Raw genomic sequence first — 72,089 nt, 5'->3', positions numbered from 1 at the left:
GCGACGAATGGAGGTATTTCTTAAAACAGATTTAAATATTTTATTCATAATGAAATATGGTTATGAAGCACCAAAGAACACAAATGGAGAAGAAATTGAAAAACACCTTTAGACCAAAAAGCAGCGCGATGACTTTACGTTAAACGGTAAGGCTGAATAGCATATAATAAGCATACTATCGGTGGAGGATCTCGACAGAATCAGCAACTATCAAAGTGCGAAAGAACTTTGGGAAAAGTTCTTGAAGCTCTACGAAGAACCAATTGAAGCCGAATCTAACTCCTCGATGGACATCGAGTCGTCGCAAGAGGAATCTGAGATCGAGGAAATTGTTGGGACATCCCTAATAGCTGAATTCCTTCCCGAGGACACAAAAAGCTTATCACAGATGAGAATCGATGAAGGGGGAGAGTCTTCGGAAGAAAGCAGTAATTCAGAGGGAGTTACGGATAACGAGATCGGTAAGGTAAGTCATGTACGATCTTTTCCTCCCGATAAGTTATTTAAATTTGTTAAATTATTATCTAAAGACGGTTACAAACTAGAAAAAGAAAATAAAGAATTAAAGTTAATTCTAACTAAATCTTGTCTATTAGAAGATTTTGAAAAATTAAAATTGAAAAATGATAAATTGAAAATACAAGTAGAAGACTTGAAAAATCGTACATGCTTAAATGTTAAAAATCAAAACAATAAGAGATATAATAATTTGAACTGGTACTTTAAATACCATAAGGGGAAAATTAAGAAAATCTCACACAAATATGTTCCCAAAATTTTATTGATTAATCCAATTGGAAGGAACCTATATTGGGTTCCAAAATCTTGTGTAAATTAAAATTTAATTGGACTTAGGGCTTTGAGTGAGTAGATTAAATATTTAATTTCCTTAAAAAGGTTTGTTTATAAAGTGGTTGTTGCTCCAATAACTAAGAAGGTCTAGTGCCTCACCACAGCCTGGAAGTCGATTAATGACATAAAATATTTAATTAACTAACTGATAAAGCATTTAACTATAATTAAATAATATTTTAAATAATTACTCAAACATTTTTTGTAGTCTTTTTAACTTAAATTTTTTTTTGTAAATTTATTTTTACTTAGAATTTTTTTTTTGCAAAACATAGAGTTTCTAAAAATATTTACATTGTAATTTTTAAGTGATATCAAAATTATTTTCAAAGTTTTTTCAAAAACTTGATAAGCTCTTCAAAATTATTAGAAAAGTTACCCTTGGATTTTTTTTTTGGTACTCCATTTTTTATGTGATCAAAGGGGGAGAAGGGGAAGATTAAGTCTAAGGGGAGATAGCTTATTTTTTTTACTTTTTTTACACTTTATTGCAAAATTTATTTTCTTCACTTTTATGTTGGTTTATCCTAACTTAACCTAGGTTGCTCATATCAGAAAGGGGAGAGATTGTTGGTACCCCAAGGTAGTTTTGATGTTGTCAAATAAGTTAAGTTAGGTCATGTTGTGTTTATCCCTGTGTTTAAGTGTGCAGGAACTTAGGAGCACAAGGAGTCGAGCAAAAGACGTAGCTAGCGAGAATGATGGCACAAAAGAGAGCCGATGAGCTCGGTGTGTCTGAGGGACAAGGTGCTGTGGAAGAGTACACCGACGGATGAGAAGGGAGCGTGCGGTGTTTCTGAGGGACGAGAAGCTGGAGCGGAAGATTGCTTGAGGAGCAAAAGATGCAGCTAGCGAGAAGGTAGACATGGGAGAGAGCCGATGGGCTTGGTGCGTCTGAGGGACGAAGAGGGAAGAGTACGCTGGCGGACGAGAAGGAAGCATGCGACGATTCTGAGGGACGAGAAGTCGGAACGAAAGCTTGCTTGAGAAGGCCAGAAGTTTGGTTCAGATGAGCCCTATTCCAGATGTCTGAGATCACCCAAGCAAGAAGAACCAGAGCGGAAGACCCAGATCGAGGTGAGCGAAATTGGAGCAGAAGGCCTAGACTGGAAAAAATCAACTTGGTTGACTTTCTTGGTTCGGGTGCCCAGAATCCTTCCTAGCGCCCAAAATAGGATTTTATCTGGATCGTATTTGACCGCAATCCGTTGTGAAGGGGATAAAATTTTATCCCCCTCCAGGCGCCTGGAACCCTTCCAGGCGCCCTGAGCGGGGCTATATAAGCAGCCCTGCTCCCAAAGCTAAATAATAACAAGAAATATCCAAACAACACTTGTACACACTTCCTTTTCTGTTTAGCTTCATCTTTCTGTGATTTCATTGTTGTAAAGAGGCTTCTCCATCTGAAGGTGAAAATAATGTGGCTTCATCTGCCTTGGATTAACAACCTTCCCGGTTATAACCAAGTAAACTTGTGTGCCAGAGTCTTTTTAATATTTCTTATATGTAAATGTTATTTTAATCAAGTTATTTATCCGAGAAATGTTGTGTTTGTTTAATTTGTGTAGGGGCTATTCACCCCCCCCTCTAGCCAGCCGCCAAGGGTCCTAACAGCGTTCACCCATTAATAAGCATTTATGATGAATTTAACAACCAAATCATTCTACTGTCAAAGCGCCTCTCCGTGCGTCCTTGGTACTCTTTTCTGAATAGCCAGTCATTGATAGACAGTCTTTGAAAAAATATTACTAAGTGTCCCAGGTGCAAATTAAAATATGAAATTTCATATGAACTTAGTAGGAGGGGTGAACGAATAAGAGTTAGACTTGGGTCCAGTCAGTTGGCTACACCTCCTTCGACTAGACTTGAAGGAGAGACAAGTGATATAGGTTATAACGAGTGGACCCAGAAGATGACACGGAGGTCAAAGTCAAGGTGATGTGGCAGTCAAAATCAAGGGAAGAGAGCATCCCCCACCTAACTTCGTTGTTCACCCAACGCTAAGGCTCTCAGGTTTAGTCTGACTGGATTATAAGTCATTATGGAGAGGGTCGATAGACCCTTAAGCCGGTCGAATATAAGGGGTTTAGTGCTTTACTCTTGAACTGAAAAGATAGTATGTCGAGTCAGATAAAAAGGTTGGCTGGGCTTAAGGCACTTAGCCTCATAAATCTCTCTATGCATAACTGGCCAGATAAAAATAAGGCCGAATTTAAGGCACTTGGCCTCATAAATCTCTCTATATATGCCCGGCCAAATAGAAGGCCAGTTGGGCTTAATGTACTTAGCCTCATAAATCTCTCTATGCAGTCCCCACTAGATAAAAGGTCGGTAGGGCATAAAGCACTCAGCTTCATATTGATTCCCAAATAGATTTCTAGCACACACAGTTCATCATATGGCTTCTTGAACAGACTTCCAATATGTCCAATGCATCATATTATTTTTGAACGAATTTCTAATAGCATTCAATGCATAACAAAGTAGCTTAATGCGAGGGCAGACATAAAGACAGTTGGCCTTATAGGCCGGCTGAGATATACTCAGCTGATAACATGAGCAGATAATCCTAACAACTTGTCAGAATAATAACCACATGTCAGAAAATATTCTGCTGGAACCTTCTTCAAGGATCATTGTGTCTCTCATCATCTGACCACTTATAATAGCATATTCCTTCAATGACCCCAACAATAACATAAGTTATAAATGACAAAAGAAGTATACATATAGCTAAATGAAGATTTCTCGAATAATTATTGCACATTGCGTAGGTTATACACTTTTCATTACCTAACAACCTCTAACATTCTTAGTCACTTCATGATTGTGGAGGTTATGAGAGGTGGTATATAAAGGGGGTCCTCTCCGTTGGCAAGGTACATTCTCTGAATATCTAATGCTTACTCTCACGCGCACGTTCTCTACTATTCTTCATTCACCTATCCGAAATTGTACTGACTTGAGCGTCGAAGGGCCTTTACCAGGGACTCCCCTGGTTTCTGGGCACTAACGTTTTATTTGCTTGTCTGAGTGTGCGTATGATTGAAAGGAAGTCTTTGTTGGGACCGAAAGTAGCTAGAGGGGGGGGGGGGGTGAATAGCTCGTTGCGTGCTCGGTGTGCTTCGTTGCTTGTTTCTTCGAAGATGTGCAGCGGAAATACAAAGAAACAACATACAACGCTAACACGGTTGGTTTACTTGGTATCCACCTCACAAGAGGTGACTAGTCCAAGGATCCACACCTACGCACACACCCTCCACTAATAAAACTCTCATTTATGGTAACTACCAAAGGCGGAGAAGCCCTACAAGACTCAATACAAGAAGAAAGGGAAGGAATACAAGAAATACAAGCTTACAATGAGTGCAAACCCTAACCCTAGTTTCTTCTTCTTGCTTTGATCTGCCTCTTGACTTGGAAAGCTTCCAAGAACCTTCAAGAATTGGCGATCTCGAGCTTGGAGAGGGCTGTGGAGGAGCTGGTAAAGATCTGAGGTGAAACGGTGAAGAGATATATCGAAGACAACGCTCGCCTGCGGCCTTTATCGACGCCAACGGTTGGATCCCGATCGATTGGATTGCTCCCAATCGATCGGGGAGGCTTTGGATTGATCCACGGATCGATCCAAAGCGCCTCTGTGCTCTGGAAAAATACTTGGATCGATCCAGTGCTTATCGCGCGAAGCAGCAGCGTTCCAATCGATCCACTGATCGATTGGGACCTCTGGATCGATCCACTGATCGATTGGGACCTCTGGATCGATCCACTGATCGATCCAGAGGCTCTCTGTTCGCTGGGAAAGGCCTGGATCGATCCACTGATCGATCCAGCACTTGGTTTTTGCCCAAAACCAAGTCCCAAGCCTCTCAAACCAACATCCGGTCAACCTTGACTGTTGGTACATCATGCCTAGCATCTGGTCTCTCCCTTGACCTGCCAGGACTCCCCACCAAGTGTCTGGTCAATTCCTTTGACCCACTTGGACTTTTCTCTTCATGCCAAGTATCCAGTCACTCCCTTGACCTACTTGGACTTCCACCAGATGTCTGGTCAATCCTTTGACCCATCTGGATTTTCTCGTGCCAAGTATCCAGTCAATCCTTTGACCTACTTGGTCTTCCCAACACCAGATGTCCGATCATCCTTGATCCATCTGGATTTTCCCTTGCCTGGCTTCACTCACCAGGACTTTCACCTAACTTCACTCACTAGGCTTTTCCATCTGCCTAGCTTCACTCACTAGGACTTTCCTTCTGCCTGGCTTCACTCACCAGGACTTTCACCTAGCTTCACTCACTAGGATTTTCCATCTGCCTAGCTTCACTCACTAGGACTTTCCTTCTGCCTGGCTTCACTCACTAGGACTTTCCTTCTGCCTGGCTTCACTCACCAGAACTTCCATTCTACCTAACATCCCAGTTAGGACTTCCTAGTCAAGTATCCGGTCAACCTTGACCTACTTAACTCTTCTTTAATCAATTTTTTATTGTCAAACATCTAAACCCAAACCAAGACTCAGCTTGGTCAACAAGGTCAACCTTGACCTGAGGGATGTTGCACCAACAATCTCCCCCTTTTTGATGTTTGACAATACCACAATAACACTTACAATACCACATGTAAGTTATGCTAATCCTATAGCCTCAATCTTCATGCCACTAGGTAATGAACACATAAGTTAAGCTCTTCATTCTCCCCCTAAGAGGGCACACTCCCTCTAGGTAATGAAAGCCTAACTTACACCCATTCATAGGTCCTTTCATTCTCCCCCTATTGGCACACATCAAACTCCCTCTTAGGGCACTCATCAACCTATACCCCAATTTTGGGCACACTTCAACAACTCCATTTGTTGAAGACTCTCCCCCTGAAGAGTTGCTCATCGTTGTTCACAACATCACTCGTTGTGATCAACACGATAATGAAGGTCCCATACCCTTCATTTATCCTTAACTTTTCCCTCAATATAGACAAATACCCAACCTTGAGCATTTTCCAACCACTTGAGTTCCCACTTGAAATAATGAGGATATCCACTCCCCATTTCAAGTTCCAATGCTCATCCATGAGCATTTTCTTTAAAGAAGGTTAACCACCTTCCAAGGTTCATGAAAAATAATTTTTCATGTCTTTAAAGAGTCCCTCCCCCTAAAGACATGGTGGTAACTTCTGTCATTGCACCAATAATGACTTGGAATCCCTAAACGTTTAGGAAACCCAAAATTAGAAGTTTTGAGGTTCAAATGTTCAAAATTTGAAACAAACCTCAACCTAAACTTCAATTTAGTCTTCCTTAGCCAATCCATCCTTGTTTTCAACATGAAAACACCCTTTTTATGTATACAAATATATTTTGAGGGGTTTGGAATGGTTACCTAGACTAAAATAGGTTCAAAATGCTGAAATCAGGCCTTCCCAGCTAAAATTAGCAACTTGGATCGATTGGAGTTGGGATCCAATCGATTGAACCAACTGAATCGATCCACTGATCGATTCAGTATGTGTGGATCGATCCACGGATCGATCCAGCGAGCTTCGGCTCACGAGACTTGCCTTCTGAATCAATCCACTGATCGATTCAGGCACTCCAATCGATCCATGGATCGATCGGAGCTCTGATAGTTGCTGAATTTCAAATTCAGTCAACTTCAGAAATCCCTAGAAAATTCTACAAAAATTCAAAAATCATGAAATTTCGTGTAGACATTATTTAGGGCATACTTAATCATGAAAAATTAGTTTTCTATGAAAATACATCATATTTTCAAAGATTGACACAAGCTTGAAAACTTGCTAAAACTTTAGCGTTTTCTTCAAGTTTGTGTCTAACTATTCAATGGTGATTACTATCAAAAGATAGCCTTCACCATGGTTTCCCCAAAAGCATTTTAAAAACATTTTCAAAACCAATATCCCATCATGTTCCTTGGGCATAATACACATGATTTGTACATTAGCTTTCCCAATGATGGGAAAACACATAACTATGTGTTTTGATGAACCTAAAAACTCAAAAGAATGCACTAAATCAACATCTTGAGCTTTGTTCATCATCCTAACATCTCACTTGTTTCTAATGTGCACTAAAACACATACAAGTCACCTTATAGTCCTTGTGAGATGTGAGATTTTGGTTTTGCCCTAATCTAGGGATCATGCATATCTATCTAGGCATTCTAGAGATATTAGACATCCACCTAGGATGTCACTTGTTAATAAGTGTTGTTAAATGCCATTTGTCCTTAATTACAAGGAATTAAACTTAATGCATGATTATGTTATGGCATACATCAAAAGGAAATAATTTTTCAAAAAAAGAAAATATCCTATAACTACATGATGTATGTATGGCATGACATGGTATTTTTGTATTTTTCATAATAAAACATGAATGTAAAAAAAATAAACATGATGTCATGGCATATGATGGGCAAATAATCATGGCAAAGTTTAGCATAAATAACATATACCTAGATTATCTATCTAAGTATCCTTAACCACTTAGCTAACTCAAAATATACCACTTGTTTTAATTTAAAACGTTAAACCTAGATAGCCCTAAATGCTTCAAAGAAATGCCAAAACCTAAATTGACATTTCTATTTCTCTTGATTTGTTTATGCCACTTAAAAATTAAGCATGTCCTCAAATGTTGGCATATTCCATTTTTCCTCAAGAGTAATCACATAAATCAAGGCCCGGATTGCTTTAAATTTCCAAGAGAATACCAAAATCCCAACTTGGTATTTCTCTAGGTTTTCCCAATTTATGCCATTTTAAGATACAATCAATTTTTCCACTATTAGGCACATTTTACTCTTTCAAGGAGTAAATGATAATTCCATTTCATTTTCAAAGGTTAATAAAAACCTTGAAAATGCTCCTTAAGTGTCAATTTCCTCAAAGTTAGGTTAACTACCCTTCTAATCGGAGTTGACACTCTCTAACCCATCTATGGGGTAGAGAAGATGCTCCTAGGAACCCAACACCTATTGGTGCTCCTTGGATGCTCTAGGTATTCGCTAGGGATAACTTCCCTAGATACCTTCCTAGTGACCTTGTTTGGCTTCTTGGAAGCCTTGGTCACTTTTTCTAGGTCAACTCTAGGGATAGCCTCCCTTGTGACCTTGTTTGTGACTTTCTTAGACTTCTTAGAAGCCTTAGTCACATTTATTGTAAAAACACTCTTAGGGATGACCTCCCTAGTATTTTTGACTTGCCCACTAGACCTAGGGTTTGTTCCATAACTATATGGAACCCTATGATAACTAGGCACATCCTTTTTAGCTTTTGGTTTGTATCCCAAACCTCTATGGCCATTGGATGACCTTTGTGCTCCTAGACCTAGGCTATGCTCATTTTGCCCTTTTAGGATATTTTCCATCCTTTTTAGGGTCTTTTCCATTTTATCAAGTCTTGACCTCAAGACTTGATTTTCTTTTACTAAGTCCTTAGTATTTGATTTTTCATTTGATCCATGAGCATTTTTATTCTTGGGCTTGTATCTATTATCCTTAGTGTTCTTACCCAAGTGTCTATCTACCTTCCTAACCTTAGGTTGGGTAGTCTTGGCATGTAGGGCCACATGCTTTTCCTTAATGCCCTCATGCTCTCTATTCTTATGGTAAATTGCATTAAAATGATAAAAATTAGAACTATCATGCTTTTTACCATAACGTAAAGGGGTAGACTCAATAAATATTACCTTCTTCTTTACCTTGGAGGCTCCCCCTTGACTAGTGCCTCCTTGAGCCTTGACCATCTTCTTCCCCTTGGGGCATTGACTTCGGTAATGCCCTTTTTGTTGACACAAGAAGCACACAATGTGCTCCTTGCTCTTCTTTATCCCGGGGGTGGTCTCCTTGGGCTTCTCCTTGCCCTTTTGTGTCACTTGACCCTTCTTCTTTGCTAAGTTGGGACACTTGCTCTTGTAGTGCCCACTCTCCCTACACTCAAAACATATTATATGATTTTTATTTTTAATTAAAACATTTATACCTTCTTGTGTAGGGATGACACTTGCTCCTCTATTTGATATTTCTTGAATTTTGGAGGTGGCACCGTCTTCTTCTTCTTCACTTGACCCGGATATAGAAGCTTCACCTTCTTCTTGATCCGGCGTCACCAAGGATTGCTCCCCCTCAATCCTAGAGGTGGAGGCTTCATCATCTTGAATATGAAACAAGGAGTATGCTCCCTCCTTGTTCCCTTCGTTGCATTCCCTTGAGAATGAAGCTTCTTGGATTTCCTCTTCTTCGGAGGTTGAGCATCTCTCAACCTCGGAGTCCTCCTCTTGGTCTTGCTCCAAAGAGTCACCCTCTTTGGATTCTTCATGATCTTGTACAGTGGAGGGGATCTCTTCATGAAGCTTGGCCAATTTGCTCCATAGTTCCTTTGCATCTCTAATTCTCCAATTTTGCAAAGGATGGTGCTTGGCAATAAATTGACCAAAAGCTTGGTCACTTTGTCATTGGCCTCGCACCTTTGGACTTGCTCTTGGCTCCACTTGCTCCTCTTGAGAACTTTTCCCTTTGAATTTCTTGGAGTCTCGAAGCCTTCCATTACAGCAAACCATTGCTCTATCTCCATCATAAGAAAATTTTCGATTCTTGGTTTCCAAGAATCGAAGCTCGTGGAAGTGTATGGTGGAGCCACCCTTGTGTCAGATCCAAGTCCATCTTGGAATTGCGTCTTGAAGTTGAGCTTGATAAAATCTTGAACTTGAAGAATTTGCTCCAACTTCTTCACCCTCTAGCTTTTCTTGTTCTGCTTGACCCTTCAGGCGATGATTCCGGTAAAGAGCGGCCTCGCTCTGATACCACTTGTTGGGACCAAAAGTAGCTAGAGGGGGGGGTGAATAGCTCGTCGCGTGCTCGGTGTGCTTCGTTGCTTGTTTCTTCGAAGATGTGCAGCGGAAATACAAAGAAACAACATACAACGCTAACACGGTTGGTTTACTTGGTATCCACCTCACAAGAGGTGACTAGTCCAAGGATCCACACCTACGCACACACCCTCCACTAATAAAACTCTCATTTATGGTAACTACCAAAGGCGGAGAAGCCCTACAAGACTCAATACAAGAAGAAAGGGAAGGAATACAAGAAATACAAGCTTACAATGAGTGCAAACCCTAACCCTAGTTTCTTCTTCTTGCTTTGATCTGCCTCTTGACTTGGAAAGCTTCCAAGAACCTTCAAGAACTGGCGATCTCGAGCTTGGAGAGGGTTGTGGAGGAGCTGGTAAAGATCTGAGATGAAACGGTGAAGAGATATATCGAAGACAACGCTCGCCTGCGGCCTTTATCGACGCCAACGGTCGGATCCCGATCGATTGGATTGCTCCCAATCGATCGGGGAGGCTTTGGATCGATCCACGGATCGATCCAGAGCGCCTCTGTGCTCTGGAAAAACACCTGGATCGATCCATGGATCGATCCAGCGCTTATCGCGCGAAGCAGCAGCGTCCCAATCGATCCACTGATCGATTGGGACCTCTGAATCGATCCACTGATCGATCCAGAGGCTCTCTGTTCGCTGGGAAAGGCCTGGATCGATCCACTGATCGATCCAGCACTTGGTTTTTGCCCAAAACCAAGTCCCAAGCCTCTCAAACCAACATTCGGTCAACCTTGACCTGTTGGTACATCATGCCTAGCATCTGGTCTCTCCCTTGACCTGCCAGGACTCCCCACCAAGTGTCCGATCAATTCCTTTGACCCACTTGGACTTTTCTCTTCGTGCCAAGTATCCAGTCACTCCCTTGACCTACTTGGACTTCCACTAGATGTCCGGTCAATCCCTTTGACCCATCTGGATTTTCTCGTGCCAAGTATCCAGTCACTCCCTTGACCTACTTGGACTTCCACTAGATGTCCGGTCAATCCCTTTGACCCATCTGGATTTTCTCGTGCCAAGTATCCAGTCAATCCTTTGACCTACTTGGACTTCCCAACACCAGATGTCCGATCATCCTTGATCCATCTGGATTTTCCCTTGCCTGACTTCACTCACCAGGACTTTCACCTAGTTTCACTCACTAGGGTTTTCCATCTGCCTAGCTTCACTCACTAGGACTTTCCTTCTGCCTGGCTTCACTCACCAGGACTTTCACCTAGCTTCACTCACTAGGGTTTTCCATCTGCCTAGCTTCACTCACCAGGACTTTCCTTCTGCCTGGCTTCACTCGCCAGGACTTTCCTTCTGCCTGGCTTCACTCACCAGGACTTCCCTTCTGCATAGCTTCACTCACTAGGACTTTTCTTCTGCCTGGCTTCACTCACCAGGACTTCCATTCTACCTAATATCCCAATTAGGACTTCCCAGTCAAGTATCCGGTCAACCTTGACCTACTTGACTCTTCTTCAATCAATTTCTTATTGTCAAACATCTAAACCCAAACCAAGACTCAGCTTGGTCAACAAGGTCAACCTTGACCTGAGGGATGTTGCACCAACAGTCTTTTCGTGGAGTAAAAAGTCTTCTCTTAGTCAATAGCCAAGACACCGTGCCCAGCGCACCGTCTCTTCAGTTTCAGACAGAATCACTACCTATAGAGAATTTCTTCTAGAGCCTTTTTCCATTTAACCATAAATGTTATGTTCAAGCACTTTACCATTGGTCTAGACCTTTGAACAAGAGAATTTTCTCTATTCAAGGCCTATCAGCTCCCGACAATGTCCTCTATAAAGTTATTGTCGGGTGTATATGGATGATAGTCATTCATGCTCTAGCCTCTGTTAGACTGAGTCATCTATTTTTGTTGTATGTATTTTGTCATAGGTTAGATGTAGACATGGGTCTGAATATGTTTCATTGTATTATGCATTACACAAAACCCATATAGAAAAAGATCCACATGCCTTTCCCACCCCTCATTATAGTATTACTTGCATCCATAGGCATTGATGTTGCTAGAGACAAGGCAAACATCAAACCTTTGACTGAGTATAATGGGATTGACCTACATAACTTTTCCTTGGTTAGGATAAAGGAGGACGACTAGACTGTGGTGTGGGAATCTAATCATGATGATCATGCCGATGAGATTAGTGGTGAGGATAAGAAGTGCGCACCACAATTGCCAGTTCTAGCGGTAGCTCTAGCAGCCACAGATGATGATGACTCCTCGGAGGATCGAGACGATTGTTAGGAGGTAGCTTTTGAGTCATATGTGGATTGAGATGCCAGTGGTTTTGAGCAAAATTGGTTGATAGACTAAATGACCTCGGATTGACATGAAACTAGTTCTTATGTGTTCATTTACTTTTTCTGATTATATTCATGCTCTCAAATACCAATTTGACTCAATATACTTAGAGCAATGATTTTTTGAATATAAATTAAAATTTTCAACTATTTTTGTGATCAAAAAATCATTTGTAAAATTGTCATTTGAGTGTATGAATATAATCAGGAGAGTTAAATGAACACATAAGAACTAGTTTTATGTTAATACGAGATCATTTGGTCCATCAGCTGATTTTGGGCAAAATCAATTGATGGACCAAATGATCTCGGATTGACATAAAACTAATTCTTATATATTCGTCTATCTCTTCTAATTATATTCATGCCCTCAAATATCAATTTGACCTAATATATTGATAGCAATGATTTTTTGAATATAAATTAAATTTTTAAATACATTCATGTTCAAAAAATCATTGCTGTTAATATATTAAGTCAAATTGAGGTTTGAGAGCATGGATATAATTAGGAGAGGTAGTGAAATACATAGGAAATAGTTTCATGTCAATCCGAATTCGTTTGGTTCATCAACTGATTTTACCTAAAATTGACTTTAATAAAAAAATAAATCAATTGACTGATTTAATTGATTTATTTTAAATATTAACGTTTTGGCATAGAGTAAAATCGATTCGACTGATAAAAAAATTAATCAACTGATAGGGGTAAAGTAAAAAATAGATATGTGATTTAGGAATTTTGAAATTACTCTATACGATTTGATAATTTTAAAAATTTGTCTACATATGTGGATAAAAAGTTTTTTTTTTTTTACTAATTTATTGAACCACGTTAACCAACTTTAGAATATCCAAATTAAGCAGTAAAGTTTCAAAATTATCAAAATATGTAATTCTCATTTTACCCCTCTCTTTAACTTGTCAAACTTTTTAATTGATTGTTATTGTATTTTAATCTATTAAAAAACTTTGACCATGAATAGTCATGTTAATCAATTGCTAAAGTGCTCAATCTTGTAATTTTCTTTTATTATTTTCAATATAGTATATTGTAATGAGCTTGAGAGCATAAATATATTCGAAAGCATGACATCAACACATGGATCCGATTTCGTATCAACCTGAGCTCTTTTAGTTCATCAATTATTTTTGGAAAAAAAAAGATATTTGATATCTTCTAAAAATTGGGAGTCAAAGCAATGCATTTATGATGTCCGTAAGTGATTATCATCATTGTAGAAATTAGAACGAGCTTCCGACATCATTTCTTATGCTTGATCCGTGCAAAAATAAAATTATGTTCACAGTATGATATATCATAATGATATTTGAGGCCATAAATTGAAAAGCCTGATAGAGCATGTACAACTTGGTTCCATATTAATCTAAATTTTCTAGGCCCATTAGTTATTTTTAGACAAAACTGGCTCATGGGCCTTAGTCATTTAAAAAAATTAGAAATTTGATATTTTCATAAAGTTATGAGTTCAAACAACAAATTTATGGTGGCAACCAATGATTTTCATCGCTATGAAAATTATAACGAGCTTTCAACATCATTTCTCATGTTAGATCTGTGTAAAAATAATTACTACTCCTGATATGGTATATCATAATGATGTTCGAGGATATGTATATATTTAGTAGCAATACATGATATATATATATATATATATATTAAAAATCTTCCCCCTTTACTAACTAACTTTGATGAAGCCTAAAATGAATTTACGTTAATGTCCTTTTTCTATTTACACTAAAAATAATTCCAAGGTTTATTAGTAATTCCACAAGTGAAATAATCAGTGATCTAGAGTTCGAAACTCAGCTACAGGGTATGTTTATGAATTTTTCTCATCATTAATTTCCTCTGATTATTTTATATAAAAAAATATAGTTCTCTTTAGTTTCACATCTCAAAATTGATGATCAAAGAAGTTTCTATAAATATTTTAGGCCGACGATGTTAAAATATATACATTTCTTAGTTTTTTTACTAAGATAAGTATAATATTAAATTAAATTAATTTTTTGCATAGGGAATTTCATTACAGTAGTTTGTTACTGGGATTCTCTAACGTCACCCTTACATTAATTAATTCTTAATTCTAAACGTAAGGGTGACACTAGAAAATTCAAACAAAATGGATTTTCAAAAGGTAGGTACTTTACCCTAATTAATATAATTTCATTATAAAGAGTTAATGTGGTTTCAATGTATTTTAGTTCTTCATGTAACGTATGTGCACGATCATTAGTATATATATATATTAATCCACACTATTCATCAGTTATTTTTAATTCATTGATATAGTGTAGTAATAGATTATGATTATATTTCACGATCATAAAAGGTTTTTTAATCAATTAAACTATTGTAATAATCGATTAAGATTATTGATGATGATAAAAGGTTTTTAACCGATTAAAATATTGTAGTCATCGATTTTAAAAATTGATGAGTGAATACGAAGGGATAAAATTAAAATGAGAATAATATAAGTGATTTGATAATTTTAAAATTTACTATGTGATTTGTATATTCCAGAAGTTTGTCAAAAATTGTCTTTTTTTTTTAACTAATTTGTTTAAGGTTTAACAATAAAATAAAAGTAGTTCAATTCCTATTTGATTAGGTTATAAATTTATCACTAGATTAAGTGAAGCAATAAAAAGGGGGAAAAACACTATTCTAGTGTTTTCCAATTTTAATTTGTCCGTTTGAATAGGGTTGTAAATAAGTCGAGCCAAGCTGAGTTTTGAGGTGTTCAAGCTTGTTTGATAAGGTAACAAAGCCGAGCCGAGCCGAGTTTAAAATAAACTAAACTTTTGAAATGAGTATTCAAACTTGACTTGATTTATTTTTTATGAGCTTGAGCTTGTTTGAAGCTTGACTTGAGTTTGGTTCATTTAGATGTTATTAATCAAAGCTCTTAATTCAAGCTTGGCTTGAGCTTGGTTCGAGCTTGGTTCGTTTGGATGTTATCAAGCTCTCAATTCAAGCTTGTTGATTATTTGAAACTTTTAGTTGTTTGATTGATTATTGAACTTGATAATTTAAATTTATTTATTTATTTTATTTTATTGTTTATTTAGCATATTGAAAATAATTTTATTAATGAATATGGTTCGTGAACATTGTTTATGAATATTGTAAACGAACATTGTTCATGAACGTTGTTCACGAACGTTAACGAGCTGAACACATATGTTGTAAAATATCGAAAATGGCGAATAATAATAGGAGAATTTTTCAAAATTTTTAGAAATTTTTCGGAGACCGTATGTTGTAGGTTACGAGGATTAATTATAGGTCCTGGGAAAGCCTGTTTAGGTTACCCCATTTAAGCGAGGAAAAGTTTGATTTCTTTTCCTTTTTGTTTTTCTTTTCCTTTCTTTTATTTTTTTCTCCGCTGTTTCCTTCTCCCCTCACGCGTGACCTAACGAGCGCCGCACTCCCTCGCGATTAAAGCCTCACCGATCTCTTCCTCTTCTCCTTCTTCCTCCCCGAGCCCTAGATCCTCCCTCACTCTCTCGCGGCGGCCAAGCTTTCGTTTCCCCATCTCTTCCTCCATTTCCGGCCGAGCAGCGCCGAAAGTTTCCCTTTCTCTTGCGTTGCCCCGGTTGCAACGGCTGACATCGATCACCAGCCGTCGATCCCTCTGCCTTATCGTCGTCGCCCTTCCCCTCTTCGGATCCGCGCACTAACGTCGACCGTCGTGCCCTAGTCTTCCTTCTCGCCGCGAGCCACAGTGTTGAGCGCCTCCCCTCTGCTCTAGGTCGCCAACCCTGACGACCTCGTCACGCCTACTAGCACTGTCGTCGGCCACTAGGTCCGACCCAGCGCCGCCGTCGACCTTGTGCCCTAGATTTCTTCTTGTTGCCGGATCCAAACAAGACAGCAGTGAGGTGAGCAGCTTATCTTTGTTGTTCTGTGTATTAGATCACTGGTTGTGGTACTCTTTCGAATTGAGGTTGGGTTACAGATTCAATCAGTAGCACTTGAATCCCTTGGATCACGGCAAGTGCTGATTTTTGGGTATTTGGATTTAGGGATCAGTAATTCCAGGTAGTTGTGACCAGAAATTTTGGCTGTAGATTCCTCAGGATTGGAGCAGCCGCTTACCTTGAAATTCAGCAGCAAACAACCCTTCACCAGCAGCAAGAATGGATGTGAATTGAGGTAAGGTATAGAGTTTTGATCTTGTTGTTGGTGATTGATATATAGGTTAATAACTAATGTTAACCTAGGTATATGTATTGAATTAGGGATAAATTGGATTACTAGATGGTTAGATTGATCAGAGTTTTACCCTAATTTAGCCTTAAAGATTTTATTTAGCTATACATTTGAGTTAGCTAAATAAAATATGTTTATATTGGTGACATAGGACTTTGACGCGAGACGAGCATCTCGACGTCGAATTTGGACTGGATTGAATTTTTCGATTGGAGGCGGGTACCTTGACTTATCTTTTTGATATGTCATGTTGATATGCTTAGTAGATTTTAACAATTAGTAATAGTTATGTTTATATCTGCATCGATATGTCATTGTCTATTACCTGAGCATGCTTTGATTGTTACCTATTTAACATTCATGTTTATACTCTTTAGATTACTTATGATCATAGAGGTAATGACATACCATGCCCTTTTGATATACCGGACTAGGTGTTTATTATACCCGACCTGTGTACCTTAGATCTTCGGATTTGACCCATTGATGCTAGGGTACACATTATATATATATATATATGGATAGGTTCAGGATATTGCCATGCTCAATGTCATGCATCATTTCGCATGATTGCATGCTGCGCGATAGTCGGCTCCATTATCGTTGAGCACATCGTCAGTTACATGGATCTACACACACCATTACTCATGGGTTAGTGGTATATTCAGGTAGGGTGTATTGCAGCAGGTGCTCTGTCGGTGCTCCGCTGGCACACTCATGGGTAGCGTGACACAGCGTGGTAGCACGTCAGGAATCCCTCATCTGGACTGGCTCAGGGAGATGAGAGCATTGCGCTCCCCCACTTATGATTTGGGGTAGGAGGATAGGTGTACTCCGACAGCATCCCGTCCACTCGGTCACTCATCAGGAGCAGTGATTGCAGAGTGCACGGTTGTCACAACCCTATCCACTCGGTCTCACCATCGTGTGTGAGATGGATGACTGGCGTCAGGGGTGACCAGGACATGTCATTGACATCATACATTTTGATGCATTTATTGCTTGTGTTTGTTGCACTTATTTGCTGTATTTGGATGGATACATATGTTTGACATGCATACAGGATTTATGATACTCTTAGTCTGACGACTTGACTATTCTGATAGGAGGCTCTGGTGAGTACAGTTCTCTTCAACCTTTTCTATTGTGTATTTCCAGCTTTTGTCCAGGAGACTGTACTCCATAGTTATTACTATTTGTTATAATTTACTATACATATCAACTAGGTATCTGCTGAGTTATTGAACTTACCCCCATGGATACTATATTTTTCAGGTACCAGGTTGTTTATGGAGTCACTTGGAGTATCCTGTCTGCCGGTCCCCACGTCACATCAGAAGACCCGTCTCCGCTTTTGTTTACTTTTATTTTGGTATATGAAATTTGTGTATTTAGCTTTGTGTTTCGATTTTGTTTATGGAGTGTTGTTTTGTTGTGTGGTGTAAGCCTAGCCGGCTAGCAGTCTTCATTTTTAGTTTGTATGTGTTGACCATTGTATTTCCGCTGCGTTTGGTTTTGGTACAGCCGACTGGGCTGTTAGATTTACATATAACTGCGTGGTTGTGTTTTTATTCTATCAGCCGAGTAGGCTACATATAAACTGCGTGGTTGTGTGTATATTCCAGCTGCCTGCAGCTAAGGTATATTGTGTCTGTAGAAATGGTTCAGATTGTCACCCGTACAGGGGAGATGCTGTCGGAATTTCCTCTGGCAGTCCTCTGGCAGGGACTCCTCTGGGGCGTGACATTATGGGGCGCCTTTTTATTGTAACGACCCGACCCCTCGGCCCCTTGGGCGGTCACACTGGCAGCCCATTTTGGCGGCCCCTTGGCGGTCCCTTAGGCGGCCCCACCGACGGCCCAACTTGCGACCCCTTATGTCGTCGACCGACGACCCTCGGGCGTGTGCCGTTACTCACAAGGTCTTTCCACCCTTGACCAGTGGATTTTTGCCTTCCCTAGGATTCGAACTCTAAACCTCCAGGTTAAGTACTAGAGTTTATGAATTCTGGTAGCCAAGTGAACATGCAACTTCTCATTGTGACGATAAAAAAATTATAGCTAATTTACTTAGGCTTTTCTCCCGCCATGACAACGAGTATATATATATATATATATATATATATATATATATATATAATATTTGATTGATTTTTTATATTATATGTATTTTTAATGTTAAATTTTATTTGTAATCATTATAATTTAATAATTTTTTTATCTAATATTTCTATAATGGTATAATATTGTTCACTTTAGACTTAAATTTTCATAATTTTATTTTTGAGCTCTATTAGAAAAGTCTTATATCAAATGAAGATATCTTTACATGAGGTTTATGATTATTTCCATATGTGAGACTTTATTTATAACTATTGTAATCTAACATACATACATATGTAATAAATTTGTATATTAAATTGATGTATTATTATTCTTCGACGAATGAGGTGATGTTTGGTTTAGGCGGTAGGGATCAGAATGAGTTTGATAGTATATTAGAATGAAAATGTGTATTATTATTTTAATATAATGTTTTGTTAGTTTGATATTTTAAAATGGAAATCAATTAAAATTTCAAAAGTTCCCTTGAAGACCATTATCCATCTACATCCTTCTCTCTAAAAAATGATCTCTCATCTCTTGAAAAATACCTTCTCCGTCTATATCCTCCTCGACTATTTTGACATTGAAAAGCTTCAAAGATTACCAATGCCATGACCTTAATCGGCATCATGTATCAAACTACTAGAACCGCACTGGGCTCCTTTAGTTTTGTCAACGTCGCTGACTATAAAGGGGACAAAGTGGTTCGTCGTCATTGACAAGGATGGTAGCATCATTGATACCACATTTATTAGATTCGTGGAGGAATATTTCTGTTATTCAGATCAGCAAAATCTTGCCGTTGCCACGATGGAATTAAAAAATTTAGCTTGAACGATTAAATCTCGACCAAATTGTGACTTTCATATCACCATCGATATGACGAATATATTGATGAATTCGATTAGTTGGAAGTTGAAAAACTTTACTTTTAGAATGAGATATCAAACCTTAGGGGATAGATGAGTTTCATCCATTCCCTAAATTTTAGATTTTATTCTAATATTTCATTCTCATTTCTATCTCCATTAACCCATCATTAAAAAACAAAAAATCATTCTAATTCCTTATTCTTATACCCCTAAATCAAATACATAACCTTTCAATAAAAATTTTGTTTTTTAAAAGCTACGCACCCAACTTTCAGATAATCGTGCAGATCACGTGAGTCAAATTGTACTCTATTGATGTCAGACCTACCGGTCTGGTTTGGTTTGGGGCCCTCAAGCCCACGAATCTCGGTAGTCTCTGGTGGGTCCATTGGTTGAGCCTTCAGAGATCGTACGATCTCCGATCTGCGGTAGAGATCTGATCACCGTCTCTCCTTTATCTTCTTCCTTTCACCTTTTTTTTTTGTTTTAATGTTCCATTTCTGCCCTCCTCCGCATACACTCGCTCCCCGCAGAAAAAGGGCGGCATTACGTTTATTCGGTTTTTTCTTCTTCTTCGTTTTTCCAAAATTGGCCTCAAGTCGGCCTGGTTTGGAATCGAACTCGTGACCCAAGATTTGTGGTGGGCTTCTTTCTACTGCTTTTATTTTCTAGCCTCGCTCTCACTTTCTCCCCTCTCCCTTTTTTCCGCCCTTTTCGTCGCCATCCCGTCTCTTCTCCTCGCGTTCGCTCCTCGAAGGTGAGATTGGCTGCCCGTTGTTTCCTTTCGACTTAGGGTTCCATACTTTGAAATTTTAGACGAGTCTGGTTCGCATAGGATCGGGATTTTTATTTGGGGTCTAGATGATTATTATTATTACTTTGTTTTTGGTTGATTATTGATCGGCGTTCTGAGATCCAGTTGACGCTTTTGTTTCTGACCATAGGGCTTGTTGAAGATCTGACGGATTACATTTTGGCTGTCGGATCTTTATTGAAATCCAGAGCTGATGGTCGGATTTGGAAGTTGAGGAGGATTTGGAAGCGGCTTCTGGTTGGTATCGACGAACTTGGTTGTCTTTTTTCCGCGTCCCTGAAGTGTTTGAGGGACTCGGATTTGAGGCCAACCTTTCCATTTATTGAGCGACTTTCCGTGATTTGATGCCATCTCTGGCCAATCACTGAGGGGTCCTCTACGTTGCTGTGGAGGATCCCGTTGCAGGAAGTAATTTAAATTAGGGTGGTGCTTACTTCTTGTTCTTGAAGAAAAAAGAATTGAATTGTGAGAGGTGGTTGTCTGACCCAAGGCTGGAGATTGCAATTTTGTATACGAGGTGAAGGGATTCGAAGTGGGCTAATTTGCCTTGGAGTAGCTGTTTGGCTGTCTCGTGCAAAAATGTTTCCTCGGGATGCGGAAAATTCGCATGTGGGAGCAAATGTTGCTGGCAGTGTGTTAGCGCCCACACGGTTTGTGTGGCCTTATGGTGGGAGAAGGGTCTTCGTTACCGGCTCTTTTACAGGGTCAGTCTCACAGTGGTTACTTCCCCTTCTGCATTTCATTGCATGAAACCAGTGTACAGTTGTTTCTATTGTAATTTCTTTTGTTCTGTCACTCCATTGTTTGTTCTACTCCATGTTTTGACTGTTGGTATTGATTTGTTCTTCTAATTGAGGGAGCCTTGGCGCAACGGTAAAGTTGTTACTTTGTGACCAAAAGGTCATGGAAGCAGCCTCTTGCAAAAAGTAGGGTAAGTCTGTATACAATGGATCCTTCCCCGGACCCCGCATAGCGGGAGCTTCGTGCTTCGGGCTGCTACCTCAGAGATGCTTTATTAAAAATTTCTCTTTTCTCAGGGTGCCTATTCGTGATTGATATGGTAAATAAATTTAGTCAAAATGTAAACTTCATTATGTAATATATTACAAACATCTCAAATTACAAATAGTGGTAGCTCAATCAGCTACAAAAGTTGTTCATACAGTTGATGTAACTACCAAGATGACCTAATAAGTTTGTAATCCATGCATCAGATGGTCCGAACATATTCCCATGTCTCCTGTGGAGGGTTGTCCTACAGTGTTTCAGGTTATTTGCAGATTATCACCAGGGTTACATCAGGTATATTTTTGGATTTTTCCTATTTTGGTTGCATTGTTGTCTAAAAATTATATAGCAAAAAAATTATATTTTTTTTTGAAAATGTTTTATCACCTAGGTGGATATCTTTTGGTCACCTATTCTTGATCTTGATTTATGCGATATTAAAATATGCTTATCTTTATCTATGAAAACTTGGGATGCATAAATATTTGTGTATTGTTTCATTTAGTCAGGGTCTATTGTACCTTTCTGAGTGGACCATTTCTATTTGTATGACTGATTATGGTGCAATTATGTGCTGGGATGGGCTGACTTTTACTTTGTCATGTTAAATGCAGTATAAATTTTATGTTGATGGTGAGTGGAGGCATGATGAACGCCAGCCTTTTCTCAGTGGAAACTATGGAGTAGTCAACACTATCTGTATACTTTCCGAGGCTAATCCTTTGGCTGCATTACCAAGCCCTGGGACGCCTAATAACAGAATGGGAATGGATGTGGACAACGAAACATTTCACCATGCAGTATGTTAACTTATTGGAATTTGCTTCTTGTCAATGCAATGCATTTACAAGCGCAATGACTTGACATGTTTGACAATATTGCAACAATTATTTTATTGTTCCTTGTTAAACTGTGAACTATAATAAAACTAGATTATGCTTATAATTAATGCAAAATAACTAGTTTATGTTGAAAACATATGATGTTTATGGTGTTTCATAATTTCGCCATTTTTTCTGATAAAAGTGTTAGACACATATTAGTATCAAATGGAGCAAGCATTTACTTTGCGCTATCAAATACATCACGAATTAATTACTTCACTAATACCATATTGCTATTCACCATCATGTTAGCCATTCAATTGTCTGAACATTACATGTTTGCATTGTTCCTATATTGGCATGGGTGTGTTCTGTTCTGAATTGTGTTTTTTTCCTGTCTGGAGCCATTGTGGTGACGCTTATCTGGTCTTGTTTATGAACAGAAAATTTCATCATTAATTGGTTTGTGCACCTTATGTATGACATAGATGGGCACCTCTATTATTATTTTATGGCTTGATTACCTCTATTATTATTATTTTATGTCTCGATGAGTATTTTGGCATTAATTAGGCAGCATCGCGAGAAGGAACCATGCAAGGTGGCACTGTTAGGATTTCGGAGGAGGATATAAAAATATCCCGCTCTCATATTTCTATGTTCTTGTCGTCACATACAGCTTATGATTTACTTCCTGACTCCGGAAAGGTATAAGCACTTTATGTTTATTTGTCAACATAAACACGTACTAATATAATGCTGGTGACATTTTGCACCCATCTAATATTACACAATAATTCAGGTTGTTGCACTCGATGTTAATTTGCCTGTGAAGCAGGCATTTCATATTCTCTATGAACAGGTATTTCCTTTGATGTGGATTTGTAAATTAACCTGTAATATTTCTGACTCAAATGCTTTTCAATCTAACATTTAGGACAATCTACACCGCCTTGTAGTTTTTTGTTTGATGCATTCAGACTTGTATCTGAAGTCAAAATAGTCCTTGCTATTTCAAGTTAATGCTGAGTCATCATCGTGCTGATTTAATTACTTTGCAGAAACAATAAAGGTTATTGAATGTAATTCAGCATTCCTTATTGTTTCATTTTGGTGCAATCATAATTGCATGTGCATGCCACGTCAAACCTGCCACTTCAAAATGTGAAGGGTGGCATGTGGAAAATAGATTATCATAATAACTTGAAATCAATGACCATTTTGTCAGTCTTCTACTCTTCTCTGTCATAATCTCATTCCATCTGTTGTCTCAAACCACTAGGTGTATGCTAATGCTAGGTTTCCGAACGTCTGTATCTTTTTGCATATCTATATATTTCAAATGTTGCCATCATCTTGATCGGAATGGCTTATATTTTTTGTGTTTAATTTGGAATTTTTACTTAAGAAAACGTCAATGATTCTATAAAGTTTATTATTATTATTATTATTATTATTATTAATTTTAAAAGACAGCTATAAGTTGTAATTTTACAACTAGATTTGGAGCTTTGGGTTAATGCCATATAATTTTCATGTTATATTAATTCTCATTTTATTATTTCTAGTAACTCATAAAGGTTTTTTTGGTTCTCCTTACCTTGCCTTGCACAGCTGACATTTGTGCCTCACTATTGCCATGCCTGTAACTCTCTTTCTTGTATGCCGTGCTATATATTATTTCCTCATTTTACCATTAAATTGGCTGTTTGCCTATGGTAACATTAATGTTTACTTATGAAGCTTATTTTTGTTCCTCTTCTTGTTATTTTAATCATGATTTCTCAGCAATACTATCTTATTCAATTTTCTGCCATGGATATTTAGGGAATTTCTGTGGCGCCACTGTGGGATTCTCTGAGGTGTCAATTTGTTGGAGTACTAAGTGCTCTGGATTTTATTTTAATTCTTCAAGAGGTATGTATATGATTCCCTGCTCTGAACTTATTGACAACAGTCACTATGTTTATGGCTGTTTATTTATCTCTAGGAATGTCTTTTTGTTGTGCTGAATATATAACTGCAATGGTTGCATTTTTTGGGGGTTTGGTTGCAATGTTTTATTGAGCATTTTCAGTTTTCAACTTAGAAAACCATATATTAATTGATTTTCACCCTTTACAATAATTCTCCAGACGCCAAGCATTAATCAATTCTTGGACTAAGGAAAAAAAACCCATAAGACCTATTACTGATGTTGTTTTCTTGTCACTTATATTTTTGCTTCATCTGTGGTTGGCTCCACGGATGGTGTTGCAGGTGAAAGTGTCGATATTTTCATAATTATTTTTAGTAATCACCCGTACCGAAGTAATAAAATTTAGTATGAACAGATGATGGGTGGTTGGCTGGTTGTACGACATCATTGGTCGGAAATGCTTTATAACAGATGAATAGTGCTTGGTTGAAGTAATAAGATTTAATAGTGTCAACAGATGATGGTGGTTGGCTGGCTGTATGACATTATTGGTTGGAAATGTTCTATAACAGATGAGTAGAGGTTGATAAATTTGTAGAAAAATGGTACTTTTTTGTTTGATTGCTAACATTGCTTTTTTTTATGTCAATGTGATTGCATACACATTTCTCTTTGGCAAGTCGAAACTTTGCAGTCATATGTCGGTGAAGGAATTTAGTATTTTAATGATTTCTATATTGACTGCCTCTGTTATCATAAATGGAAAACTTTCCTGCATTGTCAGCTTGGAAATCGAGGCTCAAATCTTAGAGAGGAAGAACTGGAGACCCATACAATATATGCTTGGAAGGAGGGGAAGCATCAGCTTTTGGGGCAGTTAGAGAATCATGGCAAATCACTTCAAAGTTGCATGATCCACGTAAACATCCATGCTTTTTTTGTTTCATTTTGTCACCCTTCAAGCTATAGTCTTTGCTACTTATCTGCATGTTTAAAAGGAAATCATAGGCTTAGTTCTTGGTCTACCTAAGATAAATGAACTCATATCAAGAGTCGTCAAGTTATTTCTACTGCAAAGATTGTCCACAATTTCTAGTCACTGTCTGACACAATGGAATTCACTGTCCACCATAATATTTCCTAGAAGATCAAACTTAAACTACTATTAATAATTACTAATTAAATTCTCAAAATATTTATCCATCCTTGATCATTATAAACGGAGGAAAAATATAGTCCGACTATAAAAAGTACTCCTAATAGAACTTAGTGTGCAACACATATAAATTCCTAGTGGACTCAAAAGAGATAATTATAGTAAGATCTAAATTTAATAATGTGCCCTTATTATTGTGGCAAAAAAAGGCGAATACGCTCGCCCCCAGCGCCCTCACCAACCCGTCCCAAGGCCAACACGGAGGAGGTACATGTGCCCTTATTATGGCTTTACCTGAGGAGGATAATTTATGTGATATTAGAATATTGGTTTTCTGGATTTTGAAAGGAGTCACATAATTGACTTATGCTCAATATATACTTTATTTCTTTCTATAGGATATATACAACATTTTTTTTAATGTTTTTTGAATAGTCAAATTGTCCTACAATTTTGAACAGTAGCAGAATGATGCCAAGAATTCTTGTTTTAGTAATTCTATAGGACGTGTAGAGCAAAATCTTTCAGTTTTTAAAAAAGAGCAATTAAAATTTGAGGATTTGTTTCACCACTGATTTTATAAGATGAAAAGGGTTACGTTGTTGCATAAAACAACTTTGTTCATGGGAAAAAAAAACAAAGAAAAAGGTATGTGCTTATTGACACGTTCTTTGCCTTGGTTCCTTCCCCTTTCCCTGCATACTCCTCCAACCTCTCTCTCTCTCAGTTGGTGTCTCCAACTTCCCTTTACATACGCGGATCTACTTGTATTGCTGCTCAACGTTCCATTCTCGCTCCTGTTCACTACTGCTTGCAGCCATGACTTAGGATCCCGTTGCATGGGCCTCCATCTCTGGTTTTAGAGTTGTGTTCCCTTGGTAACTTGGGTTTCTCCAGTTGTCATTCCCCATGTCTACCCCATGTCTAATAGTTTCATTTATCAAAGAGGAATATAACGTGTAGTTATAGAAATCTTGAACACTTATATCCTGTTTGGAAGGAAATTTTCAGATTTTCATTTTAATGAAAAGGGAAAAATATTAACAATAAATATATATTTCAATTTCAACTCTTATGTTTGGTAGATGAAAATAGTAATCAATCTTAAAATTTGAAATCTATAAAGTGTTATTTGGTTGGATAAAAGTCAAATATTCCAAAAACACTTTTTTTTAATGAAAAATTTAAGAAATTTATTTGATATAATTTAACTTTCAATTTCAATAACTATATATTTTTTCTTTAAGCAATTAAATAAATAATAATTTATGATATTTATTAAAATAAAAAGTTTTATTCTTTAAAAGATAATTTATTGTGAGTATACCTTTTTATATATATCACGTAATTAATTTAGCATTCAATATGAATAGCTTATAAAGAAAATAACAATAATAATAAATAAATTGATAATTTCATAATTGCCATTGCCTTTGATTTTTTTATGGTAAATAGAAATTAGTTTTTAAAAATGATAACAAATAGTTCTAAATAATTAAAGAACTTCTAAATCTCTTTGAAGTTTTGACGGTTATTTTTTTCTTTGTTTTTGACATTTATTTCGATGATAAACACATTTTGTTTGCTGTTTTTATTTTTTTACCAAAATGAAAACTGAAAAAATCTAAAATTTCAATGTTCACAAACAACAACATAAATGAATCATTTTTTGATGATATTTCTACACTTTTTGATAATATTTCTACCAAAAAATAAACCCTTTTTTGTTTGAGAAGATTTTAAAACTGAGCCCTTGAGAATCCTTAAAAAGGGGTTGCTTTACTAAGTGATTAATAGATAACCCTCCAATCCTCGAGTCATCTATGGGGCTCAATGGGATGAGATGGAATGGTGATCGGATTTCTGGTTATATTTTTCAAAACTGCCTTATCTTGCTTGTTAATGCAAAGTTTATCTGCAAAGCTGCAGTTCTCATGAGCTTCATGACTATTCCAGGAGTCATGCCTATGGATCCCAGATTTCATTATTATGGTTTCTAAAAAACTGTTGCATTCAAACACAGAGTAATAAAATGACTTAATTGGTTCAAACATTATTAGGGATAAGACATTACATAGAGCACAATGGAGTATTTTAAATAATGTAGCCCACCCCCTAATAGTTGGGGCAAACATGTTTTGATGATAATGATGCCATTGAGCATGAAGTGGAACAGATTGTTCCATGTCCATTTGCAGAATGTCTTGTTGCACAACTATCATTTCCAAGTTTGTCCACAATTATTGCAATTTTTTGACATGCTGGTCATCCAGTTATACTAAAGGAACAACGCAGAGTTGAGAGCCATCATTATGATTAGTGTTTTGCATTGGGCTTATTAAGTCCTTGTTTTAGATCTAATTGAATGGGGACCTAATTGAAGAATGGTTTTCAGTCCCAAACTGAGCCACATGTGCAAAGTAATTTAACTGGTACATATCTTTATGGTGTAAATGAGTAAGGTACACGATGAAAAAAATATTGCAATAATAGTCTGCGTTAGATGCTTTACTCGAATCAGATGTCAATCCGTAGTGTCACATTCTAACTAATTACATCATTAGCATAGTGTAGGATTAAGGAAACTATCTTGCCCTTATTAGAATTCTTCTCGCATGCAAGAAAAGTATTATCCTATCTGTGAATTTAAACTTGTCTGCCTTTACTCATTTTTTAAAGAAGATTTTCCATGTTACCCTCCATTAGCAGTTTGTATGATGGAAATGCTTACTAGACTGATCTTGTGATCTCTCTCACTAGGCTGGTCCATATGATTCTTTAAAAGATGTGGCTGTGAAGATTTTGCAAAATGAAGTATCTACTGTTCCAATCATGTACCCATCAGCACATGATGATGGTTCATTTCCACAACTATTGCATCTTGCTTCTCTTTCAGGGATTCTGAAACGTAAGCGAACATTGTGATGAAATTATTATGGGGCTGAATGCTTTAGATATTCATCCCGCTCTTGTTTTTTTGTTGAAATTATATATGTATTTGTTTTGTTAGCCATTGAATGCCTCACTGTTCAGCTTTTTAATTTTCAGGTATTTGCCGACACTTTAGACACTCTATTAGTTCTTTACCTATTCTACAACAACCTATTTGCAAAATACCATTGGGTACTTGGGATCCGCGAATTGAGGACCAAAGTGGGCGCCCACTAGTTGTGTTAAGACAGAACAGTTTACTCAGTTTAGCCCTTTCTCTTTTGATTCAAGGTCAATTCTCACTATCTTTCTGTTTACCTAAAGCTTTCCATTTTGAAATAATTCTTGATTTCATTTTAGATTCATAGATAATGATCTAAATAATTCATTTTATGTGGATTTTTATGCTATTCAGTCGAATATCATAGTTGATTGGCCATACAACCATCTTTATGCAAGTCTACAAATTGTGGATGCACATAAATCCTTAACTAGTTCCACTTGTTCTCTTTGGGACTCTTGTATAGTTTTAGGGGAGTGTGGATTAAAAAGCTAGTTCATGTTATAAGATGAAATTGGGAAATGTGGACATAAGAACATTTTAGGAAAAGGAATAAAATTGTAAGATACATTGATTAGGACAAAGTTTAATAATATGCTTACAAGAATAAATGTGTTGAGAAAAATCTGGAGAAATGAATAATAGAAGTTAAAAAAATTGGTATGCTTGAAAATTTTAAAAAATTTGGTACGTCATGTCCTCTGTTTAGCAATTGCCTCGCTTGAACTACTGTGCCAATTGCATCCACTAGTAATCTAATGTGTTGGACATCATAACAACCGCTTATTGCCTTGTTTGCCATGATGGTAAATTGCAGGCTCATTTCATTTGTGCTTTTAGAGGCAATGATTGAAAGAGATACAATGAAAAGGGAGATCAAATCCTTCACATTCATATGTTACACCCACATTGGGCTTCATAGTGATCCAACAAAAATTGATTCACTCTTTCCGTCCACCCCTCCATAACCAACCACCTCCACCAAGTACAGGGCAATGTTTTTGTTGTCTTTGGTTATGACCACTCTACCTAGTTGTCCTCATTTGTGCCTTGCCAATTTGCCACATATCTCATCAACAACTCTGTTGAAGCCCTTGTTGATCCTTTGTTGCTTGATCGACATTCTCTAAGACATTCCAATCGTGTATGCCATCCAATCCATCACCATTCACAACTAGCTCATACTCGTTGTCAATAACATCCCTCATATTATTAAAGAAGCCTTCTATTATTAACCAACTTCTCTCGGCTTTTGTTCAGCGCTCTTTGACACCTTTAAAGATCTACAACAACTCACCATCCTTGTTTGGGTCCATCACTGTGCTTTTCCTGACATAATTCTGGCCTTCCCAAGCCTCTTGCATATCATTTGACCAACTAAGTTGTTTCACATAGAGTTGGAACTTTGTTGACTTGCCACCCACCAATGTTCTTGTTCACCTTCCACCTTCACGCATGCAATTTCCATCGCCTCCTGCATGAATTTTGGATCTCACCAATAGCTTGTGTGTCTTTGTGGGGGATTTCATAAAAAAAGAGTATTCTAAAAATATTCATTCATAGTATCAAAAATAACATTACAAGTGAATTTGCTTAGTGTTTGATAACTAAGGCTATGTTTACCCCTGCACAAGGGAGAGGAGAGGAGAGGAGAGGAGAGAAGAGCAGGAATTCCTATCCTCTTTTCCTCTTAGTAAATAGGAAGACAGAAAGGGGTGGATGATCCTCATTGCCTTTGTTTGACCTTCTTTAGGGTTGTCACCTTCTTGACTTGACCATCCTTGTCCAAGCTACCCATCAATGTCATTATGTTTTTTTTCCTCGAACTATCCTCACCCTCATTGACCTTGTCTGAGCCCACTATTCATGCTGGTTACCTTTTGCTAACCTTGTTCACTTCTGCCACCCCTCATTGGCCTTGTTTGAGCTTCCCTCTATTAACTTCGATCACCATTATATGAGCTACCTTGTATATGTCATCATACCTTGCACTGAGCTACCATCTTCGCTCTCATCAACCTTGACCATCTTTGTCCAAGCCACCTGTTCATGTCATCATTCAGAGGGTAAAGATTACCTTTTGGGCAGAAGAGTGCCTGGGCTCTCTTCTCTTTTCTCCCTGTTTTTTTTACCAAGGTAAATGAGGGAGAGGACATTGAAAACTGTGCTCTGCCCTCCTCTCCTTCTGCAAGGGTTAATATAACCTAGTGGTCAGGTAAATCACTGTTCATTGTACATCTCTCCTGTTGTACCCTATTGTTTTCTGTAGATCCAAACAATGCGTTTATTATATCCTAGTTCAAATCATTAGACATAATTTATGTTTGGCACACTTGGCATTCTTCACGCAGGTAAAGTTGGAAGTGCATAGAAAAGTTTGAGGGGGACTAAATTGATCAATTGAAGCTGAGGCTTCATAACATTGGTTCACTACTACTACAATAATTTCTGCACTCTTTGTTCGAAATTTAGCATATAATTTTTTCTGCTTCGAAGTTTATACTCTCTTTTTTGGGGACTGCCTATGTGAATCATGATTTTTTTTAGTTTATTCAACTAATTTTTCCCTTGGTGCTGTTTTGCTTTTTTCTTCAGTTGCTCCTTTGTTGTATGTATCTTTCAATCTTCAATTAGATTTTTTTTTTTGCCACATAGACAACCTTCTTTTTCTACTTTGCCTGTACTTCATTTGCATGTCAGACGTCTTAGAGAGTAGTGCTTATCTGCAGCTAAAGTTAGCTCAATCCCGATTGTTGATGAAAATGATTCCTTTGTGGATATATATTCCAGAAGGTAAGCTGACTGTCTTTTCTTTATCACCGACCTTCTTCCCTTCTTTTTCCCAATACACTTCAGGAAATTTTTTATGACTCTATTTTGCAGTGACATCACAGCATTAGCTAAAGACAGAGTTTATGCGCAAATACACCTTGATAAAATGAACATTCAGCAGGTAATGAACCATAATTTATATTTATTAAATTCTAATTCTAGTTTGGAAGAGATCAATCAATCATGTAAGCTGATCAGTTATGAGCATCCAGTTGTGAGATAAAGTTGGCATCGATAATCTAATAATTGCAATTCATTCTCTTGTCCATTATTTGTGAAGTGGTCTTGTGCTTGTTAATCTAAATCCCTGTAATTAAGTTTTCTTAATCAGGGACATTGATGTCTGCTATGATCTTGCTTTTTAATAGCATAATAGCAATTTTGTTGCCATACAACATTTTTGTCCTGTAACATGTAGAACTGATACGGTTTAAACTTGGTACTTTTCTCAACAATGACTTTCCATTTGAGTGCATCATTGCTTCCTTGGATAAAGTATTAATGGCCCTTTTTAGTTATAGTTGAACTCAAAACTAAAATTCCTTGAAGTGAAGGAGTGATGCAATAGCATTAGGTTGGGACTCTTTTATCTTAAAAATTCATATGAATATTGTTTAGGATGTGACACCGCTAGCTTTTCCCACAAGAGAGTGGTGGGCAAATTATGGTGTATAAGACCTGAACTTGTGTATTAATGCCTGATGGGAAAGTCAAGCAGAGCTGTATGTGAGAGAGATTATTGTGACATTTTGAAGTTAAGTTCCATGTTGAAAATGGTGACCTTAAAATGCCTACATGGGTCGACCATAATATGGGCAGAATTAAGCAAGGCACAGTTGGGATGAACCCTATTATAATTCTTAGGCATTATGAAGATGTCATAGGTGGAAAAAAAATGTGGAAAATTTCAGAAATAAAAAAAAATGTTTTTCTGGGCTCACCTCAATACCAGCTGCTGCCCTCTCCCATTGCTCGACTTAGGCATCCTCTTCTATTATAACACTATTAATTAATGTTTACTTGTACTATTTATCCTACCTTAATTTTGTGCTTTTTCCTATTTCCTTTCTTGAGCCCATGATTCTTGACAGCCAGATTATTTGTTGCTTTTCTTGAGCCCTATTTGAATTTATTTATATACAAGAGAAATATTCTAGTGTTCATTTATCCATTTTGATATGAAGTTGTGAAGTCTTGAAGGCATATAATGTTTTTCTTACATTAATTTAAATGGTGTGAAATAACTTATGAAACAATAATGAACATATTTTATGATAATAATTACAAAATACATACAGCACTTTAATTAATTTTTGTTCTCAATAGTACACAAAAATTTCTTAAAAGTAAATCCTTCTAACTAGTATGCTTACATTTAAATTATTAAACCATTTTACGAACAGATTAAAGGTAAACCTATTCCAGCATATGAACCATTCTAATTCACTTTAAAGAAACCAAATTTTATTTCATGGATAATCATTATGGATTTTTATTTTGTTTTATTGAGAAATCATTGTATAAAGCTCAACTCAATACGCTCTCCACCCTTGTGAGGATGGCAAGTGAGTTTTTACCTAGGGGAATTCTGATTAGCTGCAATTAACTTAGTCAAGAGTTTCAGTCCATTTATCAATGTCAGTGAGCTGGGATATGGTGTGATGATATCCTTTTGCAGGCCACTGATATCAAAATGAAGACCTTGCTTTGGATTGAATATATAGCTTCAAGCAAATATTCGCTAATTTTCCTAGAATATATGCCAGATAAATGAATTTTACTGTTTTTTTTGTATCCTTATGCCAAAATCAGGCACTACAACTTGGGCATGATATGCCTTCTCAAGGGGGCTTTGATGGCCAGAGATGCCAGATGTGCCTCCGCACAGATCCTTTGATGAAAGTGATGGAGAGATTGGCAAATCCTGGTAAAATTTGATTATTAACAGTGTTGGTTTTCATTGTTTGTTCTGGGTTCATATATTCTGCCCATGCTTGGTGGCAGGGGTACGACGTGTTGTCATAGTTGAGGCTGGAAGCAAACGTGTGGAAGGAATAATTTCACTGAGCGATGTATTCAGATTTCTGCTTTGCTAGCCGAACATATCCAATGCTCTTGAGCAATTGAGGCTGCTGCAGAACATCACTTTTTGGTCAGCATTGTTGTTTCAGCCCATCCATCTGAGATTTATTTCATTGGATAGGCCTCAGTGGTTAGAAGGCTACAGGGGTCTGTAAATGTTTAGGATGTTTATTTTTTTTTTTCCTTTGTTAACCCTTGGTATCCGCTGATTATCATTGGTGTGTGATTCTCCCATCATGTGGGCTTATAAGTGCTATCACGTTCCATTTTCTGCACAGAAATGCTTCTAACAGGTCGGTATGAGGTGTGGAAAGAATGATGTTGTTCAATCTGATCTTTTTAGTTGTATCAGAGAGTGAGATTGTTGGCCTGTCTCCATTGCCATAAACAACTTATCCCGGTTTTGAACAATATGCTTGTGATTTACTCTAAAATTATCACTTTTATGTTGTATCTTGAATGGTGGCCTCTGCCATTCCTTTCCCTTTAGCAACCATGAGTGCGGTTAGGTTCATTTCAAAACGATTGAAATGATCATACGAGAAGTAGAAGAAATATCGAACGGACAGTTAGTTGAACATCCACAATGTCTATTTGATGGTTATCTTGATCCAATTTCATATTTTGGCTATGCAAGTTTTTGTTGATTCTTTCATCTCCAACTTGTCTGAGCGTTCCAAACTTGTTTGACCGTGTCATCTCTCACAACCTTTTTATATTGAACTTTAACTATAAACTTCATGACCCCTCAATCAAAGTTCAATCATTTGGATTGATTAATGTCGTAGCAAGTAGTCTTTGGGCCGATCATAACTATAACGCACTATTAATGTTTCTCTTTAATTAAATATATGCACTATGACAAGTCCAATTAATAAATATAAGTCAATCAAGAAATATAAGAAATATAATCAATATAAATAAGGAGGCTCATAATTTTATGATAAAAATTTAACTTAGTAAAAGATGATTACGCTCAACGATGCAGCTCTCATAGTTTGTCGTAGATTATACAAAAGGAGTAAAATCATGAGGTTAATTTATAGCTGACCGTTAGATGGTTAGAGGATGAAAGAAGTTTTTTCTCTGAATGTATGCGTCTGTCAGGTCAGATAATAGAAGATGAGTTGTGACATCTAATACGTTCCTCAATAATTTAACCTAGTAAAAGGTGATTAAGCTCACTGATGCAGCTCTTACAGTTCGTCGCTAGATTATATGAAAGGAGTTAATGTTGGTTGCTACTCGGAAAACCTATAGGTTCTACTGTACAAAAATTTTGTACAAAGGTCTGAACCTTTTCCTAGCTACCATGTGTTCTTTTAAATTAAATTTTGGATCGCCTGCGGAACTTAACACGTTTGATCCAAAACTTAATCTATTTGTTCTTTTAGGTTTTGACTTGGATCTCCTGTGGAACTTAACATGTTCGACCTAAGTCTCCTTAAGTTATTAATTCCATTAAATATTAATTTCCATAATTGGTTCCCAGTACTGACGTGGCGAGGCACATGGCCTTCTTGGATATGGGAGCAACCACCACCGACTAGACAAAACCTTTTATAGAAAGATAATATTTAATTTCCTAAAATAACTTTAGGTTAACCAAAGAGAACAATCAAATCACAAGGAAAAGAAAAAACAAAAGAACACAACTTCGAAAAACATATTCGAAATTCTAGAACGTAAGCCTTTTGTATTTGATATTATTTCCATAAATAACTAGCATGATGCGGAAAGAAAAATTACTAGTTATACCTTGTAGAAAAACCTCTTGATCTTCTACCGTATTCCTCTTCTAACCTCGGACGTTGTGTGGGCAACGATCTTCCGAGACGAGAAACCACCAATCACCTTCTTCTCCTCCTAGCTAGGTTCGGCCAACAAAGAGGAAGCTTCACCAAGGAAGAAAATCAAAACACTAACCAAGCTCCAAGAGATGCTAGCTTTCTCTCCTTCTTCTTCTTCTTCTTCTCCGAGTAGTATCCGGCCACCACAAGAGCTCCAATGGAAGAAGGAGATTCGGCCACCACAAGAGGAAGAGAGGGAGAGGATGGCCGACCACACCAAGGAACAAAAGAGGGAGAGAAATAATAGATGTTGTGTCTCATGAAGGCACCCTCACCCCTTCTTTTATATTCCTTGGCCTAGGCAAATTAGGAAATTTAATTACAATAAAATTTCCTCAATTTCCTTGACATGATTTAATTGAGAAAAATAAAATTTCCCAATTAAATCTACATTGGCTGGCCACATCATTGGAGAACAAATTGGACAAGTTTCAATCAACAATTAAAACTTCCTAATTTGTTTCCGGAAATTTTTAAAAAATAAAATTTCTCTTTAAAAATCTCTTCATGGTTAATAAAAGAAAATTTCTATAATTTTAATTTTATTAACATGTGAATAATTTTAAAGAGAAAATAAAATATCTCACCAATCTACAAATAAGGAAAGAGATCTAATCTCTTTCTTTAATCTTTTGTAGATCTTTTATAAGAGAGATATTTTAATTTAAATTCTCTTTAATAAATTATTTCTTCCACATAATAAAAATTAAAATTAAAATTCCTTTTTAATTTAATTTGGCCAGCCCCCACTAGCTTGGGTTCAAGCTAGGGCCGGCCACCCAAACCCGAATTGACCCGAAAAAAATCAGGTTCGGGTTGGGCATTTTCGGGTTCGGGTCGGGTTCGGGTTGGAGGGTTGGAGGGTTAAATATTTTCGGGTTGGGTCGGGTCGGGTTCGGGTTGACCCGGGTTGACTTAAATATAGGGTTTTGTGGGGTTTTTTGGGGTTAAATCAAATTTTATTTTAAAAATTTAGATGTTTTTATGTATATTAATATCATGTTTGTATGATAATGATGGAGTATTGAGATAAAAGTGAAGAATTATAGGGAAAATATCCCAAAAAAGTCGTTTTGAATCGGATTTTCGGGTTATATGGGTCGGGTTCGGGTTGATCGGGTTGGTCGGGTTCGGGTTCGGGTTTAGGTGTTTTGGGTTGAAGTCGGGTTCGGGTCGGGTTCGGGTTGGGTTAAAAAAAATAAAAAAAATCCAACCCGACCCAACCCGACCCGACCCACCCGAATTGACACCCCTATTAGAGGTGCACCAACAATATAATGTAGAGGTTAAATATTAGTGAGTTCATATGACTGAGGGTTAAATTATTGAGGAACGTATTAGGTGCTACAACTCATCTTCTATTATCTGACCTAACGGGTGTATTTATTCGGAGAAAAAACACCTTCTATTTCTTAATCATCTAGCGGTCGCCTATAAACTGATCCCATGATTTAACTATTAGAATGTATACTAAAAGCCTAGCTTTTGGTATAAACATTTATCTAGAAATAAGAATCACATTGGTCAAATGTCTACATTTATGATAAATGTAGTTGTTCAATTAATTTATATTGTTTTTATAAAGAAACAAAGACCTCAGTTATTATGGAAGTATGTGCTCTTAATCCTAATATAATAACAAGCACATATGTTTGATATTTATTTCTTTAATTTATCAATGGGTGAGATTTAGTTCGATGAATCAATAAACCCGATAAGTTGAGAAATGGTATCACTTATAGTGTGTGTTGTTGATTATAGAAGGAGACTGTGTCCTAGAGATCTCATAAAGATTGTCATGTTAAACCTGCAGGTGGACTTAGTCCGACATGATAATAAGGTTGAGTGGTACTACTCTTGGACTTAGATATTAATTAAATGAGTTGTCGATAACTCACTTAATATGTTAGAGGTATGTGGAGTCGCTTGAAGTATCTTGTCTGCCGGTTCCCATGTCACTTCAGAAGACTGTTACCGTTTTCATTTATGTTTTATTAGTTTTATGTATTAAGTGTACTTAGCATTGTATATAGGGGTGTCAATTCGGGTGGGTCGGGTCGGGTTGGGTCGGGTTGGATTTTTTTTTATTTTTTTTAACCCAACCCGAACCCGACCCGAACCCGACTTCAACCCAAAACACCTAAACCCGAACCCGAACCCGACCAACCCGATCAACCCGAACCCGACCCATATAACCCGAAAATCCGATTCAAAACGACTTTTTTGGGATATTTTCCCTATAATTCTTCACTTTTATCTCAATACTCCATCATTATCATACAAACATGATATTAATATACATAAAAACATCTAAATTTTTAAAATAAAATTTGATTTAACCCCAAAAAACCCCACAAAACCCTATATTTAAGTCAACCCGGGTCAACCCGAACCCGACCCGACCCAACCCGAAAATATTTAACCCTCCAACCCTCCAACCCGAACCCGACCCGAACCCGAAAATGCCCAACCCGAACCTGATTTTTTTCGGGTCGACTCGGGTTGGGTCGTCGGGTCGGGTTCATTTTTGACACCCCTAACCTCTAATATTCTATAGCTGTACTGTTTGAGGTGAAACTTATTTTCAGAGATACACATGAATATATGCAGTGCAGTCTTTGTTCCTTCGCTGTTTTTTTAGCGACTTCAAATAATTAAGGCGAAGTTAAGTGTTCATAAAAATGATGAGACACTGATCAGTTTCCCTGCTTCGCTGTTTTTTTAGTAATTTAAAAATGGGAAACTATGCTCTTTGTATAGTTCTTTTTTAGTCTGATTCCTATTTGATCCAGGTCGATCGTTAGCACCAACATATATAGTGTTTGTAAACCCCGAAGATAATCATATATATACATGCTCATTAATTACACACGGGAACATAATAGTTTAATATATCACAACAATCTTCTTGAATTACAACCATTAGCATAGTAATTATTTTTAAGGAAACTGATAACATCGATAACCAGACATAAATTAGATAAAAAAAAGTCTTTGGAATCCTTTTTAGCGCTTCAACTTAGTTATAATTAATTAATCACCACACGAACTTGCCCACATTCTTCTCGTCCGACTTGCTGCTCTGATCACTCACTACGCTCGACCTCAATCGCTCACTCAATTCCATCAGCGATGGCGCCGACGTCGCCGACGACGTGTCCACCACCGGCCACGGTTTGCTCCACCACTCATTAGCCTTCTTATTATGACTGCATGCTTCCTCAGCACTTTTTAACCCCCCAACGCCATGTACGTACTCTTCTTTCCCTCGCCCTAACACGCTTCCAATTGGCATGTTGTCATACTGATCTTGTCGTCGTTCGTGGTGGTGGTTGTGATGATGAAGGAGTTGGGGAAGAGGGTGGCTGGGGAGGTCGAACGATGCCATGTCCACTGGTATGGCCCTGCCGTCTCTGCCGATGATAACCGGCCGACAGACATGGTCACGGCGGGGCAACTCGTCGCCATGCCCAAGCAATGGAGAGTCTCGCCATCGGTCTCGCGGTTGGCCATTGTCTGGGTCGTCGGCGGAATAGGAATGGATTAATTTGCCAACGATGGTAGCAGACCAGCTGCTGCCATCGGCATTGGTCTCGTCCGTCATACTCGTCTTTGTTGATGAATGATGTATCGGTAGATATATCAATGTATATATAGAGAGATAATGAGGTTGGGGTACTAGAGAACATGCCTTTGCTTGTGGATTAGTTCAGCACTAATCCTGGAATCTCATTCTTGCTTGAGAGTTGAGAGAAGAAGATAGGATCCAGAATAAAGCCAAATTAAAAGAATGAAAAATTATGCTTAGGTCATCGACTTGTTAAATACAAAAGAAAAACTCGAGTTGATCTAATGAAAGCATATTATTTGGTTAACAAACAGTACATACGGAGCAAAATTAATAGAAAATGAACCCTAATTAAAAAAATTTAAGAAGAGAGTAGGCAAATGAAATTGTCATCCTTTAGAAAAATAGACAATAAAAAAAATCAAATAGATCTGTAAAATTTGCAAAACTGCAAATATAAAATAAAAGAAGAGAGTAATTCAAACGATTTTTACCTGAAAATGAAGATTATTGGTGAAAATATTTACAAAAAGTGATAAAGAAAACATGGGAATTTATCAGCATTTATATTAAACCCTCAGGAATGCGACAAATTCATAGAACTTGTCGCTGCTAATGTAGAAATGGAGTATCCCTGTTTAAGAAGGCTAGTGGAAGAAGTATCACCAGCCACAGAGCAAATTTATTCTACTAGCACTGTGATATCCCCATATCGCCCTCCTACAGATACAGCTATGGGTCCCCCTGGATGATTTAATAATAAAAATCTAATTTTTCAGACTATCTATGCATGCTGACCACCAAAGAGCTAAATTCAAGGGAGGAATGAATAATGAGTTATGAACGCTCCCCTCTGCACAGCAGCAAAGTGGTGCATTATTTGTAATTCCGGAACAACTAAATCTTTTTGATGATGCTTTCTCAAGATGAGAGTCTATAACAAAAAACTTTGTGGCATCACAATCATTTTCAGATGCAAAGGAGAAGGTTGAATTTATCAAGAACCTCTTGGGTGAAATAGAAAAAATTACGTGGATCCAATGGCAAATGACATATGCAATAAAATATGATGCTTTGATAACAATCAGTGAAGGCCGAGAAGGAACTCAAAATGTGTTATCCCAGATGAGAAGAGTATTTTCAGCAGAAGACCCAACCCAAGGATCTACCGAAATACAAAATTCTGCCTATAGGGATCTTGAAAAACTCTCCTGTGACAATGTGAAGAATATAATTCAGTACATCAATGATTACATGAGATTAGCTGTTAAAACAGGACGGTTATATGCAGGACCAGAATTATCAGAAAAATTCTAGCTACGTTCTTAGAACAAGAATGCAAGGATGCAACATTTAAAAGATCATTAAAAGACCTTACATTCTGTAGCCAGATTCCTATCCCAAGCTACTATCAGAAATCCGGAACAAGGAAGATGGGTGTGCGACAATCCAGAACCTATAAAGGTAAGCCCCACAACTCTCATGCAAGAATTGAGAAAAGAAAGCATTTACTAAGAAACAAAAAATGTAAATGCTACTTGTGTGGACAAGAAGGGCACTTCGCAAGAGATTACCCTAATGAGAAAAGGAATGTAAAAGAGTAGCAATATTTGAGCAGCTGGATCTTCCAGAAGATTGTGATATACTCTCAGTACAAGAAGGAGAAGCTCAGAGTGATGCTATTTTTAGCCTATCAGAAGGAGAAGATAGTATATATGAGGTACATCAATCCCTTCAAACTCTTCAAAGCATATTTCCACCCCCATCCTCTAGGCCAAGCATATATATGGAGTTTATTTGAAGAGTTTGAAGGGATTGATGTACCTCATATATACTATCTTCTCCTTCTGATAGGCTAAAAATAGCGTCACTCTGAGCTTCTCCTTCTTGTACTGAGAGTATATCACAATCTTCTGGAAGATCCAGCTGCTCAAATATTGCTACTCTTTTTACATTCCTTTTCTCATTAGGGCAATCTCTTCTTCACATTGTCACAGGAGAGTTTTTCAAGATCCCTATAGGCAGAATTTTGTATTTCGTGGATCCTTGGGTTGGGTTTCTGCTGAAAATACTCTTCTCATCCGAGATAACACATTTTGAGTTCCTTCTCGGCCTTCACTGATTGTTATCAAAGCATCATATTCTATTGCATATGTCATTCGCCATTGGATCCACGTAATTTTTCTATTTCACCCAAGAGGTTCTTGATAAATTCAACCTTCTCCTTTGCATCTGAAAATGATTGTGATGCCACAAAGTTTTGTTATAGACTCTCATCTTGAGAAAGCATCATCAAAAAGATTTAGTTGTTCCGGAATTACAAATAATGCACCACTTTGCTGCTTAACTCATTATTCATTCCTCCTTTGAATTTAGCTCTTAGGTGGTTGCTGCTCATAGATGGGCTGAAAACTTGGGACCTAGGAGGGCGATATGGGGATATCACAGTGCTAATAGAATAAATTTGCTCTGTGGCTGGTGATACTTCTTCCACTAGCCTTCTTAAACAGGGATACTCCATTTCTACATTAGCAGCGATGAGTTCTATGAATTTGTCGCATTCCTGAGGGTTTAATTGAATAAATGCCTCTTGCCTCCCACCACCTTCGCTTGCAAATGGGTTGGTCCAATTGTCTTCAGAATCAGGAGAATTATCCCATTGTGGTGGTTGCTGCCCACTGAGAGTGGATAAATATTGTATATAGTCCAAATAAGAATCATCAAGATCCTGATAATTAAGAGTAGGGTCCATGGACCATGGTACAGCGACCCCTGGGCTTGTATCCACTGCATGGTCTTGCTCGAAATTACTTAGGAATGAATCATCTTGAACAAGGACTGCTGTTGTTTCCTTTTCTGGGATTAAAGTTATCTGATTTTGGACTTCAGTTGATCCGAACCCTTTGTTTCCTCTTTCTGTGTGACTAAGATGAGGAACTTCATAAACCTCCGGGATGGCTATTTTTTCAAGTATTAGCTGTGCTACCTTCTGCTGCGGAGAAATATAAATCGGGAGGTTAGTTCGATTGAATAGAAGTACCTGAACTTCTCCTCTGTAATCAGAGTCGATGACTCCAGCCCCAACTTCAATTCCAGTTTTCCAAGCCAGGCCTGATCTTGATGCCAATCTTCCATAGTATCGGTATGGGATTTCAATTCGTAGACCGGTATGGATTAAATCTCGGCCATAAGGTTCTATGACTGCTGCATGACTTGCTGAGATGTTTAGTCCTACTGATCCCTCCGATTGCCTTGAAGGCGTAACTGCATTTGGAGTAATTTTATTTATAAGAATATGTGGTTCAGTTGTTGAAGAATACCTTTCACTTGCGACTATAGATTCTTCCTTTTGTGAGTTATTTGTTTCACCAACTTCATCATCCCATCCAGTAGGAGGGATTTCTGGAAAAGAAGGAATATCTGGGATATCATAATTGACATAGTAGTCAAATTTTCCACTAGGTTGGCCGAGAGTATCCCATCTTCCTGTCTTATGTTTTGATTTTTGCTCTTCATAGTAATCATCAGCTTCCCCATCATAATAGACATAGACTCTTGGTTTTGTTTCTATCCAAACTGCTAGTATCTCTTCATCTTTATCATTATATTTTGGTTGTTCTGGTGTTGGAGCAGCAGTATAGTTGTTGAAACTCAGTGAAGTTCTTCCGTCCATCATGGTTTGGCTATTTATCTCCGCGGGTTGCATTGGTATTGAAATTTGAGTTGAGTTTATTACCCAATTTAACCCTTGTAAGCTTCTTGTTGACAATCTTCGTCCCGGGAGAGCATTTACACCATGAGAGGTTAAATAGTTCACGACTCCTTGCACTTCATAGGCAAATCCAACATTAGGTGTGTTAGAAAGCCTTCCTACCATACCTTTGGTAATTAGCAAATTAGCTTCGCTATTTTGCCAAGCTTCATATCCTCTTGTAAGGATGGAAATCTAAATGTTTCTGTAGAAGTCCCCAATAGTCATCATAACTTCTGGGATCACATAGATCATTTGACTTCCTCGTGTCAGATCTACTTCCATTGTTGCTAAAATAGCTTGGTCTCCTTGCCATCGATTATCTCTAAAGACTACCAGCGCCATGGTTCCTTCATATTGCCTGTGTAGGATTTGAATACGCACCTGGAGCACCCCCAGGTGGATGTATTGCATGCGGCTCCTTTGTAAATGAGCAAAGCTTTCTTTTTGAATGAAGTTTCTATCAACTTGGTGTAATGCCTGAAAATTCTCGAAAGACTTTTATAAATATCCTAGTATTTTTTTGGAATTTTAGAATATTTTTTCGGAATTTTTGGAGTAGCGGAAGTAGCAAAAATAAATAGAAACATAAAATAGCTTAAGCGGGGAATCGAACCCGAGACCTATCGAGTCCGATAACCTTTAGATAACTTTAGTAACCAAGTGAACCCAGCAGGGCCGTGCAGAAAGGAAAGGGAATCAATTATATTTATATTTGAGTTGGGTCGAATTACCCACTTAATATAAATAGGGATTTTAAGTGAGGAGTTATTATTTTTCATCGGGAACTTTCTCTCCTCAAACCCTTACACGCCACCCCTTCTCCTTTCTCTTCTTCTTCACGGCGCACCAAGCCTAAAGGGGCTAGGGTTCCGTCCCAATGGCAATAGGAACACCTTTCGGCAATATCTCGGATACGAGGACGCTCCTCTCCGCGAGAAGAGCACGTCAAGAAGATCGTCGGAGAAACCTCTTTTCCGGCAAAACTAGCGACTAGAATCGTAAGAAACTAGTGCAAGAGGTAAGAAACCCCTCACCTGCAGTATAAGTAGCTAATCGTGTGTTTTACGCATTAGTTTAGTAGTATACAGATTTTCAGTATGTAGGGTGTGTTCTAGTGCACACCAAGTGCTTGATATAATGTTTAGCTCAGTAAAATGCTTCAGTAGGCATTTTAATAGTTCAGTAAATGCAGTAGAGGCATTTAGAATAGAATATTAGTCTTGCTACAGCTTATATGGGACTACGGTCCAATGGGTGGGCTCCCACAATCACCTCTAGGTTCAGACAACCTAGCTCTAGGTTCAGATAACCTAGAAATAGCAAGATAAGAAAAAAATTCAGCTATAACTAGTATTTTATTTTCAGCAGTGACACTGTACTGGACTAGATGTCCATTGGGTTGGGCTCCCATAGTCGTCCCTAGGTTTAGATAACCTAGTAAACCCTACTAGATTCGGAATTTACAACCCCGGGTTTAGTTAGGGATGCGCGCACAGCAAGTACAGTTGCCGGGCCCATCAGCAGCATGATTATGTATTTTAATCTATTATGATAAATAGTTTTCAAAACTCACAAATCAGTTGTGTATACAATTTAAATTCAGTTCTAGCTTAGTTTTAGTTTAGCTCAGTTCCTGCTTCAAATTAGTTCTTCATTATTGATACACGTGATAGTTCTATGATCAGCTTTGGTTTCTATGTTTGTATGATAACATGCCATGCTCTCACCTGTTCAGCATATATTACAAATAACATGTTTTAAAAGCATATATTGCATCGTATGCATGTTTTGTGAGGTAGATGGTTTCTTACTAAGCTCCCGAGCTTACAGATACTTTCTTTTCCTTATACTGCAGATAAAGGTAAAGGAAAGATGGACTAGCGAAGGCTGGAAGTCAATGCGATGAAGATGTGTGTGGATGGAACCTGGAATAAAGATCCTGGAAGAACTAAAACATTTAAGAACTTAGCTTTTCTTATCATGTTACTCTTTGCTTACTTAGTTATCTAAATGCCGTGAATTGTGAAAGTATGTCTAGAATACTAGTTATCATGTTTAGAATACTAGTATCTGATATTAGAATATTGTTCAGCCACCGTAGAGTTGATATATGTGATTTGAGCACGAATCAGTGCTGGAATCAGACTTCTGCTACGAAATCAGAAACCCCAATCGATCAGCCGATCGATTGGAGGCTCCTCAATCTATGAGCTGATCGATTGAGAGCTGATTTTCGTGAATAGTAAGCTTTTGGATCGATGATGTGCGTAGATTATATACTCTTTTATGCATGTTTTTACGCACATTTACATACTTTGAGCATGCTTGATCTATGCATTTTTATACTTCCAGCTTTCCTTTTAGCATATTTACTCTTTTGGTTCGGAGATCTGCTTTTTGTGTATTTTCTGTACACAGGAGTCGAAATTGGTGAAGATTATGCGTCCTCGGGCAAGCTTGGAAGGAATTGAAGGGAGAGAGCATCAGGCCGTGTACTACATACGGCCGTGTAGTTTTAACAGGAAGGGAAGAGGACATGGCCGTGTGAATCTCACACGGCCGTGTCTTGATTTGAAGAAATTAGAGCAGATGCCTTACATGGCCGTGTAGATCTACACGGCCGTGTGAGGTTTCCAGAGGCCAAGCAGGTGGTGGCCGTATGCACCACACGGCCGTGTAGCATTTCCAGAGAGCAGAAGGGTCCTGGCCGTGTGCACCACACGGCCGTGCAGCTTTGGCAGAGAAGGAAGAGGACATGACCGTGTGAATCTCACATGGCCGTGTCATGGGGCCGTGTGGCGCCCGATTTCCTCCTCTATTTAAACCCTCCTTCATGAATTGAAAGTGGATCTCTCCCCCTTTGGGAGAAGGCAAGATTTGGTGGTTTCCTCCCATTCTTGGGAGGATTTCTGGGCGATTCGAGGGGAGTTCTTGACGATTTCGACTCCGGAGCGAGGATTGGATCCGAAGACAAAACTTCTTCATAGATAAGTTTTCTCTTTCCCCCTTTTCTTGGTTTCTTGGATTAGGGATTTAAGAAATGCTTGTAATCTTTATTTCTTCGGGTATTCTTCCTCGATTCATGGAGTAGATATTGTATTCTAGGATTAAGGGAGTATTTGTATGATGGATTGATGTAATCTCTTATGGATTTGCCATTTTCTTGTTTCAATGACATTATCTTGCTTGTATCAATTAGATCTTGAATGATTAATGATGATTTGTGCTTAATTCTCATTCTTGATTGATTGCTTGGATTTCTTGTGGACTTTGTAAAGATAAACTCTCACTCGATCATCTGAGGGATCCACGTGACAGGTGCAAGCCCGTGTAAGGACGTTTGAGAGATAATCTTGAAGAGGAAATAAGAATATTCAAGAGAGTATAATGGATCTTGTGATTAGTTTCTTGTATCTTGATAGATTAATAAGTTGTGGGCTTCTATGTTGATATCCGAGGAAGACATAGTAATAGGTGCGCTTCTGTGTAAGGACAACGTAGGTTCACGTCTAATTGATCATATTTAGATACATTTCTCAGTCCTTAGCCGGTTATCTATTGCAAGAGAGAACCGGCAACTCTCTACAAGTGTTTGGCAATTGAGGGATAAGAATTGGTGAACCATTTACATTCAAGAAATCTTACAAAGAAACCGAAACTCCTAGAATCTCCCTTTATCATAACCCAAAACACTAAACTCTTGTTTGTTGACCTTTAATATTAGATTTGTTTACCTTCACTTTGCATTTGAAACAATTGGATAGTTGTTTAGCTAATTCGCATTGAGACATTTCTAGTGCTTATTCCAGTCCCTGTGGATACGATAATCTTTGACATTTCCGTACACTTGCGGAGCGTAACAAGTTTTTGGCGCCGTTGCCGGGGACTGCGCTATAACATTAGGAATTATCAATTGAGTTAGACTAAACATAACTTTTGTTTTCCTTTCATATTGCATAGTTGTAACTAATCATTAGATTTCTGTTTTTACTTTCTTGTATAACTTCTACTTCTTGTTAATTCTTTTTGTACAAATTCAATTCTGCATTTTTGATTCTTTTATTTTTCTTTTTCTGTTGAATTGTCATTTGCTATCTTGTTCTTGGGTATGCGAAGAACTAACTTTGCAGGGGAATTCTTTCCTTTTGACCCTGAGATTGACAGAACTTTTCATAAAAGAAGAATTCTGCAAAGGCAAATTGAAGAACCGAAACATTTGAACATGGCGAATAGACCACTCAAGGATTATGCAGCACCTTATGCAAGAGGTTTTCGATCTAGTATTTCAAGACCTTCAGTGGAAGCTAATAACTTTGAGATCAAACCCGCAATTATATCTATGGTGTAGCAGAACCAATTTGGTGGAGGATCTCATGAAGACCCCAATCAACACTTAGAGGTCTTTTATGAAATATGTGGTACCATGAAAATGAATGGAGTTCCTTCAGAAGCAGTTAGATTATTATTATTTGGGTTTTCTTTAAGAGATAGGGCAAAGCAATGGCTGAATTCTTTGGCCCCTAATAGCATCACCACTTGGGAGCAGTGTGAGCAACAGTTTCTTGATAAATTCTATCCACCAAGCAAAACAGCTCATATGAGGAATTTAATTGCAAGCTTTAAGCAAACTGACTCAGAATCTTTTTTTGAAGCATGGGATAGATATAATAGTATGCTCAGACAATGCCCACATCATGGGTCGGAAAAATGGTTAGTATTGCACATTTTTTATAATGGTATCAACTATCATACCAAAGTGTCCCTTGATTCAGCTGCTGGAGGGGCACTTATGAATAAAAGTTTAGATGAAGCTGAAGAAATTATTGACAGTGTAGCACAAAATCATCATCAATGGGAAAATGAAAGAAGTGGTGGCTATTCTTCTGTAAACCCAACAATTAAAGCTTCAGGGAAGTTTGATGTAGATGCAGTCACTCTTTTGTCTGAAAAATTGGACGCTCTTACAAAGAAATTTGAGAATATGGGGACTAGTGCTAATATGGTCAATGCTATTAGTACATCTTGTGAAGTATGTGGGAGTTCAGAGCACTCAAATGACTCATGTCCATTGGGAGCTATCACTGCACAAATCAATCAACTGGAACAATGTGATGCAATCATGAGTTACAATCAAAGGCAGAACAACCCATACTCAAATACTTATAACCCTGGATGGAAGAGCCATCCCAATTTTTCTTACAGAAATAATCAAGATCAAGGACCATCTATGGGGGCAAGACCAAATTTTCAAGCTCGGCAACAAAATTTTCAACATCTATCTTCTCAAGGCTTACCAAAGTCAAATATTGAAAAGATGCTTGAAGAAATTATCTCAAGTTAGAATGAAATGAAGCAAGATTTAGCAAAGCTCATTCAGAGAATGGATAATTCTGAAAAGCATCAAAAGATCCAGGATAGTCAAATTGCCCAACTAGCTTCCTCATCATCCAGAGCACCAGGACAACTTCCAGGAAAACCTGATGTGAATCCTATGGAGCATTGCAATAGAATTAAGCTTAGAAGCAGACGGACCTTGGGAGACCCCCAAGTGACTGCTCCAAAAAGGATACAAAAAGAAGAAGAGCTCTCTTCTCTTATACCAAATCAGATTCAAGCTAATGAGGAGAGTACCCTTGAGGTTGAAGAGACTCTTCCACTGAACCATCAGAGCAAAGCTGTCCCTTTTCTTCAGAGACTTACAATGCTCAAGAAAGATGAAGAATTTGGCAAGTTTTTAGAAAAAGTTAAGGAAATTTGTGTAGAGGTACCTCTTATTGATGCTATTCTTCAAATGCCTAGATTTGCCAAATTCCTGAAGGATCTCATGTCAAACAAGAGGAGAAGAGGAGAGGTTGAGACCATTGCGCTTAGTGAGGAATGTAGTGCTATTTTGGAGAAGAACACTTCCCCAAAACTAAAGGACCCAGGGAGCTTTTATATTCCTTGCAACATAGGAAAAGAATTTTTTGAAAAAACTTTTTGTGATTGGGGGCAAGTGTTAGCCTCATTCCCTATTCAATTTGTAATAAATTAGGTCTCAAAAACATTAAACTTACCACTATGGCACTTCAACTTGCCGATCATTCCTGCAGGTACCCTTTGGGTATTATAGAAGATGTGCCAGTAGAGGTGGATGAGAATGTTATTCCCACAGATTTTGTCGTGTTGGACATGGAAGAGGACCCCAGTGTTAGGACCGATGATCGCGGCTAGAGAGGGGGGGGGGTGTGAATAGCCGACCCCAAATTCTTTCGTTTCTTCCTACGATTAGGGTTAGTGCAGCGGAAATAACAAATAGAAACAAAAAAGGAGAAGCAAACCTCAACACGAAGATGTAACGAGGTTCGGAGATGATACTCCTACTCCTCGGCGTGTCCGTAAGGTGGACAAAGCCTATCAATCCGTCGGTGGATGAGTCCCCGGAAAACCGGCTAATATAAACTCCTTATGGGTGGAGAAACCTCGCCACAAAAACTTACAACAGCAAGAAGGAGTACAAGTACAGCAAGAAGCAAAATACAATACAACTGTAAAGCCTTCGCTTACTTGCCTTCTCTTCGACTGGATGAAGCAGCAGCTTCAAGCGACGCCTACAACAGCAGGAACCCAGCCGAAAGGAAGCTCACGCGAAGCTTAGACGAGAGCTCAGCAAAGCTCTAGAGAAATAGTAGCAGCAAGAAGGAACAGAGAGGAAGAAGAAGTGTAAAAGAGAGACTCCACTGTAGAAGCCCTCAGCCCTTTTATAGCCTGCATCCACCTGCGAGAAGAACAGAGGCCAAAGACAGCAGAAGAATCTAGCCGTTGTCTCTCAACGGCTAGGGCCAGACCGATCGGTCGTGGGGACCGATCAGGCTCTACTAGACCGATCAGAATGCTTCACAGAGAGTTGCCCAACTCTCTGTGCGTACCCTGATCGGTCCCGGGGACCGATCAGGCTTCATGCTGATCGGTCCCCAGACCGATCAGTAAGCTCACAGAGGCCTTTCTGATCGGTCTCCTGCTCTAAACCCTAACGCCTGGTATAGAGAACGAGCTACCGAGCCCTCTCTGACCTAGTCCGGAGAACGAGCTACCGAGCCCTCTCCGACTTCCACGTCCGGTCCAGAGAACGAGCTACCGAGCCATCTCTGACCTAGTCCGGAGAACGAGCTACCGAGCCATCTCTGACCTAGTCCGGAGAACGAGCTACCGAGCCCTCTCCGACTTCGTCCGATCCAGAGAATGAGCTGCCGAGCCCTCTCTGATCACAGTCCGGAGAACGAGCTACCGAGCCCTCTCCGACTTCCCATGCCAAGTTTCCATACTTGGACTTCTCCGTGCCAAGCTCTCTACTTGGACTTTTCACCAGATGTCTGGTCAATCTTGACCCATCTGGATTTCTCTTGCCTGGTTTCACTCACCAGGACTTTCCAACTGCCTGGCTTCACTCACCAGGACTTTCACAACTGCCTAGCTTCACTCACCAGGACTTTCCCACTACCTGGCTTCACTCACCAGGACTTTCACTTTCACCTAGCTTTACTCACTAGGGTTTTCACCTGGCTTCACTCACCAGGATTTCCAATCTGCCTGGCTTCACTCACCAGGACTTTCCAGTCAAGTATCCGGTCAACCTTGACCTACTTGACTCTTCTTCATTCAACTTGATCAGACCCTGATCAGTATCTCTCCGCATGGACAACTGCACCTGCATTGTCCATGTCTACATGTCTTTCTGTATTGTCAAACATCGAAACCATGACCAAGGTTTACGCTTGGTCAACTAGGTCAACCTTGACCTACTGGAAATTGCACCAACAATCTCCCCATTTTTGATGTTTGACAATACCTTTAAGTTAGGCTAATCCAATAGCCTCGCCTCAACTTTCTTTATGCCACTAGGTAATGAAACATAAGTTACAACCTTACATTCTCCTTCTAAGAAGGCAACCTCCTTCTTAGATAATGAAGGCCTAACTTAAACCCTTCATTCTCCCCCTATTGACACACATCAACAAACTCTCCCCCTGAAGAGTAAGTTATCGTTGTTCACAACTTCACTCGTTGTGATCAACAAACTCTCCCACTAACTCCAATGTTCTTCCTTGAACATTCTCTAGACATTCTCCATTCTCCCCCTTTTTGACACACATCAAAAGGGGTGAATCAAGGTCAAGAGTTTCTTCCTAATGAAAGTCCTATACCTTTCATTGAAACCCTTAATTTCCCCCTTGATACTAAATTCAACAATCAACTTAGTGATAATCCCATATCACTCATCCTTAAAAATTTCGACGAGTAAAAACTCCCCTTAAAAGTCAACTCCTCCTTAACTAATAGGTAAAACTCCCCCTAAAGGTCAACTCCCCCTTGACCATTGCACCAACAATGTCTTGGAGAGTTTCAAACCTTTAGAACTCTAAAACACCACTTCCATAGCTGCAATTTCAGACAAACAGTCGAAATTCAGCAGATTGGCACGCCCTGATCGGTCACCAGACCGATCCAGGCTCCCCTGGACCGATCAGAAACCCTTCTGATCGGTCCACAAACCTGATAAAGGTCTGATAAGTTCTGATCTCTCTCCACGAAATTCAGAAACCTCTAGAAAATTATAGAAAATTCCAAAAATTGTGAAATTTTGAGGATACATTCCTCATAACATATACTATCATGGAAAAATAGTTTTCTATGAAAATAACTTCCATTTTTCAATCTTGATACAAAGTTCAAAAGTCTTTGAAATAGCTCAAAGTTAACTTATCTTTGTATCACCTTGTTCAATGATGAATGCTATCACTAGAAAAGCTTCATCAAGGTTTTTCAAATCAATTTTGAAATGATTTTAAACCCTTCAATTTAGGATCATAATCTTAGGGCTAAATGTACATGACTTGTACAAAGGCTTTCCCTATGATCCCCAATTAGAATTAGGCTCATCTAGGTACAAGAACTATGCACCTTGATCCTAACACACAATCCTAATATCTCACACATATCTAAAGTGTATCAAACACATCCAAGTTAATTTTGATGCGAGATATGGGTTTAGGTTAGCTTAATCTAAGTTCTCATGCATTTTTCTAAATAACAATTTGATCTCCATATCAAATTGTGTTTTAGTCCTTAAATCAATTTCATTGATCATTAATGCACAAGATGATGACATGACATATAATTGTATCATAAATGGAAACATGTGTCAATGTCATGATGTCATGGCATAAAGTATGAAACTTAAATAAATCATGACATTTAACTAACCTAAGCATTATCATGATATTTCAAATGATCATAAATTAAATATGATGTTATGACATGACATATGGCAAACAATACATGGCAAATAGCATATAAAGGTATAGAAAATACCTAATTCTAGCCTTAGTTGCCATTTTTGATAATTTTGATCATTTTGCCATAAATTCTATATTCCTAAGTGTAATAGACCTAAAATCAAATACAAAAGATTTTTAGATCACTATGTGCCAATTAGATTGACTCTAGAAAACTCCTCAAATGAGATTGGCACATCCTAATCACCTTAGGAATAATTTTCCATTTCATTTTCAAGGCTTGATTACACCTTGAAAATTCCTAAAGTGCCACCTTTTGCCATGATTAGGTTAACTACCTAGTCAAGTAAGGTTGGCACATCCTAACTCATCTAGCATGATGGAATCACGCTCTTAGGAACCCAATACCTATTTGAGCTCATTGGGTTCACTAAATATTCACTAGGGATGACTTCCCTAGCAACCCTCCTAATGACCCTCCTAGGCTTTAAAGCCTTGGTCATTTGGGACTCATCAAGATCAACTCTAGGGGTGACTCCCCTTGTGACCTTGGTGATGATCTTCCTAGCCCTAGATTTTGTTCCATAATCGAATGGAACATTGTGATAAGTGGGCTTGACCACTTGGGACTTAGGTTTGTGACCCAAACCTTTCATGTCCTTGGACTTGGGTTTTTGACCCTTAGACCCTAGAGTTGACTTCTCTAAATTTTTAAGGGTCTTTTCTAAAGTGTCAAGTCTTGACCTCAAGACTTGATTCTCCTTTTCTAATACCTCAAGTTTTAATTTATCATTTTTCTTTGAGATATTCCTAGGCATGTGTCTAGTTGATTTTGGATTTCTACATAGGTTCTCCCTAACCTTAGATGAGTTGGTCCTAGGATTGACATTTCTAGTGTTGTCCTTACCTAGGCTAACATGTTTAGCACCTAAGCACATATATTGGTTCCTAAAGTTAACATGCTTATCATTATTAACAATTGCAACAAAACTACTAGCATGTGTCTTATTGCAAGAGTGAGACTTAAATGTTACCTTAGGGTTTGCCTTCGCTCCCCCTATTGACGTGCTCAGTCTCTTATCCTTGTGAGGTTGCCTCCCCCTCGGACATTGACTCCGATAATGTCCCCTTCGCTTGCATTGGAAGCACACCACGTGCTCCTTGCTCTTGCGTATCGGGACTCCGGCTTCCTTGATCTTTGGTGCCGGTGGAGTCTTCCTAACCCTCTTTGGACATTTACTCTTGTAATGTCCAAGTTCCCTACACTCAAAGCATAATATATGTAATTTACTAGAACTTAAATTGCTTGAGTTACCTAGGGTTGAGGTGGGATGTAAGCTCTCTCTTTCATCCCTTCCGGAGGTAGAAGCTTCTTCTCCTTGCTCCGAACTTGAAGAGGAACTCTCCTCCTCTTCTTCTTTAGATGTTGAGTAGCCCTCAACTTCTAAATCCATCCCTCCATGATGTGAACTGCTTGGCTCACTTGACTCCTCTTCATGGCTTGAAGTGGAGTTCCCCTCATGGAACTTAGCCAAGTTGTTCCACAACTCCTTGGCATTGTTGTATCCACCTATCTTACATAGAATGTCATTAGGTAATGAGAATTCAAATACTTTCATTACCTCATCGTTGATTGTGGAATGGTGGATTTGTTCCCTTGTCCACTTCTTCTTCTCGAGTGGTTTTCCTTCCTTATCCATTGGAGGCTTGAAACCTAATTGAACACAACTCCAATTTTCAAGGTTAGTCATAAGAAAATACCTCATTCTTACCTTCCAATACGCGAAGTCGTCGCGGTCATAGAAAGGTGGAATGGTGATGTCTTCTCCGAGTTGATCCATCTCTAGCTTGTGCTCCCTCGGGTGTTAATCCGGCGAAGAGCGACCTTGCTCTGATACCACTTGTTAGGACCGATGATCGCGGCTAGAGAGGGGGGGTGTGAATAGCCGACCCCAAATTCTTTCGTTTCTTCCTACGATTAGGGTTAGTGCAGCGGAAATAACAAATAGAAATGAAAAAGGAGAAGCAAACCTCAACACGAAGATGTAACGAGGTTCGGAGATGATACTCCTACTCCTCGGCGTGTCCGTAAGGTGGACGAAGCTTATCAATCCGTCGGTGGATGAGTCCCCGGAAAACTGGCTAATATAAACTCCTTATGGGTGGAGAAACCTCGCCACAAAAACTTACAACAGCAAGAAGGAGTACAAGTACAGCAAGAAGCAAAATACAATACAACTGTAAAGCCTTCGCTTACTTGCCTTCTCTTTGACTGGATGAAGCAGCAGCTTCAAGCGACGCCTACAACAGTAGGAACCCAGCTGAAAGGAAGCTCACGCGAAGCTTAGACGAGAGCTCAGCAAAGCTCTAGAGAAATAGTAGCAGCAAGAAGGAACAGAGAGGAAGAAGAAGAGTAAGAGTGAGACTCCACTGTAGAAGCCCTCAGCCCTTTTATAGCCTGCATCCACCTGCGAGAAGAGCAGAGGCCAAAAACAGCAGAAGAACCTAGCCGTTGTCTCTCAACGGCTAGGGCCAGATCGATCAGGCATCACCCTGATCGGTCTGGGGCTGATCTGATCGGTCGTGGGGACCGATCAGGCTCTATGCTGATCGGTCCCCAGACTGATCAGAATGCTTCACAGAGAGTTGCCCAACTCTCTGTGCGTACCCTGATCGATCCCGGGGACCGATCAGGCTTCATGCTGATCGGTCCCCAGACCGATCAATAAGCTCACAGAGGCACACTGATCGCTTTCTGATCGGTCTCCAGCTCTAAACCCTAACGCCTGGTCTAGAGAACGAGCTACCGAGCCCTCTCTGACCTAGTCCGGAGAACGAGCTACCGAGCCCTCTCAGACTTCCATGTCCGGTCCAGAGAACGAGCTACCGAGCCCTCTCTGACCTAGTTCGGAGAACGAGCTACCGAGCCCTCTCCGACTTCGTCCGATCCAGAGAACGAGCTGCCGAGCCCTCTCTGATCACAGTCCAGAGAACGAGCTACCGAGCCCTCTCCGACTTCATCCGATCCAGAGAACGAGCTACCGAGCCCTCTCTGATCACAGTCCGGAGAACGAGCTACCGAGCCCTCTCCGACTTCCCGTGTCAAGTTTCCATACTTGGACTTCTCCGTGCCAAGTCTCCATACTTGGACTTTTCTCGTGCCAAGCTCCCTGCTTGGACTTTTCACCAGATGTCTGGTCAACCTTGACCCATCTGGATTTCCCTTGCCTGATTTCACTCACCAGGACTTTCCAACTGCCTGGCTTCACTCACCAGGACTTTCACAACTGCCTGGCTTCACTCACCAGGACTTTCCCACTGTCTGGCTTCACTCACCAGGACTTTCACCAACTGCCTGGCTTCACTCACCAGGACTTTTCCACTGCCTGGCTTCACTCACCGGGACTTTCACTTTCACCTAGCTTCACTCACTAGGGTTTTCACCTGGCTTCACTCATCAGGATTTCCAATCTGCCTGGCTTCACTCACCAGGACTTTTTTGTCTGCCTGGCTTCACTCACCAGGACTTTCCAGTCAAGTATCCGGTCAACCTTAACCTACTTGACTCTTCTTCATTCAACCTGATCAGACCCTGATCAGTATCTCTCCGCATGGACAACTGCACCTGCATTGTCCATATCTACATGTCTTTCTGTATTGTCAAACATCGAAACCATGACCAAGGTTTACGCTTGGTCAACTAGGTCAACCTTGACCTACTGGAAATTGTACCAACACCCAGGATTCCTATCATATTAGGAAGACCTTTCCTTGCTACAGCTGGAGCTATAATTGATGTCAAAAATCATAAGCTTTCTTTGGTAATTGGTAAGGAAAGGTTGGAATATGATTTATCTAATATCTCTAACCATGTCTCGTTTATTTTAAATGCTTGTAGCAGGACAAGCATTTATAAACTTGAGGAATGGAATTTCCATCCTCATGGAAGGCCACCAAACGAAGGAGACAATGTGGTGGAAGATGTTGGGAGAAGATCTCCCAACAAAAATGAAAAGTATATCTGTCCTCCAAGGGCGAGGAAAAGAAGTGAATGATCAAGTTTGGTCGAGCTAAAGACCTTAAACAAGCGCTTCTTGGGAGGCAACCCAAGGGTTCTTTTAGTTAGTTTTGATTTGTACTTTAATTTCTTTTAGTTTGATGCATTCTTTTGATTTTGTTTTCAGGTTAGGTGCAAAACAGAGCCCGGCCGTGTGTAGCCAGGCAAAGGTTGCAGAGAAGGGAAGTGCTTGGGCCGTGTCATCCAGACACGGCCGTGTAGGATCTCCCGAGGAGAAAAAGGTTTAGGCCGTGTCTCGAACACGGCCGTGTAAAGAATCCCGAGAAGAAAGATAGAGAGGCCGTGTCCCAGACACGGCCGTGCGAAGAATCCAGAGAAGGAAGAGGGGGAGGTCGTGTGGATCTGCACGGCCCGTGTAGGAGAGCTATTAAAGTCTTCTTTCCACCTTACACGGCCAGATCTTGGCCGTGTTCCGCACACCCCCAACTCTCCAGAACATCTCTTTCTCTCCTAATCTCTTAAAAACTCCTCTCTAATCTCTCAAGATCTCTTAGATCCGGATTCTCCTCCTTTCTAAGACTTGGACTTTTTGTTCTCCTAACCTAAGATCTTTGCTCTTTGAAGTTTTGTTCTTTGAGTTCCATTTTTCCAACCATAGATAATTCTTCCCCTATCTAAACTCATCAAGATGTCCAACATTTTGAAGAAACTTCGCAAAGGAGGTGGTGGATCCAGTGGAGACAAAGAGAAGGAGCCATCAAGGGACAAAGGAAAACAACCAGTGAAGAGCAAAAGCAAAAGGACTTCATGCAACGTAGGTAATGACAATAAATTCAATATTGTGTTTAGAAATGATGATCAAGTAACTAGATTTGCAATTCTTGTCAATAGAAAGATAGTGTGTACTAGATATATGGACCCAACTGTTCTTGATATGCTTGGAATTAGGGAAGATGTAGATTTGATGATTGGGTTTTTGGATTGGAGTGATATTATGTACACACATTTGCCTACATATCCTCGTCTTGTTTTGGAATTTTTAAGTTCATTGGATGTCCATTTTACTAATGAAGATGATTATTTCGGAAAAATCTTATTTAGACTAATGAATCAAGAATTTCTATGGGCATTTAGTGACTTTAATTCTTGTTTTGGATTAACCACCGGTAGCCCTCGTAGGTTTGATCCAAGGTTTAATTGGAATCATTTTTGGAATGCAATAACTGGGTTAGATCAACCTTATGAGCCTTCAAGAGCTAAGACTTCCAATATGCAAAACCCCATCTTTAGGTATCTACATAGAGTCATGAGTAAAACTATTTTTGGTAGGGGAGAGAGTGATGGGGTGGTTAAAAAGATAGAGCTTTATGCTTTATGGGCTATTCTTTATAAGGTTGAATTTGATTCTGGTTTTCATTTTGTTCAAACCTTATTAAGATCTGCTAGGGCATCATCGGGATCAATTGTTTTTGGTGGTTTGATTACCCGAATAGCTTATAATTTAAATCTTGATGTTGATGGGTTGGAAATAATTCATGGTAATGACATGATTGACATTGATGCATGTCTTGCTATGAAAATGATCATTCGGGATGAGAATGGTTTCGCGTTTCCTAGGAGAAGTGGTTCTCCTTTACCCCTTCCTTTTCCTGAACGAACTACTATTCGTAACCCGGCTAATTGGGTAATTTCTGAGTTAGATTTTGAGGATAACCCTTCTATACCTGGAGACACTGAGCCACATCATGAGCCCTCGTCATTTGGACACCCGCAGCCTTCTAGTTTTATGGAGCCTGCTAGGCATTCTTTTGCATATGGCACGGGATCTTCTAGGTTTGATTTTTCAGATTTTCGTACGTCTCTAGAATCACTTCATGAGAAGCAAGATGCCCAACGAAAAATGTTGGAGGGGCGCTTCTCTTTATCTGATGATCAGTTTAGGGAGGTACAAAATCATTTTCAGTTTACGCGGAATTTTCAAGGTCAAGTGGCTGAGTTTGTGCAGGATTATGATACTGATCAGGCTAGGATGAGAGATTTTATGCAGAGCATGATGCTTACTAGCCAACAAGTAGATGCTTTATATGAGTATCATAGATCCTTGGGTGAGATTCCAGGTTTTCCTAGTTTTCCTATTGGCCAACCACGTCGTAGACCTCCTTTCCCTCGTCCACCTCCACCTCCTCCACCATATTGATTTCATCGGGAAGATGAAAAGTTTAAGTCTGGGGGGGGGGTGTCATGTACTGTTTAGTTTGGTTTTCAGTTTTTAGTTTTTGTTAGTTTTTCATGTTGGTTCTTATTTTCATTGCTTATTGCTTTATTTTGCTTGTTTTTGAAATAATCATGGAAATTTTTTTTTGAGAACATCAAATCTTCACTTATATGCTTTCTTGGATTCAAGTAAAATGTTAGCACGATTATTGTCTTGATTCATGATGTTCGAATGATACTTGTAGTAAACTTTGTGTAGTTCTTTTTTCTATCTTGGGAAGCATTAATAAGCTAAGAATCTTATGGTGATGAGTTTTAGTTTTGGTTCAACCTTAAGGATTTTATCTTCACTACACTTGTGCTTGATGCTTGAATAGTTGATGTCATTGAAATAGTCATGATTCATCTTGTTTGCTTAGTACTTGGTTTCCATGGTGATTTCTCAACTTTCATTTTGGTTACTGGATGAGGCTCAAATCATTAAAGCTCATTTGGAAAAATCAAAATATCCCAACATGTGTGCTAAAAGTACATTTGTGAATAAGTTTTGCACAATGCAAACACTTATAAAAAAAAAAGGGGGATATAAAAAACAGTTGTCATGAGTGGAATCTAGCAAGTCACCCCTTTGAGACCGAGTTAGGTTACTGGGGAAATGACTGCTTAGCTTCCCTTGAGATTGAGCACACCTTTGAGACCTTGGGTTAGTTGAGAAATATGAACCAAGTGAATGGTGAGTAAGTGCCTATCACTGGTTACTTGTCTTTCACTGGAAACACTAGGAATTCAAATTTGATGACGACTTGACTAGGACATGGATTGAAACTTGAAGGGTGTTGAGTTACTTTTACACTGTGCACAAGATTCTTATGCTTGAACCATACTTTACTTGTTTCCATGATCACGCTTGTTAATGAAACTTTTTGATAGAATTAGGAAAGTGCACTAGGTTTTATGAATGTGTTGTAGAACATATGAATTTAGACTGCAGCATTTTGCTTGAGGACAAGCAAAGGTTTAAGTCTGGGGGTGTGATGTGCGTAGATTATATACTCTTTTATGCATGTTTTTACGCACATTTACATACTTTGAGCATGCTTGATCTATGCATTTTTATACTTCCAGCTTTCCTTTTAGCATATTTACTCTTTTGGTTCGGAGATCTGCTTTTTGTGCATTTTCTGTACACAGGAGTCGAAATTGATGAAGATTATGCGTCCTCGGGCAAGCTTGGAAGGAATTGAAGGGAGAGAGCATCAGGCCGTGTACTACACACGGCCGTGTAGTTTTAACAGGAAGGGAAGAGGACATGGCCGTGTGAATCTCACACGGCCATGTCTTGATTTGAAGAAATTAGAGCAGATGCCTTACATGGCCATGTAGATCTACACGGCTGTGTGAGGTTTCCAGAGGCCAAGCAGGTGGTGGCCGTGTGCACCACACGGCCGTGTAGCATTTCCAGAGAGCAGAAGGGTCCTAGCCATGTGCACCACACGGCCGTGCAGCTTTGGCAGAGAAGGAAGAGGACATGGCCGTGTGAATCTCACATGGCCGTGTCATGGGGCCGTGTGACGCTCGATTTCCTCCTCTATTTAAACCCTCCTTCATGAATTGAAAGGGGATCTCTCCCCCTTGGGGAGAAGGCAAGATTTGGTGGTTTCTTCCCATTCTTGGGAGGATTTCTGGGCGATTCGAGGGGAGTTCTTGACGATTTCGACTCCGGAGCGAGGATTGGATCCGAAGACAAGGCTTCTTCGTAGATAAGTTTTCTCTTTCCCCCTTTTCTTGGTTTCTTGGATTGGGGATTTAAGAAATGCTTGTAATCTTTATTTCTTCGGGTATTCTTCCTCGATTCATGGAGTAGATTTTGTATTCTAGGATTAAGGGAGTATTTGTATGATGGATTGATGTAATCTCTTATGGATTTCCCATTTTCTTGTTTCAATGACATTGTCTTGCTTGTATCAATTAGAACTTGAATGATTAATGGTGATTTGTGCTTAATTCTCATTCTTGATTGATTGTTTGGATTTCTTGTGGACTTTGTAAAGATAAACTCTCACTCGATCATCCGAGGGATCCACGTGACAGGTGCAAGCCCGTGTAAGGACGTTTGAGAGATAATCTTGAAGAGGAAATAGGAATATTCAAGAGAGTAGGATGGATCTTGTGATTAGTTTCTTGTATCTTGATAGATTAATAAGTTGTGGGCTTCTATGTTGATATCCGAGGAAGGCATAGTAATAGGTGCGCTTCTGTGTAAGGACAACGTAGGTTCACGTCTAATTGATCATATTTAGATATATTTCTCAGTCCTTAGCCGGTTATCTATTGCAAGAGAGAACCGGCAACTCTCTAAAAGTGTTTGGCAATTGAGGGATAAGAATTGGTGAACCATTTACATTCAAGAAATCTTACAAAGAAACCGAAACTCCTAGAATCTCCCTTTATCATAACCCAAAACACTAAACTCTTGTTTGTTGACCTTTAATATTAGATTTGTTTACCTTCACTTTGCATTTGAAACAATTGGATAGTTGTTTAGCTAATTCGCATTGAGACATTTCTAGTGCTTATTCCAGTCCCTGTGGATACGATAATCTTTTATATTACTTGCGACATTTCCGTACACTTGCGGAGCGTAACAATCGATCAGCCGATCGATCGGAGCTATTGTCGCGAACAGTAAGCTCTGGAATCGATCACTGGATCGATCGGGGAATTAGCCTCGTTAACAGAGAGCCTTGGAATCGATCACTGGATCGATCAGCCAATCGATCCAGAATTTACCCCGTGCACAGTAGCAAGCTGAATCGATCAGTGGATCGATCAGACCACTCCAATCGATCCACTGATCGATTGGGAGACCTGATAACAGTTGGAAACCCCTCATTTCAGCCCTTGATCATATGTGAGGCCTAGATTACCTCCTTTAGCATAGGAGTAGTATTCAAGATGTGGTTTAAACATGAATTTCAGATCTAATAGAATTTAGCAGAAGAAATTATATGGGTTAGCAAAATTTTTAATTAACTCAGTTTTCCGCACCTTAAGATATAGCTTAGCAAAACATATTGTGACGGTCCGGCCTTACAGCCTAGCCAGTGGAAGGCGGGTCGTCACAGAGTGATATTAGAGCAGAATGTTCCATACTTCCTACACACACATTAGCATTGAACCTGCAGCTTCCAAGTAAGAATACCTCTCACTTTGTTATGTTTATTGCTTTCATGTTTGTAGATAACTAAAGTATGCTTATCTGTGATAGTAACTAACATGATAGTATTAGCTATGTGAACGTGATGATTTAGTTATGTATGTCCTTTGTTCCTTTAGAAATGGCATGAGGACGCCCAGCTAGAAGGGCACCAGCTACTGAGCCCCAACATGAGGCAGGCAGTTCAGTGCCTCCCCCAGACCTTACAACATTAGTGGCTCAGTTACAGAAACAATTAGCAGAACAACAACAGGAGATAGCCACCTTTAAGGCTAATCAGCAGAATACTCCCACTGTCACCCCGGAACCAAACATAGCAACCCCAGTAGTTATAGAGGTTCTACCAGTCCAGCCTACAGCACCAGTAGCCCCAGCAGCAGAGGAAAAGAGAGAAGCCTATCTGATCCAGTGGCAGAGAGTCAAGCCCGAGAACTTCTCAGGCACCAGTGAACCATGGGATGCTCAAGCCTGGTTCAAAACACTGGAGAGTACGATGGAGCTTCTGGACTGGCCAGAACATGAGAAGGTGAAATGTACCTCCTTCTGCTTGACAGGAGATGCACGTATGTGGTGGGAGAGAATTAGAGCGAAGCGCCCAGTGAACCAGATGACATGGGTTGACTTCGAGAAAGAATTCTTCGAGGAGTTCTTTCACATGCGGGTCACAAACCGCCACTATGACGAGTTCACTGAGTTTCGCCAGGGCAACCTTTCAGTGGAGGAAGCCATGAAGAAATTCAACAGATTGACTCGTCTATGCCCTGAACTAGTCAGCACAGAAAAAGAACGAGTCCGGTTGATGCTCAAGATGCTGAGGCCGGAAATAACAATGAACGTGGCTGGCGGCGTTCATAGGCCGCAAACCACCGAAGAACTAGTCAGTAGTGCTCTGACCACCGAGCACTACCAGAACAATATCAAGCAACAGAAGCAAGTCCTCTCAGAGTCCAAAGGGCAAGGATGCTCAGGTACTCAGAAACAACAGGGCCACAGCTCTAACTGGAAAGGGAACTCCAGCAATAAGCGTAAACCAAAGAGTTACCCGAAAGGATGACCAGCTAGTAAACAGTCTAGTTATCCCAAATGTGCTACTTGTGGGAAATTTCACCCAGGAGTTTGTCGCAAGGGCACACGAGGATGCTTTGAATGTGGACAGGAAGGGCATATGGCTAAGCAATGCCCGAACAAGACAAGTCTTCCTCAACCACAGCCGATACAGTATGGAGGCCAGCCAGCACAGCTACATCAGATGCAGGCCGCTTTAGATGGTCCACACATCAGCCAGGGTAGACTAGAAGCCCCTCCAACTACGACAAATGCGAGGATCTACTCCTTAACCAGAGAGGACGTAGCGAATGCCTCGACAGTTGTTACAGGTCAGATCAGTATTTTACAGCAAAGTACAACTGTCTTATTCGATACTGGGGCAACCCATTCCTATATATCTAGGGCATTTTCCGAAAAGTTAGTGATACCTCCAGAGGTACTCCGTGGTCAGTTTTTGACAACACTACCTTCAGGAGAAATTATGGCATCCACGCGTTGGCTCAGAGCAGTGCCAGTCATTATAGCAGACAGAGAGCTCTTTTGTGATCTGATAGTGCTAGATATGACTGATTACGATGTCATTTTTGGAATGAACTTTCTAATCAGATACGGTGCCTCTATTGAGTGCCGTAAACAGAAAGTCATATTCCAACCTGAAGCAGGAGTACAATTTGAATACAGCGGAGAACCAAAGAGAAAAGCTAAGAAATTCCTCTCAGCCCTGAAAGCACAGAAATTACTAGATTCAGGATGTACGGGATTTTTAGCGCAGGTAGTCAATACCAGTCAGGTCAAGGACCAACAGCTAGAAGAGGTCCGAGTTGTATGTGACTACCCAGCAGTCTTCCCTAAAGAGTTACCAGGCCTAGCTCCAGACAGGGAGATTGAATTTGAGATAGAGCTCATTCCCGGTACAAATCCCATCTCCAAAGCACCTTATCGCATGGCTCCAGCAGAACTGAAGGAACTTTAGGAGCAATTACAGGAGTTTCTTGACAAAGGTTTCATACGCCCTAGTCACTCACCATGGGGAGCGCCTGTATTGTTCGTGAAGAAGAAGGACGGGAGCATGCGCCTGTGCATAGATTACCGAGCACTGAACCAAGTCACGATTAAGAACAGGTATCCTCTTCCCAGAATAGATGACTTGTTTGATCAGCTAAAGGGAGCAACAGTGTTCTCTAAAATAGATCTACGGTCAGGATATCACCAGGTTAGAGTTAAAGAAGGTGATATACCCAAGACAGCCTTCAGGACCAGATATGGACATTATGAGTTCATAGTCATGCCCTTTGGTGTGACAAATGCTCCAGCTACATTCATGGACCTTATGAACAGAGTATTCAGAGAATACTTAGATAAGTTCGTTATCGTGTTCATCGATGACATTCTTATCTATTCAGGAACTCAGGAAGAACACGCAGAGCACCTGAAGATAGTACTGCAGATCCTTCAGCAGAACCAGCTGTACGCCAAGTTCACGAAATGTGAATTCTGGCTTGATCAGGTAGCATTCCTGGGTCACATCATCTCCAAGGATGGTATTATGGTAGACCCCAGTAAAATAGAAGCTGTGAGTAACTGGAAAAGACCCAAGAATGCTAGTGAAATCAGAAGCTTCCTAGGACTAGCAGGTTATTACAGAAAGTTCGTAGAGGATTTCTCCAGAATAGCCTCCCCACTGACAGCTCTTACCAGAAAGAACAAACAATTTCAGTGGACAGAGGATTGCGAGAACAGCTTCAGCGAGCTAAAGAGGAGATTGACTAGTGCTCCCATTTTGACTCTACCAGAAAACACAGACAGTTTTGATATTTATAGTGATGCCTCTAAGTTGGGACTAGGAGCAATACTGATGCAAAATGGCAAGGTGATCGCCTATGCCTCCAGACAACTCAAGGAATATGAGAAGAAATTACCCTACTCATGACCTTGAGCTTGCAGCAGTGGTGTTCGCTCTCAAAATTTGGAGACATTACTTGTATGGAGCTCAGTGCAGAGTGTATACAGATCACCAGAGTCTGAAGTACTTCTTCACTCAGAAGGATCTGAATATGCGACAATGTAGATGGCTTGAGCTGGTCAAAGATTATGACATAGACATCCTCTACCACCCAGGAAAAGCCAATAAGGTGGCAGACACACTTAGCAGAAAGTCCGATGCTACCTTACGCTCCCTAGCAGCCATGTCACCGCCTCTACAGAAGGAGATCACAGATTTCAGCCTCGAACTTATAGTGGGACAGCTCTCTACTATGACATTAGAATCCACCTTGCTTGGTGATATCCAGACAGCTCAAGGACAGGGTCCTGAAATTCAGAGAATCAAGCAAGGGCTAGCAGGATCAGAAAGTGGAGAGTTCAGAGTATGAAATAGTGGGGCATTATATTTTGGTGATAGACTTTGTGTTCCAGATTAGGAGGAACTACAGAGGAAGATCTTAGACGAGGCTCACGAAACTCCTTATGCGATGCATCTTGGTTCCACCAAGATGTACCAGGACCTAAAGAAACGTTTTTGGTGGCCTGGGATGAAAAGAGACATCGCTAGATATGTTAGCACCTGTCTGACCTGTCAGAGGGTCAAGGCAGAACATCAGAGACCAGGAGGAGTTTTGCAGCCTATTCAGATTCCAGAATGGAAGTGGGAAGACATCTCTATGGATTTTATAGTGGGACTACCCAGAACCACGAATGGTTTTGATGCTATCTGGGTAATAGTCGACAGATTGACTAAATCAGCCCACTTCTTAGCTATCAGGATATCCTACTCCATGGAGCAGCTAGCTCAGTTGTATCTTAAGGAGATCGTTAGACTGCATGGAGTCCCACGGACCATTATATCAAACAGAGACAGTAGGTTCACATCACACTTCTGGGGGTGTATACAGTCAGCATTGGGCACGAAGTTAAAGTTCAGCACAGCTTTCCATCCTCAGACAGATGGTCAGACAGATCGGGTAAATTAGGTACTCGAAGATATGCTCCGAGCATGTGCCCTAGACCTTAAGGGAAGTTGGTGCAAATATCTTAGTTTAGCAGAATTTGCATGCAAGAATAGCTATCAGGCCACTATCGGTATGACACCTTACGAAGCTCTCTATGGGCGGAGGTGTAGATCTCCAATCTGCTGATATGAGAGTGGTGAACAGAAAGAACTAGAACTTTAGACAGATCTAGTAGCAGATACCACAGCAGCTATACAGCAGATCCGCCAGAGGATAGAGACAGCTCAGAGTCGCCAGAAAAGCTATGCTGATACACGACGCAGACCCTTAGAGTTTTCAGTTGGAGATACAGTATTTCTCCAAATGGCTCCCATGAAGGGAGTAATGCGTTTTGGGAAGAAGGGTAAACTAAGTTCCAGATATGTGGGACCATACCTTATCACTAGAAGAGTTGGTAAGGTAGCATATGAGCTAGAGCTACCACAGGAGATGTCAGCCATCTATAATGTATTTCATGTCTCTATGCTGAAGAAGCATATCCCAAATGCCACCCAGGTGATTGAGCCGCAGTCGGTTCAAGTCCGCGAAGACCTCAGCTATGACAGTCGGCCTATTCAGATAATAGACCCAGCAGTTAAGAAATTATGGAACAAGGAGGTACCATTAGTAAAAGTTATTTGGCAAAATCACACCACAGAAGAGGCAACATGGGAGACAGAAGCTAGTATGAGACAGAAGTACCCAGAGTTATTCTAAGTTCGAGGATGAACTTTTTATAAGGTATGGAGGATTGTAACGCCCGAAAATTCTTGAAAGACTTTTATAAATATCCTAGTATTTTTATGAAATTTTAGAATATTTTTCCAGAATTTTTGGAGTAGCGGAAGTAGCAAAAATAAATAGAAACATAAAATAGCTTAAGCGGGGAATCGAACCCGAGACCTATCGAGTCCGATAACCTTTAGATAGCTTTAGTAACCAAGTGAACCTAGCAGGGCCGTGCTGAAAGGAAAGGGAATCAATTATATTTATATTTGAGTTGGGCCGAATTACCCACTTAATATAAATAGGGATTTTAAGTGAGGAGTTATTATTTTTCATCGGGAACTTTCTCTCCTCAAACCCTTACACGCCGCCCCTTCTCCTTTCTCTTCTTCTTCACGGCGCACCAAGCCTAAAGGGGCTAGGGTTCCGTCCCAAGGGCAATAGGAACACCTTTCGGCAATATCTCGGATATGAGGACACTCCTCTCCGCGAGAAGAGCACGTACACGCAAGAAGATCGTCGGAGAAACCTCTTTTCCGGAAAAACTAGCGACTAGAATCATAAGAAACTAGTGCAAGAGGTAAGAAACCCCTCACCTGCAGTATAAGTAGCTAATCGTGTGTTTTACGCATTAGTTTAGTAGTATACAGATTTTCAGTATGTAGGGTGTGTTCTAGTGCACACCAAGTGCTTGATATAATGTTTAGCTCAGTAAAATGCTTCAGTAGGCATTTTAATAGTTCAGTAAATGCAGTAGAGGCATTTAGAATAGCATATTAGTCTTTCTATAGCTTATATGGGACTACGGTCCAATGGGTGGGCTCCCACAGTCGCCTCTAGGCTCAGACAACCTAGCTCTAGGTTCAGATAACCTAGAAATAGCAAGATAAGAAAAAAATTCAGCTATAACTAGTATTTTATTTTCAGCAATGGCACTGTACTGGACTAGATGTCCATTGGGTTGGGCTCCCATAGTCGTCCTTAGGTTTAGATAACCTAGTAAACCCTACTAGATTCAGAATTTGCAACCCCGGGTTTAGTTAGGGATGTGCGCACAACAAGTACAGTTGCCGGGCCCATCAGCAACATGATTATGTATTTTAATCTATTATGATAAATAGTTTTCAAAACTCACAAATCAGTTGTGTATACAGTTTAAATTCAGTTCTAGCTTAGTTTTAGTTTAGCTCAGTTCCTGCTTCAGCTTAGTTCTTCATTATTGATACACGTGATAGTTCTATGATCAGTTTTGGTTTCTATGTTTGTATGATACCATGCCATGCTCTCACCTGTTCAGCATATATTACAAATAACATGTTTTAAAAGCATATATTGCATCGTATGCATGTTTTGTGAGGTAGATGGTTTCTTACTAAGCTCCCGAGCTTACAGATACTTTGTTTTTCTTATACTGCAGATAAAGGTAAAGGAAAGATGGACTAGCGGAGGCTGGAGGTCAATGCGATGAAGATGTGTGTGGATGAAACCTGGAATAAAGATCCTGGAAGAACTAGAACATTTAAGAACTTAGCGTTTCTTATCATGTTACTCTTTGCTTACTTAGTTATCTAAATGCCGTGAATTGTGAAAGTATGTCTAGAATACTAGTTATCATGTTTAGAATACTAGTATCTGATATTAGAATATTGTTCAGCCACTTTAGAGTTGATATATGTGATTTGAGCACGAATCAGTGCTGAAATCAGACTTCTGCTACGAAATCAGAAACCCCAATCGATCAGCCAATCGATTGGAGGCTCCTCAATCGATCAGCTGATCGATTGAGAGCTGATTTCCATGAACAGTAAGCTTCTGGATCGATCAGCTGATCGATCAGAGCTATTGTCGCGAACAGTAAGCTCTGGAATCGATCACTGGATCGATCGGGGAATTAGCCTCGCGAACAGAGAGCCTTGGAATCGATCACTGGATCGATTGGAAATCCTGGATCGATCAGCCGATCGATCCAGAATTTACCCCGTGCACAGTAGCAAGCTGAATCGATCAGTGGATCGATCAGACCACTCCAATCGATCCACCGATCGATTGGGAGACTTGATAACAGTTGGAAACCCCTCATTTCAGCCCTTGATCATATGTGAGGCCTAGATTACCTCCTTTAGCATAGGAGTAGTATTCAAGATGTGGTTTAAACATGAATTTCAGATCTAATAGAAATTAGCAGAAGAAATTGTATGGGTTAGCAAAATTTTTAATTAACTCAGTTTTCCGCACCTTAAGATATAGCTTAGCACAACATATTGTGACGGTCCGGCCTTACAGCCTAGCCAGTAGAAGGTGGGTTGTCACACTTGGTGATTATCTGTTACTAGTATTGCTTCTTCTGATCTGTGCACATAAACCCGATGATGTGCGTCATCTCTTCTGGAATGATATAGTACCTCTGCAGGTACTATAGATGCTCGCTCTTGCATTGAAAGTTGTAACTGGGCTTCTTGTTCCAGTTGTTGTTCAAGGGTATATCTTGTGGTTCCTCCACCAATAAGTTGACGCCCAATTCGTCTTGCTGCTTGTTGAGTGTTATAAAGGCATCGCTGATTCCTTCTGTAGCTTCTTATTTGGTCTTTAAATAAAGGTGTAGTAGCTACCTGTTGTTCAGTTCTGGTGGCAGCCATGTACCTTTTAATTTTTCCTGCTCTTGTTTTAGGATTTTATATGGATCCTTGAATACTCTTAACTTTCCTGGCTTTTCCTTGGGTTTAGAAGGGCCAAGAGATAGGTTTTGGAGTTTAGAAATTAAGTCTTGTGGAAGAGGAGTGTGGGGAGTGTTTTGTTTTCGAAGCTCCTGCTGGATTTCCCTTAAGGTTTCAGCTATTTGGGTAAGTAAATGGATTTTGGTGTTGTTTTGCTTAATAATAGTAGCGATTCCAGGTATTACACCTTGAAAATCACTAGGTTTAGCAAATCCAATAGAAGGGGTTTCTATGGATTCGGTGGCTGAAACAGCTTCTCGATAAGAAATAGTATTTCTTGCAGTAACAAAGGTGCTCATAAAAACTTATCAGAACTTACAGGGACTCTTGTTCTTCAGGCGAGGGCAGTTCCTTCCCGGAGGATCTCATACAGATGTGCCCTTGACTTCTTCAGGCCTCCTTGCCTTTCTTTATCAAGTTAGGATCTGTCCTTTTGCTTCTCAAGGTTGCATAATACCAACAAGCTTAAAGAACTAGAGTATGACAAGCTTTGATAGCCGCCAATTTAGCTGCCGCAAGGGTGCCCAAGAGGCCGAAGGGTCGGGTCGTTACAATAAAAGGAGCCTTTTTTATTGTAATGACCCGACCCCTCGACCCCTTGGGTGTCCCAACTGGCGGCGCATTTGGCGGCCCCTTGGCGGTCCCTTGGGCGGCCCAACTGGCGACCTCTTATTTCGTCGACCGACGACCCCTTATTTCGTCGACCGACGACCCTCGGTCGTGCCGTTACTCACTAGGACTTCCCACCCTTGGCCAATGGATTTTTGCCTTCCCCAGGATTCGAACTCTAGACCTCCAGGCTAAGTACTAGAGTTTATGAATCTTGGTAGGCAAGTGAGCACCGGCTACTAGGATTCATAAACTCTAGTATTTAACCTGAAGATCAAGAGTTCTAATCCTAGGAAAGGCAAAAATCCACTGGCCAGGGGTGGGAAGTCCTTGTGAGTAACAGCACGCCCGAGGGTTATCGGATGACGACATAAGGGGTCGCCAGTTGGGCCGCCATTGTGGCCGCCCAAAGGACCATCAGGGGCCGCCAGTTGGGCCGCTAGTGTGGCCTCTCAAGGGGCTGAGGGGCTGTGACGTTGCAATAAAAAGTCGCCTTTTATTGTAACGTCCCGACCCTTTGGCCTCTTGGGCGGCCCTTGCGGCGGCCCACTGGCGGCCCCTTATGTCGTCGACCCATTTGGCGACCTCTAATGACATTACTCACTAGGTATTTCCACCCCTGGCCAGTGGATTTTTCCCTTTCCCAGGATTCAAACTCTAGATCTCCAGGTTAAATACTAGAGTTTATGAATCCTGGTAACCAAGTGAGTGCCACTCACTTGGCTACCAGGATTCATAAACTCTTGTATTTAACTTGGAGATTTAGAGTTCGAATCCTGGGGAAGGCAAAAATCCACTGGCCAGGGGTGGAAAGACCTAGTGAGTAACGTCACGGGCGAGGGTCGTCAGTCAACGACATAAGGGGCCGCCAATTGGGCCACTAGTTTGGCCGCCCAAGGGGCCGAGAGGCCGTGACATTACATGCCAAAATAATTTTTGGACAACTAAAATAGGAACTAATTACCTAGGCTATGCAAGACTAGGCTGAAATAAAAAATGGGGAAGAAATAGCTCTGAAACAAGCTTTGGAGGTGTATGGAGCTGAAGCCTCGGTCCCTCTTCTAAAATCATATTTGTGCACCCAAAGGTGTTCCATGTGCTTGAACAATCTTTTTCAGGTTTTTGTGTGGCAACATTTCTGGGAACTAGGAGGATGTTGAGGTGCCTTCATCCCAAACGATGACGTTTTGTGTAACAACCTAAATTTCCTCATTTCTTATCCTAATAGTACTTAAAAATATTTAGAAATGCTTTAGAAAAATTCTAGAGATTTTTAGAAATTTTTAGAGTATTTTTATACAATTTTTAGAGTTCGTTTCATATTTTTACCAAAAGAAACAAGTTGCAAAAAATAAAGAAAATTAGCCGAGATTCGAACCTGCAACCTCCGGCCGAACCAAGCCTTAAGCAAATCCGGCTGACCAATTGGTCAAGCAAGCAGTTCTGTTTAGAAAAGGTAGCAAAATTTATTTAAGATAGTTAACAGAATATTGGATTATAAAAGGGATAAGTTGATGTTGGATTTGTCTGTTTAGAAAAGGTAGTGAATTTATTTAAGATAGTTAACAGAATATTGGATTATAAAAGGGATAAGTTGATGTTGAATTTGTCTGTTTAGAAAAGGTAGCGAATTTATTTAAGATAGTTAACAGAATAACTTAGGGATTATTTTCCAAAACCTAAACCTCTTCTCTCCTTTTCTCTCCCGACGGCACAACGTCTCCTATTTGGGTGAAGGAAAAAAGGGGGGATCTAGGGTTCCTCTCCGGCGGCCGGCCAAGGGAGATTTCCGGGAGATCTTCACATGGTTGTGATCCTCTCGTCAAGGGGAAACCGTGAGCACGAAGGAGGGGGTCGAAGCTTGCAATTCCCGCAAACCCTAGAAGTTTTCTTTCCGGTTGTAAGCACAAGAACGCAAAGGTAAGTGCTTCTCACCTGTAGTAGGAGTAGTTTCGGACCTTGTTCTTCTTGAATTCGAAGCATGAGAAGCGCTTATAGTGCATATTTTTAATTAAGTCTATAGTGTAGATTTTTAATTAAGCTTATAGTGCAGATTTTTATATAGGCTTATAGTGCAGATTTTAATTAAGCTTGTAGTGCAGATTTTTAATTAAGCCTATAGTGCAGATTTTTAATTAAGTTTATAGTGTAGTTTTTTATATAGGCTTATAGTATAGATTTTAATTAAGCTTGTAGTGCAGATTTTAATTAAGCTTACAGTGCAGATTTTTATGTAGGCTTATAGTGCAGATTTTAATTAAGCTTATAGTGCAGATTTTTATGTAGGCTTATGTTAGTTAGAGCCCTAGAGCCAATCATTTGATGATTGTATGGACTCATGTATATCATATTCTTGTATATTAATAAAGGTATTTGTTTGGTTATTATACTTATTTGTATTAGTGCCAAATAGACTAAGTATAATAGCGTCCTTGAGTAGAGGGTTCATACTTATATCAAACGATTAGTTGAATCGATAGTGAGATGATATAGGGAACACTACTCTAAATCATTCCTAGTCGAGTATTAACATTCAGGGACAATGTTAATGCAATAAGACTAGCATGTAGGTCAGTTCGATGACTTGATCTCACAAGTCATGGATATAGAGATATCAAGCTGACACATGGGTATACATTGGAGAATGTATACTGAATGACCCGCCATGAGAAAGTATCATGGATCGTTATATGAGTGTCATATACTTTCTCATGTGGCTATTAGTATGACTATTAGTCCTTAGACCTGAAGTCACCATGGATCCCTACATAAGGAGTTATGTACTTTAGTTTCGTCAAACGTCACCTGGGTGGACTATAAAGGCGATTACTGGGTATGTAACGAATTATGCAGAGGGATGTGAGTGATGTAGATGGGATCTATCCCTCCCATATGACGGGAGCGACATCGCTATTCTTGATAGAGTGAGACCACTAAGTGCATGGCCATGCCCAAATGAGTCAACATTAGATGTTGAGCTCATTTGATCGAGTGAGTCTACTTGGAGTTCAAGATTTAGATTGATTAGAGGATGACACGGTCTATGCCTCACATTGATCAATCTAGATGTCTAGGATAGAAGGACACTTGTCATTATTTTGTGAGGAGTCACAATTAGTAGTCACAAGGTGATGTCGGATCTCGACATTCTTGTAACTTGGGTAGTAATGATGTGTTGCTAGATACCGCTCATTACTTATGCT

General features: G+C 39.5%; 1 protein-coding gene and 1 non-coding gene across 5 annotated transcripts; one reads left to right on the top strand and one right to left on the bottom strand.

The window, feature by feature from the left end:
- The first annotated feature begins 19,832 nt into the window (after positions 1 to 19,832).
- LOC122054470 (sucrose nonfermenting 4-like protein) lies at positions 19,833 to 33,258 on the top strand. 4 transcript variants are annotated; one of them, XM_042616074.1, is made up of 14 exons: positions 19,884 to 20,038; positions 20,226 to 20,799; positions 21,310 to 21,397; positions 21,718 to 21,903; positions 22,501 to 22,635; positions 22,730 to 22,789; positions 23,755 to 23,844; positions 24,630 to 24,764; positions 27,762 to 27,909; positions 28,050 to 28,223; positions 30,723 to 30,786; positions 30,877 to 30,946; positions 32,638 to 32,752; positions 32,830 to 33,258. In XM_042616074.1, exons 2-14 carry the CDS (start codon positions 20,675 to 20,677, stop codon positions 32,919 to 32,921), a joined length of 1,482 nt encoding a protein of 493 aa, XP_042472008.1. In that variant the 5' UTR covers positions 19,884 to 20,038; positions 20,226 to 20,674; the 3' UTR covers positions 32,922 to 33,258. The 4 variants fall into 4 exon arrangements, 3 of the variants coding, with proteins under 3 accessions (XP_042472011.1, XP_042472008.1, XP_042472010.1); XM_042616077.1 differs by lacking the exon at positions 20,226 to 20,799 and having other exon boundaries at positions 19,833 to 20,038; XR_006132804.1 differs by lacking the exon at positions 32,830 to 33,258 and having other exon boundaries at positions 30,694 to 30,786.
- A 13,415-nt stretch (positions 33,259 to 46,673) lies between these two features.
- LOC121994305 lies at positions 46,674 to 46,780 on the bottom strand. The gene has a single exon (XR_006115676.1). It is a non-coding gene; the product is annotated as a small nucleolar RNA R71 (small nucleolar RNA).
- Between the last annotated feature and the right edge of the window lie 25,309 nt (positions 46,781 to 72,089).

This window comes from Zingiber officinale, chromosome 1B (assembly GCF_018446385.1).
Source record: "Zingiber officinale cultivar Zhangliang chromosome 1B, Zo_v1.1, whole genome shotgun sequence".
Classification (NCBI taxonomy): domain Eukaryota; kingdom Viridiplantae; phylum Streptophyta; class Magnoliopsida; order Zingiberales; family Zingiberaceae; genus Zingiber; species Zingiber officinale.
Note: the sequence above shows the minus strand (reverse complement) of the source record. Positions and strands in the feature narration are given on the sequence as shown.

What these genes read in the sequence shown, in the direction of transcription:
- LOC122054470 (XM_042616074.1), top strand. Translation starts at nt 20,675, where the DNA reads ATGTTTCCTCGGGATGCGGAAAATTCGCATGTGGGAGCAAATGTTGCT. An exon ending in TCTTTCAGGGATTCTGAAAC is followed by an intron (nt 27,910 to 28,049) that starts GTAAGCGAACAT and finishes TTTAATTTTCAG; the next exon opens with GTATTTGCCGACACTTTAGA. An exon ending in CCTTTCTCTTTTGATTCAAG is followed by an intron (nt 28,224 to 30,722) that starts GTCAATTCTCAC and finishes GCTTATCTGCAG; the next exon opens with CTAAAGTTAGCTCAATCCCG.